The sequence below is a fragment of the Castanea sativa genome, chromosome 3 (assembly GCF_040712315.1).
Source record: "Castanea sativa cultivar Marrone di Chiusa Pesio chromosome 3, ASM4071231v1".
Lineage (NCBI taxonomy): Eukaryota > Viridiplantae > Streptophyta > Magnoliopsida > Fagales > Fagaceae > Castanea > Castanea sativa.
Genome location: NC_134015.1, coordinates 19,614,227 through 19,686,055, shown reverse-complemented (window position 1 = coordinate 19,686,055; position 71,829 = coordinate 19,614,227). Strand labels below are relative to the sequence as shown.

Genomic DNA, 71,829 nt, shown 5'->3' with positions numbered 1-71,829 from the left:
AACACGAACAATGAACATTCAAAGTAACTTTTGGGTCTAATGCATAGGCAGTGCTCTCCTCTCTTCTACTCACCTTTGTTTATACAAGAAGATAAACCCCTTCACACTATAATGACCAAGAATACATATATTTTTCTTTTCAATACGCCTACACACTTATGTTTGTACCATAACATTGTTAGAGTGAGTGTGTTTCAAACACTTAACATTTGCTTTGTGTCCCACATTGGTTAGGAATAAATCTTGTTATGAGTTTATAAGACTTTGCACATCTTAGGTAGTAAGTTGGAACATAATGGGCTAGGTGTTGTCTTGGGCTTGGGCTTGAGTTTGATAATTGATTCTTGGGTTGCACCTTTCCTCTTACTTTTTTTTTAGCCCAAATTTGAGTTGATTTTTGTTATGTCCGTTGGGGAGCTTCTGAGCAGCCCGTTGGGCATTTAATATACAGCCCATTGGGGCATTTATTGTGCTGCCCATTGGTGCAGCCCAGCCCTCCCATCAATTAGTTTATAAACCCTACAAAACACACTATTCATTACATATTCTTCTCATCTTCTCCAGCCATAGTAGCTCTCTGCCTCTCTGTTCTGTTCTGTTTTTTTTTTTTTTTTTTTTTTTTGGCTGCACAGAAAATTTCAGCTTCATTTTTCTTAAGGGAAGGAAAGGCAAGTAAGGTTGTTCCTAGTTCTTCTTGCTTGAGTGTGTGATCAACTTGAAGAAATTACTATAGTCTAATCTTGGGGGGTTGTTCGGCCAAGAGAGCCATTCACACCGAGTTCTACTCCAGGTGGCACGAATCAACCTTTAAAAACAACGCATTTTGCGTGATTTTATAGTTTGTGAGATCTTTCTAACTCTATCTATTTATTTTTGTCATTTCTAAATTTTTAGGGTTTGTATTGTTGAATAAAAACTTGTTTATTTAGCCATATTTTCCAACAATTTTAAAGGTTGATTTTTGTGCTTTAAAAATGAAGAAACAAGTTGTTGATTCTCTTAAGGTCATTTCGGAAATTACAAAGCTTGAGGCTTTTGATGGAAATAATTTTAAGCGTTGGAAAGAAAGGGTTTTACCCATCTTGGAATTTACCGAAATTGACTGGGTTCTTTATGAGCCTAAACCCGAAGATGATCCTAAAAATATAGCAAAGTGGGAAAAAATAAATAAATTATGTGTTCATACTATTAAGTGTGGTTTATCTAACAAGTTGTTTGATAATTATTGTCATTTTACTTGTGCTAAAGATTTATGGGATGAACTTTATGGTCGTTATGGGTTTGAGGATGAGGGTGCTAAAAAGTTTGCTACGGCTAAATTTATGTCTTTTCAAATGGTTGAGGAAAAAAGTGTTTCTAGCGAAATTGAAGATTTTCAAAAATTAGTATCCGACTTAGCTAAAGAGGGTGATGTCTTACCCGAGAGGTTTGTGGCTCATGGCCTTGTGTTTAAGTTACCGGACTCTTGGAAAGAGTATAAACACCGGTATAGCCACCATAGAACCTATTTGAATCTTCAACAAACTATCATTGCTATTCAAATTGAAGAAACAAATAGGATGTTGGAAAAGGTTTCTAGAGCTAAAGAATTTACTTCCAAGGCTAATGTTGTAGAAGGAGGATCCTCTAGACTTCCACAACATAATAAGAAACATGATTTCAAAGGAAAAGGAAAATTTCATAATAAAAATGGCCTAAATCCTCAAATCCAAAAGAAAAAGGGTAATTGTTTTATTTGTGGCAAAGTAGGTCATTATGCGGCAACGTGTAAGGCAAGAGGTAACTTCAACAACAATAAGAACAACAACAAAGGCTCTACATCAAACAAGGCAAATATGGTGCAAACCGAAGAGATCATTGCGGCGGTGGTGTGTGAGGCACACTTGGTGACAAAAGTGAAGGGATGGGTAGTTGACTCGGCTTGCACAAGACACATTGGTGCATTCAAAGAGGAGTTTAGTTCCACTCCTATGGCGGAAGGAACCAAATGTGTCTATGTTGGGGACAATAGGTCTGTGCCGGTGAGTGGTAAAGGGAAGGTACTCTTGAAGCTAACTTCCGGTAAAACTCTTTCACTCAATAATGTCCTTCATGTACCTCACTTTAGACATAATCTCATTTTGGTACATTTACTTGGTAAGGCCGGTATTAAAGTTTTATTTGATGGTGGCATAGTTACTTTAACTAAGAATGAAATCTTTGTTGGTAAGGGCTATGATGATGAAGGTCTCTTTGTACTTAATGTTGATCAAGTTATTAATGAAAGTGGTTCATCTTCTTGTGCTTACTTAGTTGATTCCATTGATGTTTGGCATGGTAGACTTGGACATGTAAATCTTGGCTATATAAAGAAAATGAAAGAATGTGGAATTATTAACTCACTAAGTGAAGAAAATATGGACCAATGTGAAATTTGTGCCGAAACTAAAATCACCAAGAAACCTTGTAAATCCATAACAAGAGAAACCGAGCTTCTTGGATTGGTACATAGTGACTTGGGTGATTTAAAACAAACCATGATTAGAGGTGGTAAAAGATTTTATGTGATCTTTGTTGATGACCACTCTAGATTCACTAAGCCTTATTTACTAAGAACCAAAGATGAAGCTTTGGAGATGTTTATAAAGTATAAAAGTGAAGTTGAGAACCAAAAGAATAAAAGAATTAAAAGACTTAGAACCGATAGAGGTGGTGAATATGAGTCTAACCCTTTTAAGGGATTTCGTGAACAAAATGGCATAATACATGAGGTAACTCCACCTTATTCACCGAAATCTAATGGAATAGCCGAAAGGAAAAATAGAACTCTTAAAGAGATGATGAATGCTATGCTTATTAGTTCCAGGCTATCTTCCAACATGTGGGGGGAGGCCATTCTTTCGGCTTGCCATATTCAAAATAAGGTACCTCATAAGAAAACCGGTAAAACTCCTAATGAACTTTGGGAAGGGCGTAAGCCTAACTTGGAATACCTCAAAGTGTGGGGGTGCTTGGCTAAGGTCATGCTACCCGAGCCTAAAAGGAGAAAGCTTGGTTCTAGAACATGTGATTGTGTGTTTATTGGTTATGCTTGCAATAGTTCATGCTATAGATTTCTTGTCATCAAAAGTGATATATTAGAATCATACACTATTATTAATCCGAAAATGCCATATTCTTTGAGCATGTGTTTCCTTTGAAAAATAAGGAAAAAGTATTGCATGATTCTATTGAAATTTCTAATGACTTTGTTGATGATGTGCAAGAAATAAGAAGGAGCAAGCGAGCTAGGAAGGAAAAGGATTACGGTAACGATTTCCTTGCCTATGTTGTTGAAGATGAACCTGTAAGTTACTATGATGCAATCAAATCCATAGATGCACCTTTTTAGTTGGAAGCAATTAATAATGAATTAGAATCTATTATGTCTAATCATACCTGGGAATTAGTTGAGCTTCCACCCAAGGTTAAACCTATTGGTTGCAAATGGGTGTTTGAAAGGAAATTAAAACCGGATGGTACAATTGATAAGTTTAAAGCTCGCTTAGTAGCCAAGGGCTATAAGCAAAAATATAATGTGGATTATTTTGATACTTATTCTCCGGTTACTAGAATTGCATCTATTAGAATTTTATTTGCCATTGCTTCTATTTACAAACTTGTAGTACATCAAATGGATGTTAAAACTGCTTTTCTAAATAGTGATTTAGAAGAAGAAATTTATATGGAGCAACCCAAGGGTTTTGCAGTTCTTGGACAAGAACATAAAGTTTGTAAGTTGGTTAAATCTTTATATGGTTTAAAACAAGCACCTAAACAATAGCATGAAAAATTTGATAATGTTATGCTTACACATGGGTATGTGATCAATGGTGCCGATAAATGCATATACAGCAAGCTTATTAATAATGAAGGTGTTATTATATGTTTATATGTTGATGACTTACTTATATTTGGAACTAGTTTTGATGTTGTGCATGATGCTAAACACTTTCTTGCCTCTAATTTTGATATGAAAGATTTGGGTGAGGCAAATATAATCTTGGGCATCAAGATCCTTAGGGATAATGATTGCATTACACTATCACAATCTCACTATGTAGAGAAAATTCTTAAAAAGTTTGAACACTTTGATATGTCACCTATGTCTACTCCTTTTGACTCAAAGGTTCACTTGTTTAAAAATCGTGGTGATAGTGTTTCACAAGATAAATATGCACAAATCATTGGTAATTTGATGTTTTTGACAAACTGTACTCACCCTGATAATAATGTTGGTAGATTGAGTAGATATACTCATAATCCTAGTATTGAACATTGGGATGCAATATCTAGACTGTTAAGATATTTAAAGGGCACTTTTGATTATGGTTTGTCATATTGTGGTTATCCTGCTATATTAGAAGGATATTGTGATGCTAATTGGATTTCTGATACAGAAGGTAAAGTCCACTAGTGGATATGTGTTCATACTAGCTGGAGGGGCTGTCTCTTGGAAATCATCCAAGCAGACTTGTATAGTGAGATCCACCATGGAATCAAAATTAGTAGCCTTAGAAAAGGCTGGGTCCGAAGCCGAGTGGCTTAGGAGTTTGTTAATTGATATACCATTATATACTAACTCTATTGCCTCTATTTGCATGCATTATGATTGCCAGGCTACCATAGCACGTGCTAAGAACAAAATCTATAATGGGAAAAGTCGACATATCCGATGGAGGCACAATATTGTGAGGCAGCTCATTGATAATGGTGTAATGTCCTTGGACTTTGTGAGGTCAGAAAGGAATTTGGCCGATCCTTTGACCAAGTCACTAGCAAGAATGCTGGTGAGTGAGACATCGAGGGGGATAGGACTGATACCAAAATTGTAACACTATGGCCAATGTCCAACCTCTATGATGGGTGATTCCACGCAAGGGGTTAAATGGGTAGAGGTCATTTGTGGTCCATATGGGGACTGTTAGTTTTATGTGTTCCGCTATCTCATTGAGGAGATTAGTGATGAGTCCTTCCTTATGGTGTGAGACAGTGCTAAGTTGCAGATTGTTGGAGGTTGAGCTCTAGCTCTTAATGGATCCATAGTCCCTACCTGTTGGGATGGGGTGTACTGCACACACTCTTGATGGATGCCACCTATGTGGGAGTGGAAGCCGCTTCCTATGACACTTGGGTAGGTCTCTAGAGCTCTCATAAAACCCAGTGGCGCATGGCCTGTATAAGGCGCCAACCTGCTTATGGAACAACCTTAGTAAAGAAAGGTATGTGGGTGATAAGTTTGGTTGTCTAATAGCTTGGTTAAAAGAGTCTAACTCTACCATTGTCTAGTAGTTCCTACTTATTTATCCTAAGTATGGTTAAAACCTTATGGTACCATATTGATGCATGTCTTCTTGAGTTTATTGCCTTTCCTAGTCTAGTGTTTGTAACATGTGGGGGATTGTTAGAGTGAGTGTGTTTCAAACACTTAACATTTGCTGTGTGTCCCACATTGGTTAGGAATAAATCTTGTTATGAGTTTATAAGACTTTGCATATCTTAGGTGGTAAGTTGGAACATAATGGGCTAGGTGTTGTCTTGAGCTTGGGCTTGAGTTTGTTAATTGATTCTTGGGCTGCACCTTTCCTCTTACTTTTTTTTTTTAGCCCAAATTTGAGTTGATTTTTGTTATGTCCATTGGGGAGCTTCTGAGCAGCCCGTTAGGCATGTAATATACAGCCCGTTGGGGCATTTATTGTGCTGCCCGTTGGTGCAGCCCAGCCCTCCCATCAATTAGTTTATAAACCCTACAAAACACACTATTCATTACATATTCTTCTCATCTTCTCCAGCCGTAGTAGCTCTCTGCCTCTCTATTCTGTTCTGTTTTTTTTTTTTTTGTGGCTGCACAGAAATTTTTTGCTTCATTTTTCTTAAGGAAAGGAAAGGCAAGTAAGGTTGTTCCTAGTTCTTCTTGCTTGAGTGTGTGATCAACTTGAAGAAATTACTATAGTCTAATCTTGGGGGTTGTTCGGCCAAGAGAGCCATTCACACCGAGCTCTACTCCGGATGGCATGAATCAACCTTTAAAGACAACACATTTTGCGTGATTCTATAGTTTGTGAGATCTTTCTAACTCTATCTATTTATTTTTGTCATTGCTAAATTTTTAGGGTTTGTATTATTGAATAAAAACTTTTTTATTTAGCCATATTTTCCAACAAACATAAACCCCCTTCACACTCTAATGACCAAGGTCAAAGCGAGGCACTTCACTGCTCAACTGATAATTTGGCCCAAAGGTTATCAATATATATATATATATATATATATATACACACACACACATATTTTATTTTTTTTCTTCTTTTCAGTAAGCAATTTAAATCTGATTGTAAGGGGTTTACCCAGTGAAATTATCCAACTCCCACCAAGCAGAAGAAAAAAACCCAAATTGTTCAACCCAGCCAGAAAAACCTACGATAAATAACCCAAATAGTATAAACGGCAAAACTAACAAACCCAACCAGAAAAAATAAAGAAAAACAAACCACATTGAAATCAGTATTAAACATACAATTAGAAGTTTTACTAATTCAAGTATATACAATAACTTATTCTCTCACCTGCTATGAACCAAAAGGAATAATAGATTGGTTTTGTTCCTAGCAACCCTGCGAAACCAAAAGGTAAACAAAATTAATAACAATTCAGCCATATAGAGAACAAACGGCAACAATTAAAAAACCCATATGGAAAATTAAAGAATAAGGACGAGACGTACTGAGATTTTAGATTCGATAAATGGTGGAAATTTCGAACAAAAGGGCAGAGAGACGGAAGAAGTGCCACTGAGTTGGATTGGATGTGGATTTGAGATTGGATGTGGATTTGAGGTTGGATTGGAATAGAAGAATCTAGAGGGTGGCGCCGCCTAGTTGGATTGAGATTCGATGGTGCGCCGTTGTCTGGTTCTTCTCTATTGTGGGTATGGGTTTGTTGAGCTAGAGAGGCAAGCGTGATATTTTTACGAGACGAGATAGGGGAAAACGAGATAGAGCTGGAGAGGAAAACCAGAGGTGTTGTTGACGTGTGAATGATTCTGCGTTCTTTTTCTTTGTTTTTCTTGGTTTATATATATATAACTTGTTTAGCCGGTAACCAGTATCTCTTAAAATTATGCCAATGGTCAGGATCTAAACAATGTTAGATCAACGGCTAAGATAAAGGTGGGTACCGTACCCCCTCTTTTCCTGGGGGTACGGTAGAATGACCCGAAAAACAAAGCTCTTATCCGACATCAAGTAATATTTACTTTATATTAATCGTTCTTTTTAATTAATGGAAATTTATGAAATCTAAACTTAATTAAGACTGATAATGCGAAGAAAATCAGTACACTGGATGCTCCAGATTTGAAAGGACTACTTGCTCTTTTAATGGCCTGGAAAAGAAAGAAAACCAATCAAAGCTGACCGGGGCTACCGGCCAAAAACCCTCCGATAGCAAAGTTTGTTTTTCTCTCTATATTTTCGAAGTTCCAACTTTTTGGGAAATGTATTGCGTACCTTTGTTTTGTCTAAATGAGCGTTTATATAGTGTTCTAATAGACGGTTATCACCCTGGATCCAAGGAGGTGTAAGGATTTAAAAATAACTTCCATAACCGTTTAGGAGTTATATACTTCTCACTCAACGGTTACCGGAGGTTATACGTGTAATAAGGAGTCGTAACATTACACTCGAAAATTTTCCTAAGTGTGACAGTCTCGTCCTAGTATCTTCTTGTTGAGCGTACTTAGGTTAGAAATAGGGGTCGTTCCTCCTACGGACGAATTTCCTTCAAGACGAGCTTATCGACTCTTAGGACGAGGCGTCTCGTTCCCTGGTCATGAGAACCTCGTCCAAGGTTCTTCCTGTTTGGACGAGGTAGTTATAGGTAAGGTTTTTCAGGGGTTCTTGAAATACTGGTTGAGTCACGGACGACCTCTATGGACGACTTCAGGATAGACGCTTTATCGTACCCTATCAGTTGCCCCCTCGTCCAAAGGTCGTCCAGAGCTCTTGGTTTTTGGACACATGTTTCATTATGTCATCACACGTGTCTCGATCTTGATGGTTAAGTTCCCATGGCTTCAGATTGTGCCATGTGTCATCACTATGTTGGTTAGTCGTCACGTCGATTTGTGTTTTCGAGGAAGTTGCCACGTGGTTCTTCCTGATTGAGCACATCGTTCCAGATTCCATTTTTTAACGCCTATAAATAGTAGATTTTCTCCCATACCCTCTGCATTTTTCAAATTTTCTTGTTTGACATTTCTCGTCCATCACCTCATCTAGAAGTATTCCAGTGTCCCTAGTTTTCCTTCGTCTAGAGCCAGGTATTTTCTCTACACTCGTCTTTAGGTTTTCCTTAAATTTTCACAATGTCTGAAGTTTTTTCTTCGTCTAGTAATAGTGTTGATAGAGAGATAGACGAATACCACAACTCAACTAGTTACAGTGGCTCTAGTAGTAATAGCAATAGTAGTGGAGGTAACACCACAGACGAGTACGTTTCTGGAGTTCCTGGGGTTCCCCTGGAAGTCTTCCAAAAGGAATTTAGGACGAGAGTGGCATCTGGGTCTGGGGCTGGTCCCTCCAATGCACCCTCGTCCACTCAGAAGGACGAGGTTGAGACCATCTATAGCTGTGCTGTGGGGGTTCCTGCTAAGACAGACAAGAAGAAATTAGCATCTCTTAGGAGCTGGTATCAGATTCCAGATGGGCTAAATCCTAGGTTAGTCGTCCGTGATGAGTGGTGATGCCAACCTCACTTTGGCATAGGAGTTTATGAGGCCTATCTTCTAGGAGGTCTTAGGTTGTCTCTCAATGCATTTGCTAGGGAGTTACTCACTAGATTGGGTTTAGGGCTGTGTCAGTTCAATCCCAATGCATGGAGACTCATCGTTTCTATGCAAATTTTGTGGAGAGAGGTTTTTGAAGGGGATTGTCCCCTTACCGTGGACGAATTCCTTTTCTGCTACAAACCCTCTGAAATTAGCCAATCCCGTGGCTTTTATCAATTTACAGCCAGGAGAAAAGATTGTAGGATAATAAAATCGTTGGTCACATTAGATAGGAATTGGAAGACGGAGTTTTTCTTCATCTCTAATTTTTGGGCAGGGCACCCTGTTGAGGTGAGCAGGGATCCATTTGCCCCATATACAGGAGAGTTAGGGAACTTTCGTCCTGAAGGTATGCTTATCACTATTGTAATATTACCTTTATCGCATGTCGTTCTATACTAACTAAACTCCTCGTCCTTACTGCAGGTGTTAGAAGGCCGTCTTTGACCAAGTTTTATCTGGGATGTGTTCAAAAAGCTCGTCTTCACCCAAAGAGGGACTTCCATTCTTTGGTTACCCTTCAACGTCTTGCTACTTGGGGACTTGGCCCTGAACCCTCTCCAGAAGCCCTAGCTCACAAAATTACAATCCGTCGACGTAAGTTCTTGCCCTGAGATTTTCCTTGTCATTTTGTTCGTCTTGCCATCGCCATAATAATATCATCATAGGTACATATATGTTGATTTATTTATTTTTTGCAGGAATGGCTACTATGAAAGAGAATAAAGGCAAGGGAGTTGTGGACGAGGCCAACAAGCAAGACGTTGAAACTCGGGCTGGCCTTGCTGTCGGTGACAAGAGAAGCCTGTCGAAGGCTATTAATCTTGAAAATCTCCCCAGTCGTCTGAACGAGAAGAGAGCGAAACATAGGAGGTCGTCCAAGCTTGGGGTCGTCACTCCTGCTGTCCCTGTTCCTCCTCCGTCTCAATCACCGTTTATCCAGATCCTTGACGTGGAGTCGTCTGAGCCTACCCATACTCCTCCGTCTAAAATCGGTGCTCCTACCTCGTCCCAGCCTCCTGTGGAAGGAGCTTCAAACCTCCTCGAGAGTGAGGACTTGGCCTGGGAGAGGTTTGAGAAGGCAGTTTTTAGCGAGGACGCGGCTGCGTGCTATAACATGTCCTTGAGAGAGTTTGAACACTCAGGTGTCCACGACCTTTTCAAGGTAATTAATATAAACTTCTCTTTGTTCTTTTTTTTTTTTGTTCATATCTTCCTCGTCATACACTTATTTGCTTTGCTTTATACGAAAATTCGTAATCATTTATGCAGGCTATGTCCATGTTCATAGCCGTGTCCAGGCAGGCTACTGAGCTGGATAAGACGAGGCTTTTATTGGAAAGGAGGATACAGGAAGTCAGGGACGACTATAAAGGCTGGGCTGAAACAGCGGCTAAGGCTAAGGAGGAAACCAAGGGTTTACTGAACCTCGTTGAAGAGCTAAGAGCTGACATAGTAAAGAAAGACACTCGTCTTGATCACTTTTAGAAGAAGACCGACGAATTAAGCCATTCTCTTGAGAAGGCCAAGGAAGATGCTGTGGAGGAATTTAGGGCCTCAAAGCAATTAACCGACCTTTTGGACGCCAACTATGCAGCCGGATTCGAAGATTTTCGCATAGAGGCAAAGGAGAAGTTTCTCGAGGTTGATTTCAGCTCTATCATCCTTCAATTAGGGGGTGCTGCTAGTTCTTTTCTCCAGACGAGTTCTGAATATATCAACATTGAGGACGACGCCTCGACCAAGCCTGCCCAGGACGACCCCAATGCATGATGCCCTTGCTACCTGAAGACTTTTTAACTATCTATTCAAAGTGTTTTTTTTATTTCTTTGCTTTGGTCCACTGTTTTTAGGACCTTTTTTCAAATGTATTTGAGTACAATTATTTCGTCCAACATTTTCTGGACGAGTCTATTTACAACTGCCTTTTAAGGCTTATTTCGCACGGGTTTTTGGACGTTGGTCGTCTACCCTTGTTTTAAATTTCGATGAATATATACTTTTATCCAGTACTGAATTTTATTGTATGGACGAATCTATGCTCTGTTTTCACCATTAGATGTTATTGGCTTTTAAACAGTGAGCACTCTAAGTGTTGTATGGTCGTCCACGAATTTTTCTTATGGACGATCTACTTGTGTATGGATGTCTTTGTTAACTTTTAATTTTTCTAAGTGTAACTCGTCTCAGAAATGGCAATGATGATCATGCGTCTTTTGCCTCGTCCATGGGCTAGGCAGTTGGCATCCGTCTTTTGTATAGACGTTTTAAGTGTTTTTTCCTCGTCCTAGAATCTGAGCGTCTTGGCCAGATGCTCGTCCATGGACTAGCTTCACTGTGCCTTTTATGCCTTAGCCTCTCTTTACTTTATCCTCGTCTTGAGGAAAGCTTATGAACATTACATCCCTGCGTCCAGAGATTTTCATTCGTCTTAGGGTTTTGCCCCCCTTGTAGGTGTTATTATGGGAGTTAGATTTGTGTGTAAAATATACTGAAAATCTAAACCATATTATTACATGACCATTGTCCACAGATATGACACACGCTTAGAAGCTAGTGCCTTAAGAAAATACTAAAGTACATAACCTCGTCTTTTGTAAGCTGGTCCGTAAGTGGTGCAAAAGTTTAAGAACTAGTGCACTTTTTATTCTTAATACACACCATAGTAGTAGTAAGAACACAACAGTAAATATAAGCGAACACGTAGATCATAGCTGTAACTTCGTCAAGGACTTCCCTCGTCCCTGCTTATCACTGATAGTACCTCCTCAGGTGCTCCATGTTCCAGGGATGCTCTAACTTTCGCCCGTCCAGAGCCTCCAGGTAGTAAGACCCCTGCCTCTTGCAGTTGATTACCCCGTAGGGTCCTTCCCAATTGGGTCCCAATTTTCCATGAGCTGGGTTCCTGGTTGCCAAGGAAACTCTTTTGAGAACAAGGTCCCCTACACTAAACCGTCTGGGTTTCACCATGGCATCATGTTGTCTAGCCATAAGATTCTTGTATCTTGCTATCCTTTGCTCCGTATTCATTCTTACCTCGTCAATAAGATCGAGGTCAAGACTAAGTTGTTCCCCATTCTCTTTCTCTTGATACTCCATTACTCGATGATTAGCCATATGAACTTCCACCGGTATGACAGCTTCACTTCCATAGGCTAGTTTAAAGGGAGTTTCTCCTGTCGGAGTTCGTACAGTCGTCCTATAGGCCCAAAGAACACCTGGTAACTCGTCTGGCCATATCCCTTTTGCCCCCTCGAGCCGAGTCTTGATGATTTTCAACAGGGATCGGTTCGCTACTTCTGCTTGTCCATTCGCCTGTGGATGGGAGGGTAAGGAATAGTGATTCTTGATTCCAAAATGTTTGCAAAAGTCCCTGAAAGGTGCGCTGTCAAATTGACGTCCGTTATCCGACACTAATACCCTGGGTACTCCGAACTTGCATAGAATATTCTTCCATACAAAGTTTTTAACGTTTTGCTGAGTGATTGCTGCAAGAGGTTCAGCTTCTACCCACTTGGTAAAGTAATCGATTCCTACCACCAAAAACTTCATTTGTCTGGTTCCCATGGAGAAGGGACTTAGGATATCTAGTCCCCACTGTACAAAGGGCCACGGGGCCATCATTGGGGTCTAGTACTCTAACGGCCGTCTAGGGACATTATTATAGCGCTGACACTGGTCACATACCTTGACATAGGCCTTAACATCTGCCTGCATTGTAGGCCAATAGTAGTCGACACGGACTTATGGACTAGTGATCTCGCTCCTGAATGATTTCCACATGTTCCTTCATGAACTTCCCTCAAAACATAGTTTGACTCGTTAGGAGCCAAGCATCTTAAATAAGGTTGAGAAAAACCTCGCTTGTACAGCACTTCATTTATGAGGACGTACTTGGCTGCCCTGACCCTCAACTTCCTTGCTTCATCTTTTGTCTTCTGGAAGCCTTCCATCTTTAAGGTAAATTACTATTGGATTCATCTAATTTTCTCCTCCTCCTATCTGTTGTATGTCAGGAATGTCTACGCTTGGCATATATTGGACGTTGTCGCACTTGTCCGTAACTCCTGCCGAAGCTGCTTTTGCCAAGGCATCCGCTTCCATATTTTCCTCCCTGGGGAGTTGAACAAAACTTACTGCTGAAAACTTTCGTGCGAGTCGTTTCACTTTGCTGAGGTATTTCTTCATCTGATCTTCCTTAGTATCACACATTTCATTTACTTGGTTGATGACTAGCTGGGAATCTCCTCTGATTGTTATCGACTCCGCCCCTAAGGACTTAGCCAATTCCAATCCTTTGAGTAGAGCTTCGTACTCAACCTCGTTGTTGGTGGTTTGATACTGTAGACGGGCCGCGTACTCCAGCTTGTCACCCTCGGGGGACTTCAGTATAACTCCAATCCCTCCTGCATATAGTGTGGACGATCCGTCTACATTAATCACCCACTTTTCAACTCCTTCATCCTTGTCCAGCTCGTCCTGGCTGGGGGTGAACTCTGCGATGAAATCTGCTAATGCCTGCGCCTTTATCACACTCCTTGGAATGTATCTGATATCAAACTCGCTAAGTTCAACAGCCCACTGTATTAGCCGTCCAGCAGCTTCCAACTTGTTCATTGCCTTCTTTATGGGGTGGTCTGTTAGGACGTTGATGCTGTGAGCTTGGAAATAATGCCTCAACTTCTTGGAAGCCGTGATCAATGCAAAAGCTAGTTTCTCCATCATCGGGTATCGTCCTTCTACTCCTCTCATTGCACGGCTTGTGTAATAGACCGGTTTCTGGATTCTCCACTCTTCTCTGACCAAAGCTGAGCTCACTGCGTGTGAGGACACTGCCAAGTATAAATACAGCTCTTCTCTAGGTACAGACGGACTCAGCAGCGGCACTGTCATGAGATATGTCTTCAAGTCTTGGAAGGCCCTTTGACACTCGTCTGTCCACTCAAATGCCTTCCAGAGGACTTTAAAGAATGGCAAACACTTGTCAGTAGCTTTCGACACAAACCTGTTAAGGGCGGCGACTTGTCCAGTAAGAGACTGGACTTCCTTGATATTTTTTGGTGGTTCTATATTCAGTATTGCCTGGATTTTGTCCGGATTTGCTTCAATTCCTCTGTGCGAAACCATGAACCCCAAAAATTTCCCCGACGAAACTCCGAAGGCACACTTGCTTGGATTTAATTTCATGTTGTACCGCCGCAGTGTATCAAAAGTCTCTTGAAGGTCGTCCAGATGATTGTCCTCGTCCTGGCATTTTACCAGCATGCCGTCTACATAAACCTCCACATTTTGCCCGATTTGAGGACGGAACATATGGTTAACCAACTTTTGGTAAGTTGCCCCTGCGTTTTTCAAACCAAAGGGCATTACTTTGTAGCAATACAACCCTTGGCTTGTAATGAATGAGGTTTTTTCTTGATCCGCTTTATCCATCTTTATCTGGTTGTAACCTGAGAAGGCGTCCATGAAGCTAAGTACTCTGTGACCTGCCGTCGAGTCCACCAGCTGGTCAATGTGTGGCAATGGGTAGCTATCCTTGGGGCAAGCTTTGTTTAAATCGGTAAAGTCCACGCACATTCGCCATTTGCCGTTAGCTTTCTTGACCATGACCACATTCGCTAACCAATCTAGATAAGAAACTTCTCGGATGAACTCCCCGGCAACCAACTTCTGTACTTCTTCCTTGATGGCATTGTCTCGCTCAGTAGCGAAAACCCTTTTCTTCTGACGCACTGGTTTTGAATAGGGACACACGTTCAGGCTATGAGTAATAACACTTGAATCAATGCCAGGCATGTCTTCATGACTCCATGCAAAGACATTGAGGCTTTTCTTCAGAAACCGGACCAAAGCGTGCTTTGCCCCTTCTTCCATGCTCACCCCAATTCTAGTGAACTTCTCAGGCTGGTTCTCATCTAAAGGGACGTCTTCTAATACTTCAGTGGGTTCCGCTGCGATCCTTCTCCCATCTATACTTATTGTCTATATGTGCTCGTCCATCGCTAGCATAGCTAAGTAGCATTCTCTGGCGGCCAATTGATCTCCTTGTACTTGGCCTACTCCGTGCTCGATTGGAAATTTGATGGACAAGCGGTAGGTAGAGGTTACCACCTTCCAGCTATTTAGAGTTGGCCTTCCAATAATTGCATTATATGACGATGCACAATCAACAACAAGGAAATTTACCTCCCTGGTTATCTGTTGTGGATATGTTCCAACGACCACTGGTAATGTGATGGTGCCCACCGGTTGCACCTTCATTACTCCGAATCCCACCAATGGCGAATTCACTGGTCGAAGCTGATCTTGTCCTAGCCTTATTCACTGGTAGTAAAGAATGTCTGCAGAACTGCCATTGTCTATCAACACCCTCCTGATCATATAGTCAGAAATGAGTAGGGTGATGACTATCGCGTCATCGTGTGGGTGGTGAAGTCGTCCTGCTTCCTCGTCCGTGAACGTAATGGCCTGCTCGTCTACTTCCCTCGTCTTAAGAGGTCGTCTAAACAGCTGGATGTTCTGCACCACCTTCAGGTATGTCTTCCTTGACTTGGATGACTGCGCTGTCGAGTTTCCTCCTATAATTACCCTTATTTCTCCTAGTGGGGGTCGTGATGACTCTTCCACCTTAGCTTTCAGTTTCTCATCTCTTTGGTCTCGTCCAAGGAAGTTCCCTACTTTTCCTTGTCTAATGAGATTCTCTATCTGCTACTTCAAGTCAAAGCACTCGTCCGTCTCATGCCCGTGATCTATGTGAAAGTGGCAGTACTTGCTCCTATTGCGCTTGTTAGGGTCTCCTTTCATCTTATCCGGACACTTTAAGGACGGATCATCCTTGATCTGCATAAGAACCTACTCTAGTGGCATAGTCAGGGGCGTGTATTGCTGATTCCTCGCGGAGGAACTCGCCTTCTTACCATCCTTGTCTTTCCTCTCGTCTACCCGAGCTTTCTTTGGACGAAGTCCCTGATCTGAGTAACGATGGTGACCCGCTTCCGAGCGTTCTGCCCTTTTTCTTTTCTTGGCTATGATAGCGTCCTTAGCATTCATGAAATTCTAGGCCGAATGGACGAGCTTGGCCATAGTCTGTGGTTCCTGCTCGTAGAGCTTATGAATGAACAAGTCAGAATTGACCCCATTGTGGAAAACGGCCAGCAATAACTTGTCATCCATTTCATCCACCGTCAAGGCTTCCCTATTAAACTGGGTAATAAAGGATCGCAAACTCTCATTTTCCCCTTGCTCTATAGTCAGTAGACTAGAAGAGAAACGCTTGTGGCGCTGTCTTCTAATGAAATTATTGACAAACAACTTACTCAACTCTTCAAACGATCCCACCGAGTTTGGGGGTATTTTACTGAACCACACCCGCGCTGGTCCCTTAAGTGTGGTGGGGAAAGCTCTGCACATAATCTCGACTAGGACTCCTGAAGGTGCATGGTTGTCTTGAAAGTAGCAATGTGATCGCACAGGTCGCGATTTCCATCATACGAATCCAAAGAAGGCATTTTAAATTTTGGAGGTAGGGGATGACTATTGATGGAAGCTGTGAAAGGGGAGTCCGTTCGGTGAACCATATCATCCACTGGGTTCGCCCGCCTCATGTTTTCCCTTATCTCATCCATGGCTTTTCTCAAAAGGGTCCATCGCTTTTTCCAAGTGTGGCACTCTTCTTAAAGCGGTACCCCTTGTCTGATTTTCGAACTCGACATTTTCTCCTCCACCTTCCTGACTCTAGGCTCGTCCATCCGTGTGGCCATCTTGGCGCTGCCTCCTAAGGTTGATCTCCCTATTCAACTCCTGATTCTAGCATGTCAGTTCTGCCATAACGGCAGCCATGGATTGTATATGTTGAATAGAAGGCAGTTGCATGACAAGTGCTGACCTGCGATCCCAAATGGGATTGCTAGATGCATCTCTACTCTCCTGGCGGCCTGGGCTGGTAGCCCTTGATCTTGTTCGAACCATTCAGCCTTTTGTCTGGGAAAGGCTAACAACAAAAACAGAGTCGAATGAAAAGAAGAGTGAATAGTGTCTGTTTTCCCACAGACGACGCCAACTGATAATGCGAAGAAAATCAGTAGGCTAGATGCTCTAGACTTGAAAGGACTACTTGCTCTTTTGATGGCCTAGAAAAGAAAAAAAAAAAAAAAAAAGTGATCAAAGGTGACTGGGGCTGCCGGCCAAAAACCCTCCGTTGGCAAAGTTAGTTTTTCTCTCTATATTTTTAGAGTTCCAACTTTTTGGGAAATGTATTGCGTACCTTTGTTTTGTCTAAATGAGCGTTTATATAGTGTTCTAATAGACGGTTATCACACTTGTAACCTCCCCTGGATCCAAGGAGGCGTAAGGATTTAAAGATAACTTCCATAACCGTTTAGGAGTTATATACTTCTCACTTAACGGTTACCGGAGGTTATACGTGTAATAAGGAGTCGTAACATTACACTCGGAAATTTTTCTAAGTGTGACAGTCTCGTCCTAGTATCTTCTTGTTGAGCGTACCTAGGTTAGAAATAGGGGTCGTTCCTCCTACGGACGAATTTCCTTCAGGACGAGCTTATCGACTCTTAGGACGAGGAGTCTCGTTCCCTGGTCATGCGGACCTCGTCCAAGGTTCTTCCTGTTTGGACGAGGTAGTTATAGGTAAGGTTTTTCAGGGGTTCTTGCAACACTGGCTGAGTCACGGACGACCTCTATGGACGACTTCAGGATAGACGCTCTATCGTACCCTATCAAAGACCTATCTCGTCACTAAATATCCTTTGAAAAAAATTATACTGTATGTATGGACTCTCTTCTCCTTTCCCTCTAGCTCCCACTAATCCAGGGACGTAGCTAGCTTAGGACTAAATTTTAAAAAAAAATTATTATTATAAATATATGTGTACTAATTTTAGCAATTTTGTTCTATAAAATTACATTTTTTTCCCTTAAACAATATCATTGATTCTTATAAGAGTAATGTTATACTCACAAACATTTTTACAACATTTTTGCAAACTGTTTTAGTAACAAATTCTTATTAGTTCGCATATTGACCCACTACTCACATCATTCTTTTACTTACTAGTAACCACCTATTACATCAATAATTTATATAAAAAAAAGTTTGTAGCACTAATATTTTCCTCATTTTAGTGACTATAAAAAAATTTATAGATCTAACATCTAAAACAAAATATACAAGCCCAAAAAAGTAGTTCAACAACAAAAATTATCAGTAGTAAAATTTTAAAAAAAAAATTAAGCTCAATTAGCCAATTTTATTTAAAATAAATGACCCTGTCATTTAAAAAATTATAAACAAAAATAATTTTGCTCTTACCTACACAAAAAATAAATAAATCTCAGCAAGTAAGTAGTGGCAGAGTCAAAGGGAGAAATTATTTTATCCAAAGAGAGAAATTCAGCACCAATACATAATTACATGTACAAAAAGGTAATGTTCTTAATTTCAATAAGAATATCTCGTACTGGTATGTAACCTAGAACAATAACACCCTTTGTTCCACCTCGAATAGAATTTCAGCCCATTTCGGTGTTTTTCGAGCATTCCAACCTTCTAGGACGTGTCAATAAATTTTGGCCAAAATAGAAGATTCAACAAGTATTAGAGTTTGATGTCATGGGTTTAGAGAGAGAGAGGTTGTGGGTCTAATTAGAAAGAGAGTGAGAGGAGGGAAATAAAAGCAAGAGCTACTGCCGGTACTCCCAATGACCAGAGAAATATTAAGCTTGAGCGGATTGGTCTTGGTCCTCTTGGAGGAATTTTTTTAGCATTTAGCATTATTTATGGAACATTTTAATTAGTAAGTACGATTGTCAAGTTTGCAAACTATTAGCAAACTAGCATCTCGAGGCTTTAAAACTCGAGTTCAATATAAAACTCATGTCTCTAAAACTCGAGTTTCAAGAGGTGGTAATTTCTACGAGTATCTAAAACTCGAGTTCTAGCCATTTTCCACTTTTTCTTCTTCTTCTTCTTCTTCTTCTTCTTCTTCTTCTTCTTCTATCACGTCTCACGTGGAAACATTGTTCCACATCTGTTGTGTGCCAGTATTGGAACTCAAAGTCTTAAATGCTCAAGTTTTGTCACCAAATTCAAGTCTTTAAGACTCAAAATGCTAATTACAAAGTAGTTTCAAAAACTTGATAACTAATAAAATTTTTAGAAAAAATTGATGCTAAATGCCAAAAATTCCCCTCTTGGAGGGTATGCAGAAAGAAGAGAGAGAAGAAGACAAATGAGATTGAGAGAAGGGTAGAGACTGAGAGGAGATTACTAGACTTTGAAAAGAAAAGTGATAAGTAATCACGTGAGTGCATGGGAATCGTGAGATACTTCTTGGAAGTATCCTGTGTTAGAAATGCCGCACATCTCTATCTATTTATCCAAAACAAAACCAAATTATTTTTGCTTTTAATTAACTAATGTTAGTAATCTGATCAGTTTAATGGTAAAAAAATCAGTTTATTAGAAAATTGATTGAAAGTTGAGACTCTACATTAAATTCATCATTAACTTATATTATTATTTAACCAAATAATAGTAATAACTAATAAATAACAAGTTTATTATAAATAAATAAATTGGAATCGAAATATTACATTTTAATAGACGAGTAATTCTTAAGTACTCCCGAAGTATGGAGAATGGTTCTCCCTCCTCTCACATTCTTAATAAACTAATGGTAGGATTCATCATGAATGTGAGAGGGAAAGCATAATTTTTTTGTACTCTGAAAATACCTAAGAATTTTTCTTAATAGACAAACCGAAATCAATGCCATAGTGGTATTCATAACTTTGCAAATAAGCACTGAGTTGTTTTCTGAAATTGTGGTGGCTTTTTTGGTTGGCGAGAGAGAAAATGATTTCTTGATGAATTTTTGCCATTTTGTGAAGTCTCCCCCTCTCAGATGTAAAGAAATAAAACGATGAGCCATATGGATTGAAACATTTCTTCTTCGTTTTTATCTTCTTTTTTTCTAATTTATTTTTTAGTGCATGTGTTAGAGCTCTCTTATAGAATTTAACATGGTGTAATGGTAAATGGACACCACGCAAGTGTGTATTTGTCAATCTCACAGGTATAAAAAAACATCTACTATATATCTTATCAAAAAAATACACTAATAAAAACTCAAGAGTCAAGCAAAATCCAAAAGACAAAACGGGTTAAAACTAAAAACTAAAAAAAAAAAAATTAGTGATTAAGAGAATTCATGGCCACAGTATCTTTTTGATGCTTTATTTTAGGAAAAATAAAATTAGTGATTATTTATATGGAATGGATTGAATACAAATATTAATGATTAAATATTTTTATTTTTTGTGTTTAAATGGCCTTTTTGTTGACTATTTTGTTCATTTACATATTTTGTTCTTTATACAAAACTGTGTTAACACTAAACATATAGTCATCAAAGGTTTTGCTCTTAGACATAGGTCATCGTTAAACCGAATAATGTAAATTCCCTCTCTTTCTCTTACTTCCACTTTGCCTCCCTATATATTTTTTACTCTTTTTTTTTTCCTATCAAGATATAATTTGGAAATATTGTACCCATATGATAACCATTGCACAAAAGTTAGAAATTTAGCAATGTAAGCGTCCATGAGTCAACTTTCAATCTCCAGGTGACAATTTCCAAGCTAACTCAAGGACCCTCCAAGCACTACAAGAAGAAGGGACTATTGCGGCGGGCCAAAAGTGCCGCTACAGCCCAAAAAAGTGCCGCTAAAGGTACATTTGACCTTTAGCAGCAGGTGCTATTGCGGCGGTTCTTCCCGCCACTGTTGTGGTGCTGTTATAGATCTATTGCAGCAGTAACAAAAAGTGCCGCAATAGATCTACCATTTAGCAACGGTTTTGGTTTATTACAGCAGGTAAAAACTACTACTATATGAGGTTAGATTTCGGGTCAACTAACCTTTAGCGACAGGATATGTGCGCTGCTATAGGTGACAACCTTTAGCGGCGGGCGATAAGCGCCGCTATAGAGCTTCATGTACAACAAAACATATGCACCTTTTAGCGGCAGTTACGCCCACCGCTATATGTGTGAAGCTTTAGCAGTGAGCTATAAACACCACTATAGGGCTTCATTTAAAACATAATTTTAAACATTTAGTGACGCTTTTTGCTCGCCACTATAGGTTAAATTGTTTTTTTTTCCTAGGTTTTAAAACGACAGACCTATTAAAAAGTACTTGTAATAATTTTAGCTCTACTGAGACAATACCATAAATGTAACTAATTAACAATACCACAAATATCTCCAAACTAACATTATATTAACATAGAAATATATTATCAAATACATAACATTATCTATAACCATCGTTATAAGATTAACAAAAAAAAAGATGCGGTTGAAAAAAATGCAATTGTTCAAATGTAGTTCTTTGTCCACAAAAAGTCTTTGAACACCAACATAAAACTTATAAGCTGCTTGGTTGATGGAATGCAACTAATGATTTTTGGAGAGTTGGAGATTATTGGACCGGAGGAACGTCCTACATACAAACCAAGATTACTCAATAAGTGCATATAAATGGATCGAATAGAATGACAAGAAAATCTTAGAGATTTAAGACTTTTCATCTTGCTCATTTAATAAGTGCATACAAACCAAGATTACTCAACAAGTGCATATAAATATTAGCCTATTAACCTCCATAGAATACCACAACAAATCTAAGGCCTTATTAAATAAAATAACAAAAACAGCAATTAGCAATGACAACCTGAAATTCAAAAAATCCATCAAAGCCTACACCATGGTTCAAACAAATTTCAAATTATAATACACTAAAGTATTATAATTTGAAAATAAGTATAATAACTTATCAAGAAGGATGAATCATGTAAATGCACAGAACAATTAGCTAAAACATGAGAAATTATTGTCGTAGAATGTCATAAGGCTGTGGATATTCGGAAACATCTTGTGGTTTTTAAGTCCCTTTTCATGCATTTTATATGCTAAGAAGTAAGAAGTTGCTAATTAGTTAGTTGAAACCCAATCGCGAACCCCTTGATCGAGAAGAGAGCAAGACATGATCTTTGTTTATCCACAAATTTGGTGAAATAGAGAATCTTTGATTTACAAAACAAGATGCAAGTAGCTTTTGCTTTTTAAAAGCCGAAGCTTCCTTGGAAAAGCCCCCAACAAACAGGGCCTAAAGTGTGACTAGCAATCACAAAAACTTGGGAAACACATTGTTGGCTTGTGCAGAACTAGTTGTGGTGTTCACTAGCCTACATTTACAATTAAATTCCATGTAACCTACTGCTTTTCTTAAAAACAATTGGCGATACTTGCACAAATTTCAAATTCATACATCTATATACACATTCATTAATTCTCACAATTAAAATAAAAATAAAATCTAAGAGCTCATACCCAAGGCTTCTATCAGCATATTTGGCTTCCATGCCTTCAACTTCTGCACAGTCTTAGTAAAATGCCCACTCCCTTGGTCAAGCAAATCATCTCGGTCGACACTCGTAATCATCACATAATCCAAACCCCACGAGGCAATTGCCTCTACCACATTCCCTGGTTCATTCGGGTCAAGCAGGGGAGGTGTCTGTGACGTCTTCACATTGCAAAACCTGAGAATTTAACAATTTCAGTTAAAGTTAATTCCAACATCAAACAAAGCAAACATCCATCCCTCTTCACAAACTCGTAAAATAAATTCCACAGAAATTCCCAACTCTATTATCAAAGAAAATCAAGGGACAATTTAAAAAGTCACACTTTAGCCATATAAGGTCTAATTGTATTTGTTTTAGTTTAAAGTATTCATATTGTAATGAGATTACTAATGCATTTTCGTGGGTTGTTTTACACTTAAGAATTCTAATGAATTTGAGACTGAAAATAAAGTGCAAATTCAAAGTTGGCATTGCAAATCAAACTCTTAAATCAAAGCATATTTTCGAGGTAAAGTGGAATTCACTAAATAAAACTATGAATTGTTACCAGCAGCCACGGGTGCAGGTATCACCAAGGATCATGATAGTGGCAGTGGTGGTGGTGTTGCATACTTTGACACCTTCGAATTATGTCCTTATGTTTGAATGAAACATAGGATTGAGTTACACAATGAAATCCAATACAACATCAATCACACTTTCTTAAACTCCAGAATATAAAAGGGAAAATATCATATGATGACATAGCAAGGCTACATATAATTAGAGATAGCAATTCCACCCTCAGTTTTTTTAGTATAATAATAAATTAATAATGCAAGCTTGATAAGGTTATAAATTTAACACATAAGACAGACATATCTATACTGCAACATATCTTTTTCACTAGTCCAATTTAATCCAATACAATTTATTTGGGGTATTGCAATCTCCTCCGCTTAAATTCATGACATATATATTACAACATATTACATCCATGATACCAAACGCTATCCCCTGCTATGTGCTGCTTTCCTAACTAAAATATAGAAGAGCAACTACTCTTACAAAGTTAGGGAGTCATTTATGAAGCCCAGCTTATGGGCCAGGTGTGATGCAGGCAACAAGAAATCAGCTTTATTTTAATTTAGTTTCATTTTCTTTGATAGCTTTCAAGTTTCAAGTGAGGGAAATTTTGGCCTTTCAGTAATTTTCCGAGCAACAAGTTGATAGGGTTGGAGTCTATGTAAGGCCCATATAAGACATGGACTATGTGTAAGGCCTACATGAGGCATGTCCTGATGTATTGGATTACGGTGCTCATGAGTTGGTTAGGCTAGAGTTGAGGGTCAAATCTGGACAATACTTTTGATGTTTAACCAAAGTAAATATTATCCTATTGTATTCGTAAAAAATCAAAACACAAAAATTACCAAATTAGTTAACTACTATAGCAATATATGTCAAGCAACTTCATCTTAGACTTATCATACTTTCAGTTGAAATGTCAAAAGTATGGTGTATTCATTACATCAATTTACTAATTTACCTGCAACAAGGGAACTTCCTCAATTGGAAGTTCAACTCCAAGGTCTCCACGGGCAACCATTGCCTGAAAAGTCAAGAAAACTAGTAGTAAGCAACAATTGGAGAGGATCATAATATGATGTTTGCTTCACAAATAAACGGTACCAACCTCTTTTTTCTTCCAAAATAAGAAAATTATCTATATCTAGATTACATAGTCTACACCTAGCACTTTAACAAAGAAAAAGAACCCTCACAGCATCTCATGATAAGCACCTTATAAAACTAATTTCCATTTAAAATCTAAAAACTGAGTGCATTATAGAAGGTTTGGTCATATTAGACGGAGCATAGGTAATCTATGCAAACACCACTACTAAAGCTTATTTTTGTATGAGAAAGTTTAAAGTTAAGGACTAGAAATTATTTTTGTTTAATAATTTTTGTTTCAAAAAAAAATATTGTATAAAGTATTTCACAAAACCTTCTAATTTTAATAAAGCCTAAAGAGCAAAGCCCAAACCTCTCTTGATGAGTTAGAAGACATCCAATACGCCTATGACTGTTTGACAAGCTAAGGAATATATACATCTATAAGCTCAATAGTGGCATAGTACCATAATGTTAATATTTCACTCAAGAAAGTAATTTTCTTTTGCTTTAGACTTTTATCTCCCAAAGGATTTTATTTTCTTTTTCTTTTTATTACCTATTAGAGATTTTTACTTTTAAAGATATCTTTACCAGTTATATTTCTTCACCACACCCAAAAATAAAGAAAAACTATAACCAATGCAAGACGGAAATAAGCACAACATGGTATATAAAATTTTCTTCCCTTGTTACTTTCTGCAGCAAACATATGTAACATACACAATACTTAAATCATAATATTAACACTAACCCCATCATTCGTCGAGGTTAGGAAACCTGGCCTCTTCGCAAACGGTGTGGAGTTTGAGCTCGTGCAGCTCCTTCTTGATCTAAACGTACTTTTCACCTCCCGGCACGGCCTCTTTCATCCATTTAGGCTTGGGCAGGGGTTTCTTCTTGGTACCGACTTCGACGGAGTACACGAAGTCCAATAGTGTGGGAGATTCACGAGCCAGACAAGCCCGGAGGCCATCTAGGGTTTTGGGGAATTCAGAGGGTGGCCCTGTTATGGTGGTTAGAGCTCGCAATCTGCTGATTTTTTTTTTCTTTTACGAGGAAAAGCGGTTGAAACTAAGAGGCTAAGGGCGTGTTTGATACATATTTTCAAATAACAATTTTTAGTTTTTAAAAAATATTATATGTATTTTTAAATATTTTTTCTTTTGAGTATTTTCAGACATATTTTTAAACAATAATTTTTAATTTTTAAATGCATGTACTGAACAATCCTAAAGGAGTATTATATTATGTCTGCACTCTCTTTGGACGGTTGGATGGCATTTAAGGAGCATCCCACGGCTGAAATTTTGTTCAGGGCTTATTCTATTTTTTTTAAGGTAGTTTGGGCTCATTAGTATTAGCAAAAGGTGAATTGGGCTCTTGTGTACTGAACTACCAACCAGCCCACCAATTTTTATCTTATCAAAAAAAAAAAATTAAAAAAAAAACAAAAAAGAAGAAGGGTATTATATTTTGCTGAAGTGTTTGGCGGGAAGTGAAAAAAAATGTGGGAAGTGAAAATTAAAATGTGTGGTAAGTGAAAATTTATGCTGAAATTTATTTAAAATTTTTATTTTTAAATATTTGTTTTAAGTTTTAACCCAAAAAAAAGGATATATTTTGCTGAAGTGTTTGGGGGGAAGTGAAAAAAAAAAGTGTGGGAAGTGAAAATATATGCTGAAATGTATTTAAAAATTTTATTTTTAAAGTGATATTTTTAGCGACGAAAAAAATAATTAATATACCCTTGAAATTGCTAGAAACCTCTCAAATGACCAAAAATACTTTGAAACCTCTAAAATGACAAAAAAAAATACCCCTAAAACCTCTAGAAAGACAAAAATACTCCTAAAACCTAAAAAATGAGCAAAGGTATCTTGAAACCTCTAAGATGACCAGAAATAGCTCGAAATTGGTAAAATGACCAAAATACCACCCCCCCCCCCCCCAAAAAAAATCTATATAATGACAATTTTGGTCATTTAAGAAGTTAAGGAGTATTTTGGTTATTTTAGAAATTTCAGTATATTTTGGTCATTTTAGATATTTCAAAGGTATTTAGGCCATTTTAGAGGTTTAGAGAACAAAGTCAATCAAAGTTTTTTACCACGTGAGTACACAACACATGTCCATCATGCGTTTTACTTAGATTTGAAATCTAACCATTGGATTTAAAGAGTATAATGAAAGGTTAATTTTAGTATATTATGGTCACAATCAAACGATTGAATTTAAAGAAATGAGTGATCAAAATTTAGTTAAAGTTGGTCAAACTTAGTCAAGCTTAACAGATGGTCCTGTTAGTTTCTAAGACTTTAGGAACTAATATATTAGAACTTCAATTTGTATTATGCTGGCAAACCATGATTAAAATATAAAGTCTAAGTTTAAGCTTGCTCAAAGTGTGATTTAATATAAAATTGGAATCGATTTATTGCAGGATTTATTGGACAAAATCTGCAAGGCTCGATCGATCGAAAATTAGACTCAATCAACCGAAACTCGTGCAGATCTAATTTTCTACAGAATTTACAATTCAACCTAAGCCCATATGACGTGTACGGTTAAGTGTTTTACTTCAAGTATAAAAGGAAAAACCCTAATTACGTTTTAGAAGTCTTTTGGAGAGTTGTGTGTTGAATCTTCCGTGAGATCTAAAAGTGTTTACCTTCGTACACACACATAGAGTTATCAAAATCAAGATTCGCGTCAAGAACTTGATGATCTCTTCAGTTGCTGCATAAAGAACTTTAAAGAAGATCTGAAACCTTTGAATGGAGTCTCAAAATCACAAGTAGAAGAACTTGTGGTTGCTGCAGATCAAAGAAAGAAGTAGTCCGTGGACTCAAAGCTGTTACATGGTCATGATAATAATTTTTCTACATGAGGTAGCAATAGGATGTTAGTGGTCTAAGTTATATTATAAAAACTTCAATTCTTTCATAATGGATCTATTTTACCTTGAGAATAGCTAGGTTAAATCATTCCTAGGTTTTTTATCGGTTAGGTTTTCCTAGGTTATCACATTGTGGTGTTCTTTATATTTCTGCATTATTTACATGATATGATTTTATTGTGTTAACCTAGAACTGAATGATTTATCTAAGTAATCACTTGGCTAAATAACTAAGTTAAACAACTTGTGTTAAGGGGTCTAAAAACATACAAGTCTCGAGACCACTGGACTTGGTGAAATTCATATTCAAATCTTGATCATTGGGATTGAAGAGTATGGTGACATATTGGTGTTGGTAAAATTTGAGACCAATTGGATGGTCAAATTGAGAGAACACAGCCATACAAGTACACAACATATGTCCATCACGTGCCATAATTAGATTTGAAATTTAACCATTAGATTTGAATAGTGTAATGAAAGGTTAATTCTAGTAAATTACAGTCACAATCAAACGATTGGATTTAGAAAAATGTGTGGTCAAGTTTAGTTAAATTTGGTCAAACCCGGTCAAACTTAATAGATGATTCCGAGACCATTGGACTTGGTGAAATTTATATTCAAATCTTGATCATTAGGATTGAAGGGTATGGTGACATATTGGTGTTGGTGAAATTTAAGACCAATTGGATATTTAGATTGGAAGAACATAGTCATACAGGTACACAACACATGCCCATCACACACCATACTTAGATTTGAAATCTAACCGTTGGATTTGAAGAGTGTAATGAAAGGTTAATTCTAGAAATACAATTAAAAAAAAAAGACTAATTACCCAAAAAAGAAAATTTGATATCATTGAGATTAAAAAAGAAAAAAAAAAACTCATTTTGACCTAGCTTCGTCGGCACTGTTAATGGCAAAAGCCAAGCATTTGGCTTCGTTCAAGCCTCAATGGTTGTTTTTGGGCCTTTCAATCGATGAGCGGCGAGGGAGAGTGCTAATAGAGAGAGACCCAAGCTGGATTTTGAGAGTGAGGATGCGTGGTAGTGAGGATGCGTGCTAGTGGTGGGAAGATCAATCATTGGGTTTTGAGAGTGACGAGATATTTTGAGAGTGAAAGAGAGTGTTTTTTTTTTCTTTGAGAGGGAGAAAAATGGGTGAGAAATGAAAAGGTTGGACACTAAAGTGATAGGTTTAGGTAAGGGAAAGGAAAAAGAAAACAAAGGGAAAAAATTGGACTAGTGAAAATTTTAAAATATTTATTTTTGGTTACTACCGGCGGTGGTGATGGCAGCTAATGACGGTCAGGAAATCTTTTTAGCAATGTTAGCAAATGACATTAGTGGTGACCGATGGTAAAGGATTGGTGATGAAAATGCTTATACACACACATACACACAGAGTGTGTGTGTGTGTGTGCGCGCGCGTGTGGATTTTTTCTTAGAGCTAACAATAGAGGGATACATTGGAAAATGAAAAGAGGAGGGAAATAAAAGGCCAAAATGGCGCTTAGGCAAAAACAACAGAAGGATACATTGGACCAGACACGGGTAATTAAAAGGTCTATTGCAGTGGTTTAAACCGCCGCTATAACTAAGAAAAAGTGCCGCAAAAAAGTATCTATTGCTGCGGTCATCCAACCCACGGCTATAAGTAATAGAATTGCTGCTAAAAATTATATATTGCGGCGGTTTTATATACCGTTGTTGTAGTATGCTGCAAAAGGGTATATTTATTGCGGCGGATTTATGAAACGCCACTTTAGCTAAGTCTAACATCACTAAAACACGTATATTGCGACAATTTATATAGTGCCGCTATAGTACATCGCAAAAGGCTAGATCTATTGCGGCAGTCCAATGAAACACCGCAATATATCTCATCTATAGCGGCGGGCCAAAAAAGCTTTCGCACCCGTTGCAATAGCTTGTTTTTCTTGTAGTAAAGTAGCGGGATGAAGATTAATGGGGGAAGAACTTACCTAGCTAGAAGAGCAAGGATATATTACATCTTCAAAACATTTGTTAAAAGGAGTATAAAAAAAGTGTCAAAAGCCTTGTAATTCAATAATACCATTGAGCTCTCTCCTCCACTTGTTATATCTTATAACAATTCAGTTAAAAAAATACAGTCTTTCGTGAATACGCCTCCCCCAAAAATTGCATATAGAGATTATTGGGTTAAACATGAGAGTAAAGTCTCACATTGAATAATGATGAGAAAAATAAGTGATTAATATAACATAATTAAGCACATACACATTGGGCTTAGATCTTTTGGGTTAACGTGTGTTTATCTATGTTAAATTCATTATTCAAGGAAACTCTCCAATGTGTTTATCTTCCTAACAAGTGGTATCAGAGCCCATGGTGGTAAGGTGGCAAGGTTATTGAGGTTCCTTTCGCAGTTAGAGCGGAAATGGGGTGTGCGTACTTGAACCCTTTCGCAAATGGAGTAAGGCAGGTCCCTTTTGTAGTTATAGTAGGGATGATATTTTGCACCAAGTAAGCCTATAAAACCCACATAAACGATCTTTGAAAAGGCCCAACAAAGGAGTATTATTACCAATGGTGCTAGACAATGACAAGGTGTTTATCTTCCCAACGAGTGGTATTAGAGCCCATGGTGGTATGGGGCAAAGGTAGCAAGGTTATCGAGGGTTCTTTCACATTTGGAGCTAAAATGGGGTGTGTGTACTTAAAACCCTTTCGCAAATGGAGCAGGGTAGGTCCTTTTCATAGTTGGAGTAAGGATGGTATATTACACCAAGTAAGCCCATAAAACCCACACAAATGATCGTGGAAAAGGCCAAACAAAGGATTATTACTACTAATAATGCAAGACAACAATGCAGTGCGAGGTTTCCATGAAGGATAAAAGACATGTGGTGTATGGATGATGCACTAGTAAAGCCAAATGCGCATTAGGCAAGAGGGAGTGAGTAGAACTTGCTCATGGCCCATGAAGCGGTCTTGAATAATAATGAGAAGAATGAAGAATTAATATAACATAATTGAGTACATACTCATAAGGCTAAGGCCTTTTGGGTTAAAATGTGTCTCTATATGTTGTATTAATTACTCAAAGAAATCTCTAATGTGTTTATCTCCCCAACTGGGATAGGCAGATAATATTTGACTCCGGCTTGCCCTTGAATAGGCCAAACTTAGTTTTGGTAACTGTAAAATTATAAATCAACCTACTTTTATCTAATGTATATATTATATGTAAAATTATTATCTTTCATAACTATTGCTAAAATATAAATATGAAAATAAAATATTTAAAGAGAGAAAGAGAAAGCAAAAAAAGGATTTACCTAATTCAACCTAATGGCCTACTATTACATTGAACGACCTTTATTGGATATGCTTTTATTATTCTAAGAATAATTGTGTTTACAATAATCTCTAAGTAGGTGTATATATATATATATATATATATATATATATATATATATCAGGTTAAATAGGTATATTGATAGTTAGGACAGCCCAACATAATTTGGGATCTTTGTTATGATCCTAGTGTCCCATATGAATTAAGATAATTAGCTAGTCAATTGACATGTACTCTATGAATTAACCATGTTTTAAATGAGCTATATGTGGTCAAATCATAACTAACTCATCATAATCTCAACTAACTAACTAAAATGATTACAACAACTATGAAGAGATTACAAGGCCTATGACATAATTTGGGATTTCTATCATTTCCCTCCCTTTTAAAACACCTTGCCCACAAAGTGTTGTTGTAGTTGTCATCTTCATCAAGGGAAATCTTCCAATAGACTAATACCTTAGTGACATTTTGATCACCATATTCATGCATCTCTCTTTGACAAGCGGTCTCGTGTGTGCATAAAGGTTCCTTCTTCATAGATCTTCAGTCTTTGCTCAAATTCTTGAGTCTTTAATGGTTTTTCAATCTTCAAGGTCTCATTAATTCATTGGACCTTGGAATGTTCTTGGATCCTTAAGACCTCATTTGATTCTAGAACCATTAGAATTGTTGGCGCTACCATCTTTGATTCTTGGATCACTGACACTTGGATTGCCAATTCTTGAATCATGGACTCTTGAGTGAGAGCCTTCATTGGTGCATCAAGAATTGGTTCTTGGTCCTCTAGCATGAAATTCATGGGCTCTACATCTTAGATTCTTGGGCGGTTGTCTCCATTGATTCATCAAGGATTGGTGCACCAAATCAATCTTGTTGGGCGCATATGAAATGCAGCCAATTTGTGCACAAACCCAATACCTCTGCATCATGGAACCATTCTCACGCTTCTCCTTCCATGTAACAAGAGGCAAGAGCTACTACTAGTACTCCCAATGACCAAAGAAAAAGTGAGCTTAAGTAGACTGGTCTTGGTCCTCGTGGGGGATTTTTTTTGGCATTTAGCATTATTTTTGGAACATTTTAATTAGTAAGGTGTCAATTTTGCAAACTATTAGCAAACTAACATCTCGAGGCTCTAAAACTCAAGTTCAATAAGGAACTCATGTCTCTAAAACTTGAGTTTCAAGTGGTGGTAATCTGATGTGAAAGAAAAAATCCACTTGGAACTCGAGTATTTAAAACTTGAGTTCCAGCTATTTTCCACATCTTCTTCTTCTTCTTCTTCTTCTTCTATAGAACTCACGTCTCATGTGGAAACATTGGTGTGCCAATATTGGAACTCGAGTCTTAAATCTTCAAGTTTTGTCACCAAATTTGAGTTACTAAGACTCGAGATGCTAATTTATAAAATAGTTTCAAAAACTTAACAACTAATAAAATTGTTAGAAAAAATTGATGCTAAATGCCAAAAATTTCCCTCTTGGAGGGTATGCTGAAAGAAGAGAGAGAAGAAGACAGATGAGATTAGGAGAAGGGTAGAGACTGAGAGGAGAGTACTAGACTTTGAAAAGAAAAGGTGATAAGTAATCACGTGGGTGCATGGGAATCGTGGGATACTTCTTGGAAGTATCTTCTGTTAGAAATGCTACACATCTCTATTTATTTACCCAAAAAAAAAACCAAATTATTTTTGCTTTTAATTAACTAATGTTAGTAATCGGATCAGTTTATTGGAAAAAAAAAATCAGTTTATTAGAAAATTGATTGAAACTTAAAACTCTACATTAAATTCAGTAAGGACGGTGCAATTAATAATTCAACGATAGAGCTTATGGAAAAGAAAGGTTAAAATATTGGTGGCAGAGAGAGATAAGAGAAAGAAGTCAGACTCCTAGTAATACCATTTATTAGTCTACTATCTCAGATATGTTGAGTTCTTGGAGGTATTGGATAGACATGTTTAGGTCCTTTAATCTCAGTCTAATCTTAATTATGTATAAATAAAATAAAATGAACAATGTATACAATCGGTAACTTGACAAAAACCAAATCATCTTTTTGAAAAGTGATCTCAAAAGCTATGGTATGGTTTCGTTGCCTTTCTAATTTCGATGGGTTTCCACTCCATCGGATTACTTTTTATTTTGATTCCAATTCATCTTTTCATTTTTTTTTTTTTTGTATGGTGGAAGTGACTAAAAATGTGTTATTAATCAAAATACTTTTCTTAAGGGGAAAAATTGGAAGATCATTCAAGAAATTAAACATTATTAATCAATCTCAACCATTTTTTAAGCTTAATTTTTATCCATTTCTACATTGTAGCGTTGTTGTTTGTGTTTGGGATCTGGTATATGACCAAGTATGAACTAGTCAGAATCTCATAATTGTTAATTGGTTAAAGGAAGCTTCAAGAAAAAGATGGAAGATTTAGATGAAGACGTAGAATTTAAAAATCAAATAAATACCATATATTGCACTTTTAAGTTCTAACTAAAATTGGAGAGAAATAAAGGATTTAATTGGAGAAGATCCTTAATAGATAATGACAAATCTGGATTTTTTTTCTTTCTTTCCTTGTCCTTTTTGAATAAAACTTCAAGGCTTTAGTATTAGGTTTCATACACACATTTTGAATAAAACTTCTGAGGTTTTGGGATTAGGTTTTATATACGCACAAACACACAGGTATCTTATCTATGGCCAATTATACAATAAAGGAATGTTTCATGGTTGACATAATTGCAAATTTAATATGTTTCGGGTTTACAGTAAGGACTATAAATAACCCGAACTATGTATGAAAAACTTGAGTTATTCAAAAAAGATTTATTTATGTTCATTTCTTAACAAACAAGCCATCTCTATCACAAAGACTTGACTATTGAATGAACTAAACTCCAAGATAACATACATTAGTGAACATGATACTCTATTTAACATAGTACTAAATGTTTAAGGGGAAAAATGTGGATATAAAATTCAAGATACAGCCAAAAAAGAAGTCTATACTGCTGTCACAAACAAAATACAAATACTGTAGTAGTTTCTCTGTACGCATATTGATGATGCATAAACTTTTGACAATGTACTCAATTGGTCCAGGGACCAGGAATGAAAGAATCAGCAGTCAAAAGAGTTGGATTTTACTAAACCAATCAGAGTTTCAGCATGTCATCCCAATTTCATACACAAATGAATCTTAAAGAACCTTAAATTGGCTATTTTATTATAAGAACAAGAAGTTCTAATAGCCAGAATAGCTGCTAAGGGAAACAAATAAATAAAATCATAACATACAAAACTACAAGATGTATAACCAGTTTAACAGAGCTATACAATGAATCTCCAATGTGATTCATAACTGCTGGGTGGCCACACATTTTGGTTTCAAGACACAGATCTCCTTCCTTCAGGATCTTCAGAAATTCATGACGGCTTGAGCCCTCTCAAGGAGGCAGCGAAAATCTGAAAAAAATCATGTAAAGCAATTTAGTAAAACATGAGGTATACATGGTTTCATTTGCTTCAAAAGACCAATACATAAAACAGAAACGAAAATGGTATCAATTGTGGCATTTCTCTCTCTCTCTCTCTCTCTCTCTCTCTCTCTCTCTCTCTATATATATATATATATATATATATATATATATTTTTTTTTTTTTTTTTTGGTGATGCATCGCGCATCATTAGCCATAGAGATCCAATCTTACACTCAATTAAACCTCATAAAACAAATAATAAATTAAATGAGTTCCGGGTTCTTTTTTTTTAGTCAAACCGTAATGAGCAATGCACTTTATAATCTACAGAGGCATAATTCATGTTCAGTACAGTTTACAATAATATCAAAACCCAGCATCCATATAAAATGGATGTGAGCAAATGCTGGATGCATTTGGAAATGCACCAAATTTCATAAAGTTCTAACAGAGCATTGGTTAAAAATGATTTCAATTGGAAACTTGAACAAGCTTGGGTGGAACCTTAGAAGTACAAAAGATCTAGGAAGCAACAACACTTCATTTAGAGTCCCATATTTGTATCATATCCGTGTCATACCCATGTCGTGTCGTTATGTCATACCCGTACCTGTGTCCGTGCTTCCTAGCACAAGATGCAGCCACAAAGCCAGAAGCTTATAATAGATGTAGTTTAAGTGGGCATGTCAGATGGTCTAAGCAGGCTTCCTAGACAAAAAAAACTCTTATGAAAATGAAGAGTTTGGTGATTGATTTAGAACTAGCTTTTGTGAAAAGACTTTCATACAAGTCTAATGTGTAAATTTGAAGGTAGTTTTTGATATCACTCTGCAGGAAGCAAGTCTGCCCACTTAACTACATGACATTGTTGTTTGTGATTATGTAGACAAATTGGTAGGTATTAATACTAAAATGTCAAAATGCTTCTAAATGATATTGAGAACACTAGAACCTCAAAAATATATTTTGATAAATAATAATACTTATCAAAAAGAGGAAAATCTTATGTACACAATAAACATACACAAATCTCTCCTAAAGACTTACAAAGAGGAAAAAAAAATCAACTCTACAAAAAAGGCAGCCCATAAAATCTACAAGGCAATGCCTTTCAAGGGATCCAAGGATCTGAGACCACTCAAACAAAGATCTTGAAAAATAATATTTCAGCTCCATAACTGAAATCACAACAATATAGAAAGTGCAGTTATTCATTTCCCTCTATTATGCCCACTGCCAACATAAGACACAGTAGAGCTAACTTCCAAACAATTGAGTTGTCATGATTACAAGCATAAATTGTCCACCCAAATAGAACAAAACGTTCCCAAACATCACCTATTGAACCCCAAAAACCTTTTGTGACAGAAAAGACTGCATGCATGATTGTGACAGAAAAACCTTTTTTTACCCCGTCCTGATACACTGAAAAGACTGCATGCATGATTAATTCCAACTACCTTCATAATCCAGTGTCCCCACTATTCTGCATATCCCAAACAAATGACTGGTCTCAAAAAAATCCCCCCCCCCCACCCCAAAAAAAAAAAAAAAATCCATCAAACTTTTGTTTTTGTTTCTTGTGTACACCATCCACTATTCAGATTGTGAATGTTGTTCAATATGGTGGAATATTAGGTCTCTGACACTGATGTAATCAAGCAACCACCTGTCCCCCACAGAAAGATTTAATTATACTAGAAATATATTCAGAGATAGGTGAAATCTTTGTCTTAGAAGAACTTTTCTAATACATAATTCACTAAATTATTTGGAAGGCTTTCTCCAATATGAGATTTACATTTGTTTAATGGAGATGTTTTCTCTTATATGTTACTAAGCGATTGGTGTAATCTTTATTTGAGATCTCTAATATCTCCCTAACACTCATGGAATGGTCAAACTCAGTCTGTCATAGAACCCAAACAATAAATATTCTTCTCGAAACGGTGAAAGAGTTAGTATCAAACACAAATGGGTAATTATTCAATGTCAAAAAGCTGACAGTCAATAACTAATTCTCACTAACCCACCTACACTGGATCTATAATCAGAAATTGCTACCAAAGAATCTCCAAAAGGAATCATTGATAGGTATTTCACAATTTTAGGTTTCAGATGATACCACATACTACAAGCAGCTCAAAGAGATACAAAGCAATGGGTAAAATTGAGTCTATTTACCCTAGTACAGAGTGGGAGACATGTAAGGGGTTTTGAATTTTTTATGCTACTCTCAACAGAAATAAACACTCTCTTAAGGGTACATGTCACCACGAATTTTGATGCTACTCTCAATATAGAGAAACACTCTCCCATGAGCTTTCTGCTTCTTGTCTGGCTGAAGCCTTTTTGGGAAGGGCAGTCTTTGACTTTGTGGCCCACCTTGCCACACCCAAAACAGGCTCAATTTTTCCAGTGACAGGGTTGGCCCCCATGATTCTTGCCACAAACATAGGCAAGCTTCAACAGTTTTCAGAAGTGGTGCTCTCAGCTTAGACCCCGCTGAATTTTGCCTCTTGAATAATTCCTGCATTTGCCTTCCCTTTTTGTGGTCCTAGTCTACGAAAAATTATATCTTGTACCCGGCATATATGCCGGGTACACGATATACCACCTCCTAGTCTACACCGTCTTTTCTGTTATTGTACTTTCTGATATTTTTCAATGTCCCTCTCCACCATCAAAGCCACGTTCCATACCTCAGCACAAGTTCTCAGCACGGGGGAGATATGGCCTGATGCTAGGTTTTAACCCCCTCTCAAACATTCTGGCTAACCATTCATCATCCATCACCCTGTGATCAGCACAATGGACCAAATTTAAAAATTTTGGCATCATACTGATGTACTTTCATGATCCCCTGTACTAGCTACATGAACTTGGCCTTTTTCTGCTCTTGCACAGTCTGAGGAAAGTGCCTATCATAGAAAGCATCCACAAATAAGGCCCAAGTCATAGGCTCATCATCCTTAAAGGTCATAGCCCCCTGGGTCATATTCCACAAACAATCAGCTTCAGCTTTCAGCATGAAAGTGGCAAAAAAGATTTTCTGCTCATCAGTACACCTCAGCACTTAAAATATTTTCTCTATCTTTTGAATCCATTCATAAGCCTCCAAAGGATCAGGGGCACCCTTAAAAGCAGGAGGGCTTAGATCCATGAACTATTCTGACTGTTCAATGCTTCGGCCTCTTCCTTGCTAAGGTTTCTCCTAACCCTAATATAATGTTTAATGGCTTCCGTTAGGCTCTCAATGACCTTTTTTATAAGATTCCTCAATGACTACAGGCTGAGTGGTAGCTGTTGTAGACCTAACAAGTGGCTCCTATAACCAAAATAAATAAATAAAATGCCTTAAAACCATCAACAAAATACAATATAGATCTAACCTTTGACTTACTATGCAACACCATACAACAGTACATAACTTAACGCTCTAACCAAATTCCATAATCCTAAGCCTAACACAGATAATCTGCAGAATCATAGCCTACAGAATCATAAACCTAAGCTCAATTAGTCTCAAGAATTGAACCCATGCTTTCATATCACTACTGTCATGAACCAGACCCAATTCAAGTGAATTTCGGTACAAAGCTTTTTGAAAGCATATCTTCTCCACAAAAGACTTCCTAATTCAACTAGAAACAAACACGACCTAACTATCCTCAGTCCCAGGCCTAAAACTCAATGGTATGGACACCCACTAAGTCAGAAACAGAATCTAGACATATGTTCCATCTGATTCTGTATTGTACTTGAACTGAACATATTCTTACACAGTACGTATCAAATCCTTAAATCAGTCACACATGGACTACTGGTTTCATCAGTGGATAAAATGCAGATCAGTAATGCTTCACTATCTACTCAAGGATCTAGACCTAGGATCCAAAATGTTCAATCAGAATCACACACAGGATCCCAATCAAATCAGACACAGACCTAGCAATAAGAATTATATGAACGATACTTGTTTAACTAGTCTTTGTGGTTAACTACCGATAGCCATGTTTTCATGCATGTTCATCTTTTTCCCAGTCACGCAGTTTAATGCTCATATTTTATAGCAACATACAAAAGAAAACCCCATAATGACAGCCAAAGAGAAGAAATTGCAGACCTTATGAGGTCCCCCACGTTCCACACCTGCAGGTGTCTTATTATGGCTACTACTTGCCTCACACTTAGGGAGGAAACTTTGCTCCTTGTCATTTGACACCAAAGTCCCATCATTAGATGATCTTTCATTAATATTAGTGTCTAGCATTGCATCCTCTTTCAATGATTTGCTTGTCGATTGATCAGTCCTTACAGTATCAGGTGCACCATTCGGGATCACCATTGAGAGATTTTCATCCTTTTTTGTGAACTGTGTAGCTGCTGCTCGTGCACCAGCTATGGCAGCACTGAGGCTTGATGATTTTTCTATGTCAGATGCTTTAGATTTAGGGAATTGCACAGAGATAGATCCTGGCTTCAGGGAAAATGGATCTCGTGGATTTGGAAGTGGAAATTTCACTGGCAGTGGACCTTCAACTGAAACAAGACCTCTAACTGCAGCCTCATATATCTATAACAGGTATTATAAGTTAGCTAATAGTCTCTCTTACAAAAGAAACCCACAGAGAGAGAGCATAGACAGTATCTGCAAAAATATACCTTCTTTTCCAAGTTATATACACGTTGGTATCCTCGCATCTCAAAAGGAATCAGCAATTTCTGCATTGTTTGTATAACAAAATCATTACTAAATATCATCAAAACAATCATAAATGTGTAGCGCTGTTAATGTTCACACCTGTGGCTGTTCACAAAGCCAACAAAAATCAGTCTGTCCTTCCAGCCTCACCTGTATGCAAACAAAAGTGAATACATTTTAGTCAACAAAGTCCAGGAAACCATATATGAAGGAAAAACTGAGAAAAAGTGGGTTGCCCACCCCTTCAGGTACCATCTCCCAGCTTGCTAGTTCTTCACCTCTAACACATCCAACCACTTCGATGCACCCTGAACCAAAGATGAAACCATCGAGTTTGTCAAAATATGTATTCTCAAGTGAAATTTCAACTTTATAGAAATCCAAGATGTTCTACTCAGAAATTCTAATTAGTAATGCCAAAAAACAAAACAAAAAATGAGGAAAAGAAGAAGCAAAAAAAACAGCTTAGAGAAAAGGCATTCAGAATGCAGTTGTGATAATAATTGTATCCCATAGAAACATAGAAGCATGTATTACAAAAATCCCAAATTCCGAATACCTAATAATCTTGAAATTGGATAATGCTCTGGAAACTTAAGATCAGTAATTCCATTCACTGCATAAATTTCCCTGTAGAAATCCTCCATTGCTTTGATTGTAGCCTCATCTGGAACCTTACTTGCAGCATGAATCCAAAGTCGGCCTTCAAAAATCAAGATTCTGAACTATTAGAAACATCATCAGAAAGTATAGAATGAAAGAAAACAAAATAATAATTAGAACTAGTAAATCAAATCAACATTAAGCATTTTTCTCCTCAGGAAAACAGTATGATAAATTGATAATTAAATCAGAAAAAATTAGAACATATGACAGTATCAATTGCTTCTCCTAAGAATGAATTATAGTAATATTATGGTGTTCAGATCCAATGCCTTTTTCTTATTTAAAATATAAATAATAGAAATTTGTATTACCAAAATGAGACAATTGAGTACACAAATATTAAAGAGTCCTATAAAGATTTACAATCTGAAATTCGTACAATCAATAAAATCAAACAACGAATAGAAGTGAAAGAATTATGAACAGAACAGATCCAATCATACAGCCCTCTCATAAAAGAACATTCAATGGGAAATCCATATGCTCCATCCCCTCAAATCTCCAACTGTTGTGTTCCTTTCAAATAGTTCAAATAAGGCACAATGGAATAGCCATCTTTTCTTTTTCTTTTTTTGATAAATAAAATATTTATCCAAATATTAACATTACTTTATTGACCAAACTTCCCATTCCAATATTCAAACAGCGCATAAACTGACTTAGCCATCACTCAGCCTCAAAATGGTGAAGCACAAAATATTTTAGGAAAACTTAACCTCAAAAAGAACTTTGCTTTAAGCAGCGTTACTATTTTTGCTAAATTAAGCACCTTTTTTGTTTTGGATAAATTAAGTAGCGTTTAGAAAATAGTCCGCATGACTTATACTGGTCACAGACTCACACTCACACCACACACCATCACAATGAAAATCAGTATGTCTTAACCATTCAAGAGATCTAAACAACAATACAAGCTACACTCCACTTCACCTTACACTTGGTTCAAGAAATAACACTAGAATACCACTTTTTCCATAAATTTCAAAACTCATCCATGATTCCAACAAAAACCCAAAAGAAAAAAACTCAAAGAAAGGGAGCCCAGCTGAGCAAAATCACTTTCCTTATCACTTCCCAAATGAAAATAGATGGAGAGAAAGAAAATACAATAACCAAGGTTTACTCTTTTTTTATCTAAGCAACCAAAACCAAACTTGAAAAAACAATAACTCAACTCCCAGAGCCAAAAAAAAAAAAAAAAACAACAACAACAACAAAAGGCGAAGTGGGTATGAAAAATTTTTGACTGAATTCATTCAAAGATTAAAGCATAGGGTATTACCTCTGATTGGAGAAGGCCATGACCTGCCTTCAATGCGTTTGATGCCATGAACAAGCAGTGAGGCCCAGGGCTGGTGCATTGTAAGACATGGGTTTCTGTAGTTCCCAGAAGGGTTTCCTCCTCCTCCTCCTCCTCCTCTCATCTTGCTGAAACCAATAACTCAAAAGTACAAACGCTGTTTGTTTCTCGAGAATTGATAGAAGACTATAGCATACTCAACTACTAATCTTTACCGTTTGATCTATGATTTGTGAAATTGATTATTGGATTAACTCGTAGGGAAACGCCTAATCCATTCAGCAAAAAAAAAAAAAAATGGAAACTGCTAATCCATTATTAAAAAGTTTTCTTTCTTTTTTTTTTTTTTTTTTTTAGCTTAGAGTACTAAAAAGTTCTTGACTTGACTTGGGTTCCAGGTTTTTTCGAATCAACACGTGGTTCACGAGGTTGTGTTTTTTTTTTTTTTTTTTTAACTATTTTAACTTAACAAGTAAAAAAACAAAACAAAAGAGTTCTTGACCAACAGGATTCAGACAACTAGAAGTTTTGCTTTGTTAATTTTAGTATTCATCATATGTTTCAGGACCATCATGTGAAAGTCAAACACCATATGACAGAAACTATTATTGAATCAAAGATTTTACGCTGAAGTAATAAGAATTTCGGTTTTGTTTATCTTCTATCTTTTTTTTATAATAAAATTTCTTTTTATTTTAATGAGAAATTGTTATGTCATCTATTGACTAAATAAAATGTGAATATTAAAATCTACTATCACCTGACATTGTATATCTAAAACAAAAGAACATATTCAGTTAAAAAAGTACTGAAGATAAGCCAAACCCAAAAAATTTATAGGAACAAATAAAAAAAAATTTAAAAAAATCTATGATTGTTTGTGCTCGGGTGGCTATCTATTATTTTTTTATATATAGATTTAAGTGGTAGCTCTCTAAGCTTTTTGGTTATATACTACATTTAGTTTCTTTAAGAACTTATTCCCTCTCTCAATGTGTGTCAAAAATACTTAGTATATTAAACATGAACTGCCAAGGCCAGAAGACAGGAGAGAGGAATTGATCCTATCAAGTTGAACAAAGCTGTCCATTGGCTTAAAAGATGGGAAATGGCATTTTCCCTCCTTGTACATAAAAGGAAAAAAAAAATTCTTAGTTCCATAATATATATTATGACTGCTGCTATGCTCCAATATGGGGTTGAATTAGGGTTAATCAATGGCTCATTAACATTTCAAGCATCACCTTCCACTATAATTCTTACTATTTTAAAAATTGGACCAAATTGGCCAATTCAACCAAAAACTAGTATTGGAATCTGATGATGCCAAGAAAATCAGTAGGTTGGATGCTTCGGACTTGAAAGGATTACTGGTTCTTTCTACGGCCTGAAAAAGAAAGAAAAGCGTATCAAAGGCGACCGGGGCTGCCGGCCAAAAATCCTCCGATGGTAAAGTTAGTTTTTCCTCTAAGTAATCTGAGTTCCAACTTTTTTGGAGTAATCAAATGAACATACCTTTGCCTTGTCTAAATCAGCCTTTATATAGTGCCTTCATAGACGGTTATCGAAATGGGAACCTCTCCTGGATTCGAGGCTCAAACGTAACTGCCATAACCGTCCAGGAGTTACATTTCTATTTCACAACGGATACATGACCGTTATGCGTGGGATAAGGGATTGTCACATTATATTCGGAGATTCTCCCAAGTGTGGTACCCTCGTTCTGAATTTCCTTCGTCGAGTGCACCTGCTGATTCCAAGTGTAAAATCCTAGTCCATGGATCTCCATGTGGACGAGTCCTCTTCAGGGTAAGCTGTGCGCACCCCACGGACGAGGGATGTAGCTTCGCTATCACCCTCTGGACGTCCTTGTTCGTTACCCTCGTCCTGAGGATAACTTCTGGACGGCTGCCGAGGTGATGACCGTCCACGGACGGTTTGGGTGGTTTGAGTGTTTTTCATCCCACATCAGTTGCCCCTCGTCCAGGAGTTATACGATGCATCAATAGATCTTAAAACGCACCACGTGTCGCACATCCATAGGAGGTTGGTCAACCGGTTTACTCCTCCGAGGCATGCGCCACGTGTCACCTTCTGATTAGGTCCGTCGTTGCGGTTACCGAGACTTTTCTGCTTATAAATAGTGGTTTCTCTCTCATGCCCCTCTCACTTTTTCAAATTTTCCGCTTTGACACTCTCGTCCGTCGATTCGTCTAAGAATATCCTCAGCGTCCTTAGTGTCCCTCATCTAGAGCCAGGTAATCTTTCTATACTCACTTTAGTTTTCCTTGTTAAGTGTTAGGGCGTTTTCAATGGCCTCCTGCTCGTCTAGCGACAGTGTGGTCAGGGCCATAGATGAGTATCACGACGACTCTAGTTATGACACCTCTAGTAACGCCAGTAGTAGTAGTGGTCACACAACTGAGGAATACACATCTGGTGTTCCTGGAATCCCTGTAGAAACTCTTCAAGAGAGTATTAGGACGAGGACAGCTTCTGGGGCTGACACCTCGACGAGCTCCCCGCCGTCCTCCCCTTTAGACGAACAGGAAACCGTGTATAGTTGTGCTCTAGAGGTTCCTTCCAGGACGGACGAGAGAAGGTTAGATTCCCTTAGGACTTGGTTTCAAATTCCTGATGATTTAAACCCTAGGCTAGCTGTCCGAGGTGAGTGGTGTTGTCAGCCTCGTTTTGGAATAGGTGTTTATGAAGCCTATTTGTTAGGGGGGCTTAGACTCCCTTTAAATGCCTTTGCTAGGGAATTACTAACTAGGTTGGGCTTGGGAGTGTATCAGCTTAACCCCAACGCATGGAGACTAGTGGTCTCCATGCAAGTCTTATGGATGGAGGTGTTTGACGGGAACCGTCCTATTACCGTGGACGAGTTCTTGTACTGCTATAAACCCTCCGAGATAAATCAATCTCGAGGCTTCCATCAGTTCACAGCCAGGGGCAATGACTGTAGACTGATTAAGTCTTTGCCCTCGTCTGACAGAAACTGGAAGACGGAGTTTTTCTTCGTCTCTGGTTTCTGGGCGGGGCATCCCGTTGAGATTGGTAGAGATTCATTTGCTCCTTATACTGGAGACATAGGGAACCTTCGTCCAGAAGGTATGTCACGTTCTTCTTTTTTGTTTCTTTTATATTATACTTTCTGTTTGGACGATGGTCTGACCTTAATTTGTTTCTTCCCTTTCCAGCCGTTGGACGACCCTCTTTGAGCAAGTTCCATCGTGACCGCGTCCACAGGGTCCGTCTACATCCTGAACGAGACTTCCACTCGTTAGTGACCCTTAAGCGTCTACACAAGTGGGGACTCGGCCCTGAACCGTCCGTCGACGCCTTAGCACACGAGCTAACCACCCGTAGACGTGAGTGTTGCACTTTAAGACATTTGTTTTATTATTATTTATATGTCTTTTCTAAAGTTTTTTTTTTTTTTTTTTTTTTTTAGGAATGGCAACCATGAAGGGAAACAAGGGGAAGGAAGTTGTCGACGAGGCAGCTAGATCTGAGCCTCAACCCCAACCTCGTCTTGTTTCTGGTGAGAAAAGGAAAAGCTTGTCCAAGCATGTGGACTTGACTAGCCTGCCAAGTCGTCGGGGGAAGAAAGCTAAGTCTGGGTCGTCCAGGCCTGAAACTGCTAGGCCTGAGCCTACTTCCCAACCGCCCGTCCTGGTCCTTGATGTTGACTCGTCCACGCCCCTAAGCGCCACTCCGTCCAAGTCCCCTGCTATTGACTCGTCCCAGCCCCCTCAAGGGATTTCTACTAACTTATTGGGGAACGAGGATCTGGCTTGGGAGCGTTTTCAAGAAGCTGTGAAAGGCGAGGACGTGGCTGCGTGCTACAACATGTCCTTGAAAGATTTCGAGCATTCTGGCGTCCACGATCTCTTCAAGGTGACTATCTTTGCCTCGTCTTGATTTGCCCATGTTTGCCCAATATTGTTTCTATCATTTAAACTTCCTTTTCTTTTATGTAGGCTATGTCCAAGTTCGTAGCTGCGTCCAGGCAGGCCACTGAGTTGGACAGGACGAGGATCCTTCTAGAGAAAAGAATAGAAGAGATCAAAAACGACTGTAGGACGTGGGCAGAGGTGGCGAACAAGGCCAAGGACGAGGTTGAGGAGTTCAAGGTTTTGGTGGGGGAGCTGAAGTCTGACACTGCCAAGAAGGACGAGCGTCTTGAACTTCTTCAAAAGGAAAATGACGAGTTGAGCCAACTTCTGAAGAAAGCTAAAGACGAGGCGGTGGAGGAGTTCAAGGCGTCCAAGGAGTTTACTGACCTGATGGACACGAACTATGCAGCAGGGTTTGAGGACTTTAGGATGGACGCTATGGACAGCTTTCCAGAAGTTGACTTTAGCGTCATCAAACTCAACCTTGCTGCTGCTACAAGTTCTCTCGTCCACACAGGTTCAGACGATGTCAACGTTGAGGACGACGCTTCCACCAGACCAGCCCAGGACGACCCTAATGCTGATGCCCCTTCCCCTTGAAGAAGTTATTGTTGTCTAGCTTTCTTCTTTTCTCTTTTATCTTATTTAAAATGTATCTGAGAATTTGAAATGTTATTCGAGTACAATTTTCCTCGTCTAGAGTATTCTAGACGAGCTTATGAACAATGTATTTTACTGTTTACTTTATAAGGGTTTTTGGACGGTGGCCGTCTACCCTTTTCAAGTTAAAGAATATCCTTTTTTGTTTGTCATAATTTATTTCATTGTCCTTTAAACTACGCTCTAAGTGTTGAGTGACCGTCTACAATCTTTCTATGGACGACCCACTTAGGACTGATGACGACTGCATTACTTTGGCCCGTCCCTTAGGCAATTTTTATTCGCTTTCTCGTAAGCAGTTTATAATGTTATGTCTTCTCGTCTTGACGAGTGTTCGTCTCTGGAATGTTATATCTTAAGGCTTACTTTTCCTTCTTAGACGAGTGGGCCTTGGCCTTTCTCTCTTGCTTTATCCTTTTTAAAGGAAAGCGTTGGACGAGAAGGCCTTAGCATTTTTTTCTTTGCCTTATCCTTATTTAAAGGAAAGTTTTGGACGAGAAGGCCTTAGCATTTTTTCTTTGCCTTATCCTTATTTAAAGGAAAGTTTTGGACGAGAAGGCCTTAGCATTTTTTTCTTTGCCTTATCCTTATTTAAAGGAAAGTTTTGGACGAGAAGGCCTTAGCATTTTTTTCTTTGCCTTATCCTTATTTAAAGGAAATCTTTGCCTTCGTCCCGAGATTTTATTTGTCTAAGGCTTTTGCCTCGTCCGTGGATATTATCAAGGAAACTGGAATTCAAGTACATAAGAAATCCAAACCATATTATTACATGAACCTTGTTCACAAACTTGGCACGCGCTTATGAGCTAGTGCCTTATTAAGATATCAAGTACATAGCATCATCTTTCATAAGCTAGTCTGTAAGTAGTGCAGAAGTTTAAGAACTAGTGCACTTTTATTCATAACACACCATAATAGTAGTAAAAGCACAAGTAAATAGAAGCAAACAAGCAAATCACAACTGAAATTTTGCCACTGACTTCCCTCGTCCCCGCTCATCACTGATAGTACCTTCGCAGATGTTCCACGTTCCAAGGATGCCCTAACTTCCGCCCGTCCAGGGCTTCCAGGTAGTAGGACCCCTGCCTTTTGCAGTTGATTACCCTGTAGGGTCCTTCCCAATTGGGTCCCAGTTTTCCATGTGCTGGGTTCCTAGTCGCCAAGGAGACCCTTTTGAGGACAAGGTCCCTCATACCGAACCGTCTGGGCTTAACCATGGCATCATGCTGTCTGACCATGAGATTTTTGTACCTTGCCGTCCTTTGTTCCGCATCCATTCTTACCTCATCGATAAGATCGAGGTCGAGGCGAAGTTGTTCCCCGTTGTCTTTCTCCTGGTACTCCATCACTCGATGACTTGCCATGTGGACCTCCGCTGGTATGACAGCTTCACTCCCATAGGCTAGTTTGAACGGGGTCTCTCCTGTTGGAGTTTGTGCGGTCGTCCTATAGGCCCAAAGAACACCCGGTAGCTCGTCTGGCCATATCCCTTTTGCCCCCTCAAGCCGAGTCTTGATGATTTTCAGCAGGGATCGGTTTGCTACTTCTGCTTGCCCATTTGCCTGTGGATGGGAGGGTGAAGAGTAGTGATTCTTGATACCAAAATGATTGCAGAAGTCCCTGAAGGGTGCGTTGTCAAATTGACGCCCGTTGTCAGATACTAATACCCTGGGTACTCCGAACCTGCATAGGATGTTCTTCCATACGAAATTTTTCACGTTCTGTTGAGTGATTGCTGCAAGAGGCTCGGCTTCTACCCACTTGGTAAAGTAATCTATTCCTACCACCAAAAACTTCATTTGCCGGACTCCTATGGGAAAAGGACCTAGGATATCCAGTCCCCACTGTGCGAAGGGCCATGGGGCCGTCATTGGGGTCTGATACTCGGACGGCTGTCTGGGCACATTGCTATAACGCTGGCATTGATCACATACCTTGACATAGGATTTAGCGTCTACCTGCATTCTTGGCCAATAGTAGCCGGCACGGACGATCTTATGGACAAGGGATCTTGCCCCTGAATGATTTCCACACGATCCTTCATGAACTTCCCTCAGAACATAGTTTGACTCGTCAGGAGCCAGACATCTTAAGTAGGGTTGAGAAAAGCCTCGCTTGTACAACACCTCATTTATGATGACATACTTGGCCGACCTGACCCTTAACTTTCTCGCTTCATCCTTGTCTTCTGGAAGCCTCCCCTCTTTGAGATAGATTATTATTGGACTCATCCAATTTTCTCCTCCTCCTATCTGCTGTATGTCAGGGATGTCTATGCTCGGCATGTACTGAACGTCGTCAAACTCGTCTATGACTCCTGCCGAGGCGGCTTTTGCCAAGGCGTCTGCTTCAGCGTTCTCCTCCCTGGGAAGTTGAATAAAACTTATAGTTGAAAATTTCCGGGCAAGGCGTTTCACTTTGTTAAGGTACTTCTTCATTCGATCTTCTTTGACATCACACATCCCATTTACTTGGTTAATGACCAGTTGAGAGTCTCCTCTGATTGTTAACGACTCCGCCCCTAAGGACTTGGCCAATTCCAACCCCTTGAGTAGAGCCTCATACTCAGCCTCGTTGTTGGTAGTCGGATACTGCAGACGGGTCGCATACTCCAGCTTGTCACCCTCAGGGGACTTCAGTACAATTCCAATCCCTCATGCATACATTGTGGACGATCCGTCTACATTTACCACCCACATTTCATTTCCTTCATCCTTGGTCAGGTCGTCCTGACTGGGGGTAAATTCTGCAATGAAATCTACCAACGCTTGCACTTTTATTGTGCTCCTCGGGAGGTACCTGACATCGAACTCGCTGAGCTCAACGGCCCACTGTACCAGCCGTCCAGCAGCTTCCAACCTGCTCATCGCCTTTTTTATGGGATGGTCTGTTAGGACGTTGATGATGTGTGCCTGAAAATAATGTCTCAGTTTCCTAGAAGCCGTGACTAACGCGAAGGCTAGTTTCTCCATCATCGGGTATCGTCCTTCTGCCCCTCTCATCGCGTGGCTTGTGTAATAGACCGGCCTCTGGACTCTTCCCTCTTCTCTGATCAACGCTGAGCTTACTGCGTGTGGGGACACTGCCAAGTACAAGTACAACTCTTCCCCAGGTGTAGACGGACTCAACAATGGGGCCATTATTAGATACGCCTTCAGGTCTTGGAAGGCCTTTTGACACTCGTCCGTCCATTCAAAAGCCTTCCTGAGGACCTTAAAGAAAGGTAAACATTTGTCAGTAGCTTTCGATACAAACCTGTTGAGGGCGGCGACTCGTCCAGTAAGAGACTGGACTTCCTTGATATTTCTCGGTGGCTCCATGTTCAGTATCGCCTGGATTTTATCCAGATTCGCCTCAATTCCCCTGTGCGACACCATAAACCCCAAGAACTTACCCGACGAAACTCCGAAAGCACACTTGCTCGGATTTAACTTCATGTGGTACCGTCGCAAGGTGTCAAAAGTCTCTTGAAGGTCTTCAAGATGTTTATCCTCGTCCTGGCTCTTCACCAGCATGTTGTCCACATAAACCTCCACATTTCGCCCGATTTGAGGACGGAACATATGGTTAACCAGCCTTTAGTAGGTCGCCCCTGCATTTTTCAAACCGAAGGGCATAACCTTGTAGCAATACAACCCTTGGCTTGTGATGAATGAGGTCTTCTCCTGATCCGCTTCATTCATCTGAATCTGGTTGTACCCTGAGAAAGCGTCCATGAAGCTAAGTATCTTGTGACCTGCCGTCGAGTCCACTAACTGGTCAATGCGTGGCAATGGGTAGCTATCCTTGGGGCAAGCTTTGTTGAGATCAGTGAAGTCCACGCACATACGCCACTTGCCATTGGCTTTTCTGACCATGACTACATTCGCCAACCAGTCTGGGTAGTGAACTTCTCGGATAAACTTCGCGGCGACCAACTTCTGCACCTCTTCCTTAACGGCATTATCTCGCTCGGGAGCAAAAACTCTTCTCTTCTGACGCACTGGTTTCGAATAGGGACACACATTCAGGCTGTGGGTAATGACGTTTGGATCAATTCCAGGCATGTCCTCATGACTCCATGCGAAGACATCAAGGTTTTTCCTCAGAAACCGGACCAAAGCGTGCTTCGCCCCCTCTTCCATGCTCGCCCCAACTCTGGTAGACTTCTCGGGCTGGTCATCATCCAAAGGGACGTCCTCTAATGCTTCAGTGGGCTCAGCCACAACCCTTTTTCCGTCTATGCTCATCGTCTGCATATGCTCGTCCATGGCCAGCATGGCTAGGTAGCATTCTCTGGCAGCCAACTGGTCTCCTTGTACCTGGCCTACTCCGTGCTCGGTCGGGAATTTAATGGACAAGTGGTAGGTAGAGGTTACCGCTTTCCAGCTGTTCAAAGTTGGCCTTCCAATTATTGCATTGTATGACGATGCACAATCAACAACAAGGAAATTCACCTCTTTGGTTATCTGCTGCGGATACGTCCCGACGACTACTGGCAACATGATGGTGCCCACAGGTTGCACCTTCATTCCTCCGAATCCTACCAACGACGAGTTCACTGGTCGAAGCCGATCTCGTCCTAGCTTCATCTGTTGGAACGCGGGGTAGTAGAGAATGTCTGCAGAGCTGCCATTGTCTATCAATACCCTCCTGGTCATGTAGTCAGAGATGAGTAAGGTGATGACTATCGCGTCATCGTGTGGATGGTGAATTCGTCCTGTCTCCTCGTCCGTGAAAGTAACAGCCTGTTGGTCTACCTCCCTCGTCCCAGTAGGTCGTCTAGACTGTTGGATGTTCTGCACCACCCTCAGGTACGTCTTCCTTGATTTGGACGACTGCACCGTCGAGCTTCCTCCTATAATTACCCTTATTTCTCCTAGTGGGGGGCGTGATGATTCTTCCACCTTAGCCTTCATTTTCTCATCTCTCTGGTCTCGTCCAAGGAAGTTCCTCAATTTCCCCTGTCTAATGAGATTTTCTATCTGTTGCTTCAAGTCAAAGCACTCGTCTGTATCATGCCCGTGGTCCCTATGAAAACGGCAGTACTTGCTCCTATTACGCTTGTTGGGGTCTTCCTTCATTTTGTCTGGCCACTTCAAGGACGGATCATCCTTGATCTGCATAAGGACCTGCTCTAACGGCATAGTCAGGGGCGTGTATTGCTGATTCCTTGCAGAGGAACTGGCCTTCTTACCATCCTTATCTTTTCTCTCGTCTACCCGAACCTTCTTCGGACGAGGTCCCTGGTCCCGGTAGCGATGGTGGCCCACCTCCGAGCGCTCTGCCCTTTTTCTTTTCTTGGCTATGATGGCGTCTTCGGCATTCATAAAATTCTGGGCTGAATGGACAAGCTCGGCCATAGTCTGCGGTTCCTGCTCGTAGAGCTTATGAATAAATAAGTCAGAATTGACCCCATTGTGGAAAGCGGCTAGCAATAGCTTGTCATCCATCTCGTCCACCGTTAAGGCTTCTCTGTTAAAACGGGTGATAAAAGATCGCAAACTCTCATTGTCCCCTTGCTCTATGGTCAGCAGGCTAGAGGAGGAACGCTTGTGACGCTGTCCTCCAATGAAGTTGTTGACAAACAGCTTACTCAGTTCTTCAAATGATCCCACTGAGTTTGGGGGAATCTTGCTGAACCACACTCGCGCTGATCCCTTGAGTGTGGTGGGAAAAGCTCTGCACATGATCTCGTCTGGGACCCGCTGCAGGTGCATGGTCGTCTTGAAAGTTGCAATGTGATCGCAGGGGTCGCGATTTCCATCGTACGAGTCTAGAGAAGGCATTTTGAACTTCGGGGGTAGAGGGTGGCCGCTGATGGAGGCTGTGAAAGGGGAGTCCGTTCGGTGGACCATATCATCTACTGGGTTTGCTCGCCTCATGTTTTCCCTCATTTCATCCATGGCTTTTCTCATCTGGTCCATTTCTTTTTCCAAGTGCGGCACCCTTCTTGAAGCGGTACCCCTTGTTTGATCTTCGGACTCTACATTCTCTCCTCCTTCCTGACTTGGGGCCCTTCCCTCCATGTGTCCTTGACACTGCCTCCTGAAGTTGATCTCCTTATTCAATTCCTGGTTCTGACGCGTCAGTTCTGCCATAGCGGCAGCCATGGATTGTATGTGCTGCATAGAAGGCGGTTGCACTACAGGTGCTGATCTGCGATCACGAAGGGGATTGCTGGAAGCATCCCTACTCTCCTGGTGGCCTGGGCTGGTAGCCCTTGATCTTGTTCGAACCATTCAACCTTTTGTCTGGGATAGAATAACAAGTTTACTTTCCCACAGACGGCGCCAACTGATGATGCCAAGAAAATCAGTAGGTTGGATGCTTCGGACTTGAAAGGACTACTGGTTCTTTCTACGGCCTGAAAAAGAAAGAAAAGCGTATCAAAGGCGACCGGGGCTGCCGGCCAAAAATCCTCCGATGGTAAAGTTAGTTTTTCCTCTAAGTAATCTGAGTTCCAACTTTTTTGGAGTAATCAAATGAACATACCTTTGCCTTGTCTGAATCAGCCTTTATATAGTGCCTTCATAGACGGTTATCGAAATGGGAACCTCTCCTGGATTCGAGGCTCAAACGTAACTGCCATAACCGTCCAGGAGTTACATTTCTATTTCACAACGGATACATGACCGTTATGCGTGGGATAAGGGATTGTCACATTATATTCGGAGATTCTCCCAAGTGTGGTACCCTCGTCCTGAATTTCCTTCGTCGAGTGCACCTGCTGATTCCAAGTGTAAAATCCTAGTCCATGGATCTCCATGTGGACGAGTCCTCTTCAGGGTAAGCTGTGCGCACCCCACGGACGAGGGATGTAGCTTCGCTATCACCCTCTGGACGTCCTTGTTCGTTACCCTCGTCCTGAGGATAACTTCTGGACGGCTGCCGAGGTGATGACCGTCCACGGACGGTTTGGGTGGTTTGAGTGTTTTTCATCCCACATCAGAATCAATCTGATAAAAACTAGTAGGAGTGTGCATAGATTAGGTTGGCTCGAGCTGAAGAGTATTTTACAACCTAACCCACCATGGTGGGTTAAAAAAAATCCCACCCAACTTTACTCAACCCACTTGAATTGGGTTGGGTTGGATTTAAACCATGGGATGGACAATTTTTTTATTATTATTATTATTATTGTAAGGACTCAATTTGGTACTCAAACCCAAACGGAAAAAGGATCTAGGTCCAAAGAGCCCAATACAATTAATTTGTAGAGAGTGAGCTAGAAAACTAGGCTTTAATGAATTAGATAGTGATTGCAGCAAGCCCTAATGATAAGAAAACAAGAATAAACTAGTTCTACTTAAAGAAAATCGTCATCAGCAATATTCGAGGAGACTAGTTCTTGTATAGATATCTTTAGAATTTGGTTACAAGTCCAGTTCTTATGGACAAAGTCTTTTTTCTCTCTAATCCCTCCTCCACCTTGCAAGGGGCTTCTTTCTCTATTATATATCCCGTCCTTCTTCATCTCAATCGTCCGCGTGTAGGTCAAGTTGTTGGCTTAGATCATTGTCCAATCAGCACATTTTTGAAGTCTTTGGGAGTAGTTGTAAGGCTGTTGGCCATTGTTTAGGTATCACTTCCACATTAATGTGGTCAAAGGGTTAGCTTCAAAGTATTCAATGCAGTGGTAGCAGCTTTCCCTTAAATATTTCTTAGCTTTCCTTCGTCCTATACTTCCCTAATGTTTATCATTATCAATAGAACCTTCCAAAGCATTGCCCTCAAGGGTGGACCAATCCTTTTGACCTTTGCTTTGCTTAGCCGAGGAGGAATTTCTCTTCGGACTACTTTCTCAAACCTTCACAATCATAGTTTACTTGTGGAACCCTGACTCTTACGTCTTCCCTATCTTTTGTCTATCCTTGGGCCACTAAGCATCCTCGGACAAGGCCCACGACCCAATATATATTGTTGGGCCCTTTACCCCTACAATTATTATTCTTATTGTTATTATTATTATTATTATTATTAAATTGAACAGTAGAACAACATCACTACAAATAAAAGCAAATTAATAACTACATAATCATGAACATAACATCAAACAAAACAAAAACTATATGAAAACTTAGGATTTGGGTTTTATTTAGGAAGATGGGCAAAAAATTAAATAACAAAATTGTATGATCTATTTTTAAAATTTTAAATATATATATATATATATATATGTTAAAATTTATGTGGGTCGGGTCAAGTTATATGGATTTGTGAATCTTATAAATTAAACTCCACCCAACCCACTTTTAAAAAAAGAAAGAAAGAAAAAAAAAATTCATAACCCTTCATCTTATGCTTCCCTAATGTTTATCTTTATCAATAGAACCTTCCAAAGTGTTGCCCTCGAGGGCAGACCAATCCTTTTGACCTTTGCTTTGCTTAGCCAAGGAGGAATTTCTCCTCGAACTACCTTCCCAAACCTTCACAATCATAGTTTACTCGTGGAACCCTTACTCTTACATCTTCCCTATCGTCTATTTGTCCTCAAGCCACTAAGCGTTCTCGGACAAGGCTCATGGCCCAATATATACTGTTGGGCCCTTTACCCCTACAATTATTATTATTATTATTATTATTATTATTATTATTATTATTATTAAATTGAATAGTAGAACAACATCACTACAAATAAAAGCAAATTATAACTACATAATCATGAATATAACACCAAACAAAACACAAACTATATGAAAACTTAGGATTTGAGTTTTATTTAGGAAGATGGGCAAAAAATTGAATAACAAAATTGCATAATCTATTTTTTAAATTTTAAAAATTTATGTGGGTTGAGTCAAGTTAGGTCAATTTGTGAATCTTATAAATCGAACTCCACCCAACCCACTTTAAAAAAAAAGAAAGAAAAAAAAAAAAAAAGTCATAACCCAACTAAACCCAACCTAGTGGGTTGGGTTGGGTCATATTAGTTTTGGTGGATTGGCAGGTTTGCTACACATCTTTAAAAACTAGAATATCGAGTTTCTCTCCAAGACCGTGCCTAGATCATTATGCCTTTCGTGAGGGTTAGAACTTACCTGACAAGGAAGTTCGCTACCTTAGGACCGTTATAGTTACAGTTGTCGTTCACTAGGGCTTCGGTTGCCGACTCCCCTGTCATTAGGTCACCAACTTCCTTGACCTTCCAACACTGGGTAGGCGTCAGCCCCCATACATGGTCTTACGACTTTGCAAAGACTTGTGTTTTTGGTAAATAGTTGCCTAGGCCTGGTCACTATGGCCCCCTTTGTGAGGAGGCACCCTTTCTCTTGGAAAAAATTGAAAACTGATCCCCTTTTCGGTTCCTTGACCTTTCTGATTTTTAAAACCATGATAATTCTAAACTGCTCTTCCAATTACACACAAAGATGCATTCACTTCCCAAGCAAAGAACTACCAGGATCGGTTTGCTCTGCCTAAGCCATTAAAATATTTCATTTATCATTCCTACTCGCCAGTGTTATTGTTGTTTTCTCATCTCTTATAATTGCATCAAAGTTTAATTTACTCCAGCCTATAGGTGGAGCTTGCCATTTGATCTTCTTTCTTAGGACATTTTGATTCGGTATTCCAGACATGTTTTTGTTCTCCGAAGGATAGGAGAACATGTCTTGATAACTGCACTAGGTTGCCCTTCAATGCTGACCTCAGTTCTAATCATTTATATATGGCCACATTCATGGCATAGAGTTGGAAATTTCTTGCTTCATCATCTTCTAAGCCCAAAGCATTTTTTGGGTTCAGAATCAGTTTGATCCACTCATGGATAGACACATTGTTCATATTATTCAAGTTTAGGGGCCATGGGGCTAGAAGCCAAAGTTGATATACCCAGTCATATTTCAGAAAAATATGCTCTAACGATTTTGGGGCATATTTGCACAAAACACAATCAAGAGATGGTATGGAGAATCTATTGTTTATGGTTACAAATGTTGGGAGAATATCCCATGCCATTTTCCACAATAGATGTTTGTGCCTAGCATGGATTTTGAGCTTCCAAATATCCTTCCAGTCTTCGCTGTTTAAGTTTTGATTAAGGGAGAAGCAGGTGCTCTTAAAAATGATGGATTTTGACTTCTTCTTCTTCTTTTTTTTTTTTTTTTTGATGAATAGAAAAATTATAAGTAGACTTGACTGAGAATTCATCTATTATAGATAGACATGGAATCAAATATATGAAATGGCAAAGAGCTAAAGATACTTTATCCCTCTATGGCTCTGACAGTTAACAAGAAAATTTTCCTACTTTTGGGCAGGGGAATTCACAATCTTCTTAATTGTCTTCATAGTGCATAATGATATTTCCAAGCTCTGAAATTCAAGAAAATAAAAATAAAGCATAAAAATATTTACAACAAAACACTTTTGTAATTGTTGTCTCCAATGTTTTAACTTTTTCAATATAGTTTTTCAGCTATATTTTTGTGAACTTTATTTTGGTATAAAGAACAATCGTAAACACTTTTATCCTTCTTCTATTGGGAGAATGTTAATATTCTTATTCTTGAAAACATGCGTTTGAGAATAGTTTTTTTCTTTAAAAAAAAAAATCCAATCATTTGCTTAGATTGTTTGGGATAATCTCGGGTAGCCAAAAATATATTATGTATTTGATATATGCATCACACTCACAAAATATAGGTCTTCAAGGAATATATAATTTCTACAATGACCTTATAGGTGTTTGATGTCTCCACCATATTCTTCATTTTTTATATTTGCTAATTCCACGGTATGCTTCATTATTAAGGGCACATTTGGTACATGAATATAGAAAATGTTAGAAATAATGTCGTAGCATTTTAATATCATCTAATTAAAATGAATAAATATGACAACATAAATATAAAAATATGAGAATTGATATAGAAGATAAGAAATTAGTGAAATATTTAATCACACATTGACAAAGAGAGACACTTTTATTGTTTTTAAGTGTGGTTATTAATGGGTTGAAATGTATTGGAGTGGATATTGAGCTAGATACGTGTGCAAGAGAGAGGTGAAGAGAAGATGCGTCAAAGTTGGAAATGAATCAGCCTTAATTGAGGACTTGAATCTCCTTAAAGAGAACAAGTATCGCGCCTCAATCCAAATTGTGTGGTGCAAAGATTGTTTTAACCATACAACATTTGTTGGGCTATGTTAAAATTGGGTGAGCCATTGAGTTATGCCTAGCACTTTCCGAAATGTAACTCCCAATAGTTCCTTAGTGCAACTATGGTCTTGGGCGCTTGTTAAGTTTCTTTATTGCACTTTTTTGTCATTGATAAATTCCTTAGTTATAACAAACGTGATGAAATTTGAATTATAAATGTCTCTATTGCATTTGTGAGTTAAATTATAAGACTTTTTGCATCTTTTTTTTTAGGGAGACTTTTGGCATCTTAGTTAGAGCATTTGCATTAAACAAAGAAAAAAAGAAAAAAAAAATGCTTAATTTTACACATCAAAACACCAAATCACTCAAATTGGTTAAGTTAAAAATGTGTAAATTTGCAAAATTGCTACAATACCTATGTAAATATACACGGTCATTAGCATCAGTTTATGTAAAAATTCCTATCTATTTTAGTACAATAACTATTTTTTTTTGTTCTATTTTACACAACCACACTAGATTATTTATTCTACATTCTATTTAGCTACAATAATTGTGTATATTTACACAATTACTTTGGCAATTTTACAAATTTACATATTTTTAGCTTGATTGATGTGAGTAATTTTGAGGTTTGGATGTGTAAAATTGAACCATTTTTCTTCTATTTTTCATTGTTTGATGCAAATGCTTAACTGATGTTTTGTATTTCATTATTTTATTTATTTTTTCTCTCATCTCCTCCTCTCATCATTTATCTTTCTCTCTCTTTATGAATTTTTTTTTTTTTGTGCTGAATTCTCTCTTCATGAAGTTAATAATAAATAAAGAATAAAAAATGATTATTTAAATAAAATATAATACAGAATAGATAATCTAATAGGTGTGTTTTTGAGAGTAACAGTATAAAATAGAAAAAATTAGTTTTTTATACTAAAATAAACAAAGATTTTTGTAGGTTTATGTGAGATGGGCCGCACCTAAGGTTTTATACTGAAAACAAGCAGATGGGCTGATAATGTTGGGCATAGGTTGACTATGACTCAGTTCACAAAGACTATGAATCATCATGTAAGGCCTTATTGACCATGTCCAAATCACAGGCCATAGCTGCAGTTAGAGGCCAAATTTAATCCACCAATAGCACTGGGTCATTGGATGCTATTTTCTTATTATATGGACTTGTCTAGTAGTAGTAGTTACAGAATCCATTAAAAACAAAAAACTATAGAAAATTTCACTCATATATTCTAGAAAGAAACTTGCTTTGAAGTTTATGACTCATTTGTTTTTTTGTAGGTCAGCCCTGGCTTGTAGTGTACACACCTACATACCCACCCACACATCTTCACTATCTTTTTTTTTTTTTTTTCTCTCTGCTTAAAAGGGAACATCTCAAATTCTCTCAAATCTTCAAACACACCACCAACAACAACATCAAGCCTTTTCTTTTCTAATTCTTCTATCCACAATATATATATAAAAGAAAAAGAAGACCAAACCAAAGGCATGTTGATACTATTCCTTACTCACCACTCCCTCTCTCCCTCTCCTTCTCCTTCTTCTTCTTCTTCACTACTCTCTGTCTTTGTCTCAGTTTTTCACTCTCTCTTCAACCACATCCAATAGAACTCTTATACTACAATCCAAACCCAACCCCACAAAGCGTTGACTTTTGTTTTATTTTGTTTTGTTTTGTTTTGTTTTGTTATTCTGTGTCTGACCAAATAGTGGTTAAATGGAGCAACCAGTTCTGGACGACATCATCAATCGTCTTCTGGAAGTCCGAGGTCGACCTGGCAAGCAGGTCCAACTCTCCGAGTCCGAGATCCGACAACTCTGTGCCTCGTCCAGAGAGATTTTCTTGCAACAGCCTAACCTGTTGGAGCTTCAAGCGCCTATCAAGATTTGTGGTACTACTTTTTTTCCCAATACCCACTTTTTGTTTTTCGGTTTTATTTTCAAAATTTTGCTTTTTTTGATGTTTAGTTTGGGAATTTTGATGTGGGTTTGTTTTGATTGGTTCGTTTGTGTGGAAATTTTTAACAAACCCAGTTGTGTTTTTGTTTTTTTTGTTTTGTTTTTTTTTAATTTTTGGTTCAGTCTCTGTCTTAGGTGTGTTTCATTTGATTCTCTCTGTGTGTGTGTGTCTATTGTTGGACCCCATGAAGAATTTTGGTTGTCGAAGTTTAAAGCCCACTTGGGGTTTTGGGTGGTTGTGATTTAAAGTAGTCTGACTTTCAGATGTCAGAGTTTTGGTGATAATTGCAGTTATTGGTTCTGATTCATTTGTTCTTTGTATAATGATTGATTGACAGTGAAATTATACTGTAATTTTGTGATTCATGTTTTGGACAGTGTTGTTTTATGTGTCTGAATATGAATATAGTTGGTAGCAGAAACTATATTCTGGATGATATGTTTTTTTGGTTTGGATTTTCCCTGTTAGTAATGCAATGCGAGTGGTAGTTTAGGTTTTATTTGTTATGAGTATGTGTAATGATTGCAACCTGGGTTGAGTTGCTAAACCTGGAAGGGCTTTGTGAATTTGCGTTTGCATTTTGATATTCTTATCAATTTTTTGTTGTATTACTAGATACTTGAATTCTTTATTGTTTTCCATTTGCATTGTGTATCAGATCTTGTATGGTGGGTTTTATTTCCATCTGTGATGATGACCAATGAACAATGAAAAGTTGCTTGGACCTGCCTGCCTTATTGGCCCTTAATTGCGTGCCTATAATTGGCAAGTTATGGAGTTTTAGGAGCTATTATTCATGGGAAGTTTGTTCTTTTGTCTGTTTTGTTGTTCTTTTACTTTTCAACAGTAGTCAACAGCTAGAGACTTTTTTATGATCTGCAGGGTGTGATTGTTTTTTTCCTTTTAGTTATTTACCTTGGTGTTCACATATTATTCGCAATAGCATTATGCATTTGTGACTTTTCTAGAAGCCTGTGCCCTTAAGTGCCCCTGGCACTCTTACCAACACTGGATGTCAGTCTGGGATCATGTTGTTTGGTTGTGGTACCCCCAAAAGATGTTCTCTAATGGTTGTTTGGCTTTGGCTCTACAAGACTTATTAGTATATTGTGCTCTAATTAAATGTTATCTTTGAAATTACCAAATGCAACACTCTTGAGGATGCGTTTTGTTTTATTGGTGGCTGTATCCTTTGAGGTCCAAAAAAAGTCTTATTATCTTGCCCTTCTGTGTTTGATGCTCTAATGGCCTCAACTAATCTTTATATTGGCGTATGTCATCAGTATTGGTTTCAATTTATGAGATACCATGTAAGAGTAAGAAATAGTTCAATTGAAAATGCATTTGAATATTAACAGTAGTATTGCTTAATCCGTTTGACATGAGTATTTGAATGCTATAGATAATTATATATGAATGGAGGTGAGAAAGATAACAAAATCAAGGAAATAGATAAATTGATGAGTTTTTAATGAAAATAATAGCCCTCTATTACAAACCTGATTATGAAAAGAGAAGATTCTGGTTTGTTGTTTGCTGATCCTTGTAATGAAATCTGAAAAGGAAAAGAGTGATTATTATTATTTTGATAGATACGGTAATATTTTAAACCTATGACATTCGCTCCATGGTGATTGTTCTTTATCATTAGGCTTGGACATCAATTGATTTTTGGTGTAGGTGGAGATTGAACCACCCCCCCCCCCCCCCCCCTACATCTCTTATTTATCAGGAAAAGAGTGAGTTAGAATATAGACATGAATATATAAGTCCATTGTAAATAGAACATAAAGAGTAACATTAGATGTGCTGAAGTAGTTATCTACTTTTTGCCATAGTTGTTAGAACTTAAGATTACAATACATACAATTGAATACAACTTGTACATTGCATGATATGCTTTGCTAATATGTTTTACAAGTTAGCTTTATCTTACAATACACATGCACAATGTTTATGACAGTTCTAAAAAATGAGAAAAATAGTCAATATTAATTTGATGATTTTTTAAAAAATAGCACAACTATTATTTGAGAGGGATTTAAAGAGGATCCATTGTCTGGTAAACTTGTAAAGGTCTTGGGCTGCCATGTGCAAATGCACGGGTTTGAGTCTTGAAAGCGGCTGATTCATGGAAAACTTCTGAATGGGTTGGTAATTTTTTTCAAAGTGCAATAGAAATAGAACCACTTGAGGGACAACGGCTTTCTATTGAAAGAATAATGAGTTTTTCGGTTCTTTATTTTCTTGCACATTAGTAAATGAGAGCAGGCCATCTAGCGTATGTGATTTCTTCTATTCATTGTGTTGTTAATTAATATTGCATGAGCAGTATAGTATATAGCATGTAGCATAAACAGATGTCCTAAAATGTTGTGAAATTATTTCTATTAATTCAAATTTTCCTACTAGAAAAAAATGCACACTTAATTGCAAAGGCCTTCTGGGGCCTAAGTCCAAAGTGCAAGTGCACATCTGAATAATGTAAAGTGCAAATCATTAAGTATAATATATAAGATCTTTTTAAAAAGAGATTATGACATATTATAAAAATCAAAATAGTATTATATATAACCTATTTGGTTGGCATGTTGTGTCAATACTAAACAATTAAATGCTATGGAACTAAAGTTACGAATCTGTTTGAGAACTAAACAAATATATTAAACAAAAACTAAATCATGATATTTTTTCCAGGTGAATATTACAAAGTAGTTGCTTTATTTTTGGGTTAAGGAATGCAAAAGGGGAAAAAAGAAAGACATATATAGAGAGATGGAGGCAGTAGGTTGAGGAAAGAAAAGCCAGATATTACTCTTTCTTTTTGTCCGTGGGGTGGCGCTGGGGGGGGGGGGTGGCTGAGAACTTCCCAGATAAAAGTCCACAAATTATACAGATTCCCTTAACAATAAAAGAAGCATACTTTTTAGCATTTGTCTTTTCTGAAAAGGACAACTCTTAGTAATCATGCTTTGCTTCATGCATTAGAAATGCTTCATGCCTGGACGTCTCACTTTATGTGTGCCTTTTAAGAACATTGGGCAATACTTTATCCAAGCCACTCCAAGCTACTTGTCCCAGGTTTAAAGTGTCCAAGAGACTTTTTGCATATTGCTCAAGATGTAACCCATTTTAATTCTTTGTCAAAGCCCAATTGCATACATCTTTTGTAAAATGTAAGGAATGCAATTTTTTACCAATGCTAACATGATGGTCCAGTTGTTGTAGGTGTATGAGGAGTATGGTTGTTCTGAAAGCCATTCCTTGTTATTTGATTTCAACATTCAGATGGGAAGGGAAAGTAGAGCTTTTGAGTAGTGGAGCTTACCAATGGTCTTAAATATACTGATCTCATGGCTTTTAGTTTAATATTCCTTTGTTACTTGCATTAGTTTGCTAGATTTATTGATGCTTTGAACTTTAGGTGTGGAATATTTTTCTTTTGCTTTGTGAATTCTGGTTAACTCAACTGGTAAAGTTTCTTATGGTTGAATAAGATATCTGGAGTTTGAATCCCGCCTACACCAAAAACCAAATGATGTATTGGCTTGATGATAAAGGGTAATCATCATGGCACAGACGCCATAGGTTGAAATTCTAACGTATCTATATAAAAAATAATTTTTAAAAAAAGTTTCTTTTTTCCTTCTTCTTTAGGTGTCTCTCATATACTTCCCATTTATTAGGGATGGCCCTTTTTTTTGGTGCCATTGTTACTTCTCTTGGTTATGAAAAAAAAAAAAAAAAGGAGGACCGAAGATGGTGTGAAATGACAGTGTGATACTATGAGATGTGAGATCATGGTAAATTAACTTTCACATTGTACTATGATTTTTAAAATCCATAGCCAAAATGCCTAGGTTTTAACATATCAAGGCACTAGTCTACTTTTCCTCAAAAAGGTATTAGACTACTAGAAAACATTTTGAAACTAGCTTAAGGTACACTTTTGGATCTATGTTTTGATATTATGAAGTTTTTTTAGATTAATTATTTAGTGCACCTATCTAATTGTCTCAAAATATTGGTTTAGTATATGTTGGAATGGAAGTGGCTAAGGGGAGGCCAAAAATTGAGTTGTGATTCTCACTGATCTTACATAGAATGTGCTTTATATAGGATTGGATGGTGAAAAAAGGTTCAGATAGCTAACACCTATAAGTAGGAATTTGCATAGTCATGTGGAGTTATTTTTTTAATTTTTTTTTTGGTTAGTAAGTTATCTGTTTTTTAGGACAAACCAATTCTGTCATTCCTTGAAGTTTCTATTGTAGGATATTTCTGAATGGAGGGCTTATCACAAGGGCACAAACACCCTCCTCTCTCTGTCTCTCTCTCAATTTTCTTCAGGTGGCATTTTGCAACAATGCTAAGATAGCGAGGGTCCTTGCGAATTTGAACATGCAATAAAAATTCTTAATGTATAGAAATTAAAATTAATGGGATTATAATAAGTAAGTTATTATGGTAATGTGGCAAAGAGACCAAGGAAAATAGTGGGAGGAATTATAATCTAGAGGATGTTTTGTGTTGTAATGTACTTCTTGTTGCTTGTTGGTACTAGTAATTGTGCTTTAAGCCAAGACCCTTGTAACTTGAGCAACCTTGAGTGAATATCCTTGTTCAGTATGCATTAAGGAAAAAAACAAATTAAAGATGAGGAACCTTCAGCAGATTGCCAAAGCTTAGGAAGGATTGAACACAACTAGTGAGGCCAAGTTATATGGTGATTGATATTATGCCTTACTTTCTGAAGGAAGAGTGGAAGTTTTCTAGCAATGTTGAGATATTCATAATAGCAGTATTTTGTGTGAAATTTGATATGTGCTTCTGTTGAGCATGATATTGCATGGGCTTGGATGTAATCCATTCTTTATGCATCTTAATATCTTAATTGGAATTGGTTAAATTTTTTGGATAAGTTAATTGCAATCAGTTAAAAATATAGTAGCACTCTTTGATTCTTTTTTTTTTTTTTTTAGTTTATGCCTTCTTTCATACACATGCTAGTGCATGAGATTTTTTTTCCTTTTGCATGTGTTGATTGAGATGACTTTTTTTGTCTCTGTTGAAATTTGATATGTGCTTCTGTTGAGCATGATATTGCATGGGCTTGGATGTAATCCATTCTTTATTCATCTTAATATCTTAATTGGAATTGGTTAAATTTTTTGGATAAGTTAATTGCAATCAGTTAAAAATATAGTAGCACTCTTTGATTCTTTTCTATTTTTTTTTTAATTATGCCTTCTTTCATACACATGCTAGTGCATGAGATTTTTTTCCTTTTGCATGTGTTGATTGAGATGACTTTTTTTGTCTCTGTTGAACTTGTTTTTGGATACTTAGCTATATAAATAAATAAAACAAAACAAAACAAAACAAAACAACTTGAATGATAAATTACTGAGTCCATACAATCAGTCTTGACTCTTGACTTGTTTGTGGATGATAAGCTTCTGAGCCCAAATGTATGGTTACAGTGTGGTAGCATTTCACATTATTTAGATCATAAGTTCAACTCGGTTTCTCAATTGTGTACATAATTTAGGTATGCCAACTTTTAAATGTCTGATGTAGCCACCTTATAGATGATGACATGAACAAATGCTTCCTTGCTAAGCACTATTATAGATGATGACATGAACAAATGCTTCCTTGCTAAGCACTATTATTCTAAGATGTTAATTGGTTGTTTTTTTTTCTTCTTTCTATTTTTTTTTCCCTTTAGAAAGAATGAATTTATGAATATCTGTCCTGGTAACCAACTCTTTTAATGACATTCAGGTGACATACATGGTCAATATTCTGATCTTTTAAGGCTTTTCGAGTATGGAGGATTACCTCCTAATGCCAACTACTTATTTTTGGGGGATTATGTGGATCGAGGCAAGCAGAGTTTAGAAACAATATGTCTACTCCTAGCATATAAAATAAAATATCCTGAAAACTTTTTCCTCTTGAGGGGAAACCACGAATGTGCTTCGATCAATCGTATATACGGTTTTTACGACGAATGTAAGAGAAGATTTAATGTACGGTTATGGAAGATATTCACAGATTGCTTTAACTGTCTGCCAGTGGCAGCCCTAATTGACGAAAAGATTCTCTGCATGCATGGGGGCCTTTCTCCTGATCTACATGATTTGGATCAGATTAGAAATTTGCAGCGGCCAACTGATGTACCAGACACAGGTTTGCTCTGTGATCTTCTCTGGTCCGATCCCAGTAAAGATAATAAAGATTGGGGAATGAATGATAGAGGAGTTTCATTTACATTTGGTGCTGACAAGGTGTCTGAGTTTCTTCAGAAGCATGATTTGGATCTCATTTGTCGTGCTCACCAGGTTTGACGAGCCATAGTAGTTCATTTTATTACTCACAGTGTTCAGAGTTGAGTTCATTTCCTCTTTCCTACTGGTAGAACTGTACAGAATATTCTGTCGAGGCCATACAACTTTCCTTTCAGGAGTTGCATATATATATATATATGTATATATATATATATATATATATATATATATATATAGATAGATAGATATTGGCTGGAGTTGTCTAAATTATAATCTTTACTTATTGAAAAATATATATATATATATATATATATATATATATATATATATATATATATATATATATATATATATAGATATTGGCTGGAAATTGTACTTTCTGTGAAAGTTCTACAAAAATTTTACACCTATTTGATAGTTGCCAAAATTTTAAATTCAAAACCTTGTAGGTATTCAAAAAAAGAAAAAAAAAAAGAAAAAAGAAAAGGTTTGCACATAAGAATCAAACCTGACATTACTTCTGTTTAGATGCCGTGCCTCCACCCCTTTTATAATGACTGCCACCAGTTACTCCTTTCTGTACAGTCCCATGTTGGGTATAGAGGTCATGAACCTTCATTAATTTTAGCTCTTCTGGGAGTAGTTAGTGTTTTTCTATTATATTGTTGGCAGGTTGTAGAGGATGGATATGAGTTCTTTGCTGAGCGACAACTTGTAACTATATTTTCCGCACCTAATTACTGTGGGGAGTTTGACAATGCTGGTGCCATGATGAGTGTGGACGACACGCTAATGTGCTCCTTCCAAATATTAAAGCCTGCAGATAAAAAGTCAAAGTTCAACTTTGGGAGCACAACTACATCTAAACCTGGAAATTCTCTAACAGGGATGAATATGTTTGGGAGCACGACTACAACTAAGCCTGGAAACTCACCAACTGGAGTCAAGGTAAACACACCCCATTTAGCTTGAAAGACAAAATCTATGTTTACTAATGTAACTTTGTAGTGTATTATCCAGTAATTGAACCAAATATTCTGATTCCCAATCTTGCACTTCTCTAATGATAACGGAACCCAATAAAAGTGCCTATTCTTGTTCTCTATATAATCTGCCACCTTATAATTTCTGTCCCTGGCTAGAAGAATGAGGTTGGGATGTCATCTTGGCATTCCACAACATGCCAAAACTGTATTATAGAATCGTCACCAACAGCATATCTGATAAAGAGTGAGAAGCTATCCCATCTTATTATAATCTTTCTTCCGCAAGCCAAAACCATAAGGTTGCCGACCTCATTAGAGCACTAACTCCTCAATTAATGGCATACCTTATGTCTACCACCTTTCTCCATAAAGCACTTTCTTCTTTTCCATAGCGCCATAAACATTTACCCAACAAAGCTTAATTAACAAAGGTTAGCTTCTTAATCCCCAAGTTGTCAGCCCGAATCGAAGTACAAAAAACATTCCAATTGACTAAGTACCCGTTTGGATTGCGTTTCTGATGCTATGTTTGCGTTTGCATTTTTTTTTTTTTTGGAGAAGTTAGTTTTCACGTGATTATGCACTGTTCAGTGGGTCTCGTGCATTGTTCACGGGACCCCCAAGTAGTTTATTCAGGAAAAAAAAAAAAAAAACTTTAAAAATGAGTCCCACGGCACTATTCACACACTTAAAAATTATTTTGCTACAGTGTTTTCAGTTTTCAACAAAATAAGCGGTATTCAAACGGACCCTAAGTGAAATTTAAACTCCTCACCTAGGCCACCCCTTAGAAAATCCCTCTGAAAATTTTCAGTGCCTTTTGCCACTCCCAGGGCAACAGGAATAAACTTAAGAAATAAGTTGGATGCTTGGATAAAGTAATTTTAATTAGTGTAAGTCTCCCTTTTCTTGATAAGTACAATTTCTTCTAGCCAGCCAATCTCTATGCTTCCTCTCAATGATAGTGTCCCAAATATTCCTTGCCTTCAATCGAGTTCCCAAAGGCAAACCTAAATATGTCATAGGAAGGGAGGTCAATGACTTTTGAATTCATCAAATATTCAGCACCTTTCCATATGGCACAATTTCAGATGTGCTCAAATTGATCCTCAACTTGATACCATTTTGAAACAAATGAGGATACTAATAGTAATTACACAGGATATTCATGTTTCTTTTACTCATATTCTCCTCAGATAATGTGCTGTAATGTGTTCAATATTCTTCTCATATTTGTACTAAAGCATTTCTTATCTTTATGTGTACCTTAATCCTTAGAGCCAAAAAGTTATTATTGCTCTTAAATTTATGAACTCAGTTTTGCTATGTCTGATTATAATGAACCATTTTGTCTCAATTGAAGTCATATTTTCTGTCATTTAAACTTAGTTCCCCATTCAGAATACAAAAGTATTTCTTGTGAAATGATTTCTTAAAAATATCACGCAGTGCATGGATATCTTTGGTTGAGAGAAAAAGAGAGAAAAGGGTAAGAAATGAAGGAAATTGGAGAGGGGTTGTGTATTCTCTTGGTTTGTACAGGTTAAAACTGGAAGAAAGGAAAAAAGGGGAATGCGTGAATTTTCCACCCAGGCTCGCATTACTTTTCTCCTCAAATGTGGGAGGCAAATGGAGGAAAAATTAAATGAGAGACTGAAGGCATATGATACGACCAATTTACCCCCTCATTATAAATTTCCTGTCTTTATCAAAAAATAATGCCATTACTATATGAGGGTATAATGGTAATTCAACATACCAGAAATTATTATTTTAATAAGTTTAAACACCCACTGGCAGGTTTTGAACCCATGACCTTGCTACCCCCTCTTTTTTGAGGCAAGGAAATGTTGTTTGAGTTAGAGCTCATTGTCTTTCCTTCCTCACATCCTTCTGTACTACCAAACAAGGAAATGGCACACTAATTTTCATCCTTCCTACCAAATACTTAGAAACACCTAGTAATGGAGAATTATCATCTTTCCTTTTTCTTTCTGTTGTTCTTCTCTCTTCCTTCACCTCACTATTTCATCCTACCTTAAACTTGGGGAAGCAACTTGTCTTTCCTGCCCTGACATCAGATACTGAATATCTGCAATCAAAGACTCAATTTGTTCTGCTGCAACACCAAGGCTTCCATTTATTTATTTGTTAAAGAAAAGTATGTCTAGATTTGATCATTCTGCTTGCTTGTGTTGATACAGGACATAATTTGATCTTTACAAGTGTTGCTGTCACTGCCCTTGATCTCTGTAAATGGCATCGTTAGATTTAATGCATGCATCTGCATATTACTGATTAACTAGCAATTTATTTTATTTCTTTTGAGGCTTTGCAGTCCTTCCTTGGGGCAATGTGAGATTTGTGTTGGCAGATAGAGGAGGTGCGACAGCCCAGTTGGGTCTAGAACACGTGGGATTGCCCATAAAGGAGGAAACTTGAGGTCCATTCAATTATTCTATAATATGTTCAAATTGTATAAATTGGAAGGAAAATATCTTTAGAAAGTAATGCAAAAGATTGTTTTCCTCGATACAAAGCTGTGTTTGAAGATAGAGGCTGTAGTCTGCTTTTCCACCTTGTACACTAATAGCTGCAATAGATGCTGCTATGAATTATTAGCTTAAAGTGTTTTTTCCCATGTCTGTTCTGAAACCATGAAACATGCCTAAACAGTACTCGTCGTTATTGGTGATTTAGGGACGAAAATATGAAGTTGTTAACAAATTTTCTCACGTATGATTGTTGTATGTTTATTTTATTTTTCATGGGCAACCATCTCTGTGTTTGATTAAGTGGCCTAGGTTGGGTGTGATAAACGACTTGGTGATTGTCTAAGGATCCTTCAAGTGTGTGCAATTTTCCATTGTATATCACAACTAAGGACACTCCAAAATGCCAATAACAGAGATTCCTGTAAACCGTGAAGGCCATTTTTTTTCCCTTTCTAACCCAATGTCAGCGGGGTTACTTTAGTTGCTCTGATCATTGTGAAGGCTACTTATTACATACATATCATGCATCATTGAGTAAATGTTGAGTTTTTGATAAGTTCTGGTCTCAAGGATAGATGGAAAGGGAGATTCGAACCAATGGTCTCTGTTTCATAAGCCGACTCCCAAAAGATTGTGCTTAGGATTTAGTTTGAACCTTTTTTTTAAAAAATTATTTTTTAACGTCAGTTTGAGCAATGTTAGGTTATAACCTTTTTTTTTTTTTTTTTTTTTTTTTTTTTTTGGTACCATAATGAAAGTGGCAGTGCAAAGAGGCTTAGCATCAAGTCAATTAAAAGAATAGCTTTGGCTAATATGCATGAAAGATTAACTTGCAATATCTGCTAAGCTGGACGTTCCAGCAGAGCCTGCTTGCTTATGAGTTTGCACCAAATTTTCATCTATCTCACCATTGTCCATATTTCTTTCATGATTACCTGTATGTGCCAGATAGGTGGCTTTCTTCTTTGACAAAGCGGTCACCTCCTTGCTGTTGTGTCAAGTATATGACCTTGCTGTCAAGTATATAATGACATGTCTTCTAAATTTGTGTTGTTTGTTAGGGGCAAAGGTTGGGTCTAGTTTTCGTGTGCATTGGATTTGTTAGGATTACGACCCATGTCAAAACCTCTCCACTACTTAAACCAGTTGCGGCAGCTCTGTCTTGACCATCCCAGCTAAAGTGGAAGACGAGACACCTGTGTAAAGGGTATTTGTATAGCTAGAGGTGCCACTCCTTTTATTCATCTTATGTCTGCAGATGATTGTATCCTTTTCTTCCAAAATCACTAATGTTTTGAAAGATCTCCTTGATTGGTATAGCGAGCTTTTGTTCCAAGTTATTAATCTCAACAATCTGAGATGTACTTTAGTCCTAATACTCAAGCTAGCGTTCATGATCGTTTAGCATCCTCCCTAATTTAAGATTAGATGCGTTTTGGTCAAAAGAATATGGTTTGTTGAAAGTTATTGTGTAATGCTATATATTAATCTTCAACAGTGGAAAGCCAAATCTTCTTTTTCAGGCTGACAGACTTGGCTATAATTATAAGTCAGTTTAGGATTCCATCCCCAAATCTTTCAACGAGAAGATTGGCTATATTGTATGGAACTATTGGTGGGGAAATGATGTCAATTCAAGGAAAGTCCAACTGTTCAATTACTAAAATGGCAGTAGCTCTGTCAACCAGGGAAATTGGGTGGAGTTGATTTCAGAAATACATCATTGATAGTGAACTAGTTTCTATTGGCTAAGAAGTTTTGGTGAATAATTTTGCGACCTCCATTTATTCTCTATTAAAGTCTTGGGTGTAAGTACCCAGAGACTCTAAAAATTCGATTCCCTTCTGATTGTAAAGCAATAAAGCTTCATGCCATAGAATTTTGGAAAAGTATCTTATCAAGAGAGAATTAAGCTTTTGTTGATTAGCACCCTTGCAGATGGATTGAAAAACTAGTAAAATCCCTGTTCGCTCCTAACAATGCTCAGAAAATTTTGAGGCTTCCACTATTCATGTTTGCAATTCCCAATAGATTAATTTGACTATTATTCTACTTTGGGTAGATATGAGAGCTCAACATAGGTTATCAGCTGCTTGAGCATACACATACACACTAAGAAAGCTAAAAAATATAATTTTTAACACACCACTTTATAATACATCCAACATTAAAGGTTTTATTTTAACATTTAACATATTAAAATAATATAAACAACAAAACAAAATAATATATCCAACACAATAAATAACAATTACAACCATCAACACATTAAAATCATAAATTAAAATTTGTTTTTAAAGTTTTAAGCTACATAGCTCACTGTAGCTAATGCTTAAATTTTTTTGAATTTACTTCCTTTGCTGTGCAATACATTTTGAGAGTATTGGTTGCTAAATTATTGGGGATCTGGGAGCTAAGAGGAATAATGGGGTGTTTACTTTTGATCCCGTATGAAGTGGCAAAACTTTTGGAAATTTAAACTAAAAAGTAATAATCTTCATTTGGAAAACCTATAATAATGCATTACCCATGATTGTGCATTGTGTTTAATTGAGAAGTCTTGAAATGTTCACCCATGATTGGTTTGAGTTTTGGGTTAAGTGGTATACTAACATGTTATATGAAATACTCGCTAAAAAATTCTTCAAGGTGTTAATATTTTAACTATCACAAACCCAAAATTCCATTAGTGAAATGGTTTATAGGGCCAAGTCTTCAATGCACAACTATTACAATTTAGTAGAGAGAGGATGACTCCTATGTTAGCTCCAGCCATAGTTGAGTAAGGTATTCTATAAGTGAGCATTAGTTAGTGTTCTAACAAATTACATGAAACCCTCACAAATAGACTCTAGTAGATCATTTGTTCCCTGTAGTCTAGTCCTGCTAGTGTGGTTTGGGTCAGATAATACTATTTACACTTAATGCATGGTTACAAACTTTATTTAGCACTGTATAAGAAAGTGGTTAAGTGAAAGGGCAAGAGTAACATCATGAATATTTTGATTTTTCTACAACGTTTGCTGCCAATAATCTGTGGTCAATTTGGATTGCAAGAAGGAAGCAAAAAATTTTGAAGGGTGCACAGAAATTTACAGGGTTAGATCCTAACCAGAAATTTAAGAAATTCTTGAGCTATTACTTTAAAAGAATTACAGACTCACACATCTACTTCATTTTTCATGCCACACATCACACAAACCCATCTACCATGACTACAAAAAAGAATTACAGGGTGTTGGGTAAGCCCCAAGGGCTTAAGGCCCAACCAAACTTTATTGGCATTGGTCTTACTAATATTTTGTGTTTACTTTTCTCTTCCCATGAGAATATTCATCTTTTAAGACCTGTGTCCAAATAAAGAACTCTTGGGTCTTGCCCAACACCTACCAGATTTTTAGAAGCCCATCTGAGAAACAGAAAAAAGAATGAGACTTCCAGATTTTTGGAAGCCTCACCGTTCTTCTCTTCCTCATTCCAAATATAGTTTCCTGTGTTTTGTGTTGTTTTGTATGATCCTGCCCTGGAGAGATCTAGGAATTACATGTTTCAACCTTTATATGTGACATTGCCTAGATTTGTATGATGGAATTGACTTACACTTAGTTTTCTATTTTTGGTTTTTTATAGGAGAACCATGGTTAAAATCCTCCCTCATTTGTTGTAACAATTAAATTATAATAAGAAAAGTTTTATCTAAAACAACAAATTTAAGGCATTCTGGAAAAAGTTTAAGGCAAAAAAACATTTTTGGTTCTTATTTTTTTGGCCCTATTTTCAATTTGGTTCTTTTTGCAGATTTCATATTTTAGTCTTTCTATGGAAGATACCCACATGACTATTTGACCACATTGCTAGTTTAAAAATAACATTCTCCATATATAAGTGAGACGAGGAGAAGCACCAATAGCGACAAATTTAAAAATATAAAGACCAGAAAGAAATTTGTGAAACTTGAAAACAAAATTAAAATTAGGGCCAAAATATAAAGACTAATTCTTTTTTTTTTTTTTTTTGCCCAAAGTTAAAAGTAATTAAACTATTTTTTAATAGTAATGTTACATATACAACAATT

The 71,829-nt window shown here is 37.8% G+C and overlaps 4 protein-coding genes across 6 annotated transcripts; 2 read left to right on the top strand and 2 right to left on the bottom strand.

Annotated features, from left to right (window-relative positions):
- Positions 1-21,124: 21,124 nt before the first annotated feature.
- LOC142629879 (lipoyl synthase 2, mitochondrial-like) lies at positions 21,125-25,026 on the bottom strand. Of its 2 annotated transcripts, XM_075803930.1 has the most exons (5): positions 24,706-24,844; positions 23,824-23,886; positions 22,843-22,929; positions 22,258-22,469; positions 21,125-21,367 (listed from the first exon to the last, which is right to left on the bottom strand). In XM_075803930.1, the coding sequence occupies exons 3-5, from the start codon at positions 22,875-22,877 to the stop codon at positions 21,243-21,245; spliced, it is 372 nt and encodes a 123-aa protein (XP_075660045.1). In that variant the 5' UTR covers positions 22,878-22,929; positions 23,824-23,886; positions 24,706-24,844; the 3' UTR covers positions 21,125-21,242. The 2 variants fall into 2 exon arrangements, with proteins under 2 accessions (XP_075660045.1, XP_075660044.1); XM_075803929.1 differs by lacking the exon at positions 22,843-22,929 and having other exon boundaries at positions 24,706-25,026.
- Positions 25,027-33,189: 8,163 nt separating this feature from the next.
- Positions 33,190-40,633, bottom strand: LOC142629878 (uncharacterized). Of its 2 annotated transcripts, none has more exons than XM_075803927.1 (7): positions 40,337-40,633; positions 38,948-39,091; positions 38,629-38,696; positions 38,488-38,538; positions 38,349-38,408; positions 37,810-38,259; positions 33,190-33,669 (listed from the first exon to the last, which is right to left on the bottom strand). In XM_075803927.1, the coding sequence occupies exons 1-7, from the start codon at positions 40,476-40,478 to the stop codon at positions 33,631-33,633; spliced, it is 954 nt and encodes a 317-aa protein (XP_075660042.1). In that variant the 5' UTR covers positions 40,479-40,633; the 3' UTR covers positions 33,190-33,630. The 2 variants fall into 2 exon arrangements, with proteins under 2 accessions (XP_075660042.1, XP_075660043.1); XM_075803928.1 differs by having other exon boundaries at positions 38,948-39,108; positions 40,337-40,504.
- A 3,155-nt stretch (positions 40,634-43,788) lies between these two features.
- On the top strand, positions 43,789-44,884 carry LOC142626798 (uncharacterized). The gene is made up of 2 exons (XM_075800515.1): positions 43,789-44,254; positions 44,338-44,884. The coding sequence occupies exons 1-2, from the start codon at positions 43,811-43,813 to the stop codon at positions 44,851-44,853; spliced, it is 960 nt and encodes a 319-aa protein (XP_075656630.1). The 5' UTR covers positions 43,789-43,810; the 3' UTR covers positions 44,854-44,884.
- Positions 44,885-57,275: 12,391 nt separating this feature from the next.
- Positions 57,276-67,994, top strand: LOC142627965 (serine/threonine-protein phosphatase PP1-like). Its single transcript, XM_075801875.1, has 4 exons — positions 57,276-57,912; positions 63,768-64,327; positions 64,946-65,221; positions 67,598-67,994. The coding sequence occupies exons 1-4, from the start codon at positions 57,738-57,740 to the stop codon at positions 67,616-67,618; spliced, it is 1,032 nt and encodes a 343-aa protein (XP_075657990.1). The 5' UTR covers positions 57,276-57,737; the 3' UTR covers positions 67,619-67,994.
- The last annotated feature ends 3,835 nt before the right edge of the window (positions 67,995-71,829 follow it).

Bases quoted from the DNA above. Each gene is read 5' to 3' on its own strand.
- LOC142629879 (XM_075803929.1), bottom strand. The intron at 22,470-23,823 runs GTAAATTAGTAA...TTAAATTCTCAG, and splicing joins AGGAAGTTCCCTTGTTGCAG to GTTTTGCAATGTGAAGACGT. The intron at 21,368-22,257 runs GTATGAGCTCTT...GTTTGTATGTAG, and splicing joins TATGCTGATAGAAGCCTTGG to GACGTTCCTCCGGTCCAATA.
- LOC142627965 (XM_075801875.1), top strand. From the start codon at position 57,738: ATGGAGCAACCAGTTCTGGACGACATCATCAATCGTCTTCTGGAAGTC. The intron at 64,328-64,945 runs GTTTGACGAGCC...TATTGTTGGCAG, and splicing joins TCATTTGTCGTGCTCACCAG to GTTGTAGAGGATGGATATGA. The intron at 65,222-67,597 runs GTAAACACACCC...GAGGCTTTGCAG, and splicing joins ACTCACCAACTGGAGTCAAG to TCCTTCCTTGGGGCAATGTG.
- LOC142626798 (XM_075800515.1), top strand. From the start codon at position 43,811: ATGGCAACCATGAAGGGAAACAAGGGGAAGGAAGTTGTCGACGAGGCA. The intron at 44,255-44,337 runs GTGACTATCTTT...TCTTTTATGTAG, and splicing joins GCGTCCACGATCTCTTCAAG to GCTATGTCCAAGTTCGTAGC.
- LOC142629878 (XM_075803927.1), bottom strand. From the start codon at position 40,478: ATGAGAGGAGGAGGAGGAGGAGGAGGAAACCCTTCTGGGAACTACAGA. The intron at 38,539-38,628 runs GTGGGCAACCCA...GTTTGCATACAG, and splicing joins GGGAGATGGTACCTGAAGGG to GTGAGGCTGGAAGGACAGAC. The intron at 38,260-38,348 runs GTATATTTTTGC...TACCTGTTATAG, and splicing joins TATATAACTTGGAAAAGAAG to ATATATGAGGCTGCAGTTAG.